The 71,014-nt window shown below is 42.5% G+C and overlaps 3 protein-coding genes across 4 annotated transcripts; 1 reads left to right on the forward strand and 2 right to left on the reverse strand.

Annotated features, from left to right (window-relative positions):
• Positions 1–2,571: 2,571 nt before the first annotated feature.
• On the reverse strand, positions 2,572–8,406 carry LOC133122399 (prohibitin 1). The gene is made up of 7 exons (XM_061232357.1): positions 8,261–8,406; positions 6,143–6,245; positions 5,495–5,656; positions 4,814–4,956; positions 4,606–4,722; positions 3,984–4,079; positions 2,572–2,815 (listed from the first exon to the last, which is right to left on the reverse strand). The coding sequence occupies exons 2-7, from the start codon at positions 6,225–6,227 to the stop codon at positions 2,603–2,605; spliced, it is 816 nt and encodes a 271-aa protein (XP_061088341.1). The 5' UTR covers positions 6,228–6,245; positions 8,261–8,406; the 3' UTR covers positions 2,572–2,602.
• Positions 8,407–10,063: 1,657 nt separating this feature from the next.
• On the forward strand, positions 10,064–19,088 carry LOC133122398 (uncharacterized). Of its 2 annotated transcripts, none has more exons than XM_061232355.1 (6): positions 10,064–10,131; positions 11,358–11,556; positions 14,671–14,774; positions 14,873–17,803; positions 18,048–18,253; positions 18,446–19,088. In XM_061232355.1, exons 2-6 carry the CDS (start codon positions 11,373–11,375, stop codon positions 18,555–18,557), a joined length of 3,537 nt encoding a protein of 1,178 aa, XP_061088339.1. In that variant the 5' UTR covers positions 10,064–10,131; positions 11,358–11,372; the 3' UTR covers positions 18,558–19,088. The 2 variants fall into 2 exon arrangements, with proteins under 2 accessions (XP_061088339.1, XP_061088340.1); XM_061232356.1 differs by lacking the exon at positions 10,064–10,131 and adding an exon at positions 10,185–10,203.
• A 5,269-nt stretch (positions 19,089–24,357) lies between these two features.
• LOC133122317 (synaptic vesicle membrane protein VAT-1 homolog) lies at positions 24,358–59,120 on the reverse strand. The gene is made up of 6 exons (XM_061232244.1): positions 58,473–59,120; positions 53,498–53,705; positions 38,404–38,574; positions 35,623–35,712; positions 33,706–33,947; positions 24,358–30,011 (listed from the first exon to the last, which is right to left on the reverse strand). The coding sequence occupies exons 1-6, from the start codon at positions 58,884–58,886 to the stop codon at positions 29,817–29,819; spliced, it is 1,320 nt and encodes a 439-aa protein (XP_061088228.1). The 5' UTR covers positions 58,887–59,120; the 3' UTR covers positions 24,358–29,816.
• Between the last annotated feature and the right edge of the window lie 11,894 nt (positions 59,121–71,014).

Raw genomic sequence — 71,014 nt, forward strand, 5'->3', positions numbered from 1 at the left:
AGTTGGTACAATTTCTGTTATTCTGGCTCTGTATCCTAACACACTGGATTCTAGATGAAACTATGACTATGAGGTTAAAGTGCAGACTGTCCCCTTTAAATTGAGGGTATTTACATCCAAATTTGTTGTAGGAATCACATCCCATTTTATCCATCGTCCCACCAATTTTAGGGGAACAAAAGTAATTGGACAGTTGGCTTCTCAGCTGCTTCTGAATAGTCCGATGTATTCAATAGTTTCCTTAGTGCAGGCATAAGAAATAGGTGATAGGTGATTCACAACGAGGCCCAGAGATGCGCCAATGAAAGTCAAGTCATTATGATTAGCAAAATAAGAAAAAACAATCAGAGACATAGGCTAAACAATTGAGTTTTTTTTTTTTTTTAAATAAACTGTTTGGAACATCATTGAGAAAGACCATTTACACATTGTAGGTGTGTAGATTGGATCAAATACTTATGACACTACAAACTTGTCCATATATTTTGTATCTACAAAAAAAAGAATCCATAATAAATATCTCAAAACGTAGTCCACCATCATGTGGTTATGCAACTGTAAATGTAGAGTGCATAAAGCAGAGAACTACAATGTATGAAAAGGAACCAAACAACACAATAAAAAGAAGGTATTTTATTGTTCAGCAATGAGAGTTGGGTGGAATGAGAGATTACTTTTACTTTAAACAAGAATCAACAAAAATCTAAAATGAAACCTTGTACCTTCTCTGCTCAGCCAAGGGTATTCCATACCATATCCTCAGCCAAAAGGCTATGGCAGGGGGCAAAAGGAGAGGAGATTGATCCTTCAAATCAAGCCATCTTGATCTCTTTTCAAGCCAGACAGACCTCCTTAGCCCATCACTACTGTAGGTGACACCCCCTATACCCAGTCTCACTGGAGGGTTCATGCTCCGTGAGAAGAAACTCAATTGCCTTCATTACCGGGCTTGATGGCCGCACAGGGATCGTGTCATGAGCAGTGAAATGGAGTTTACCCCGCACTTCCACATTGGGAAGACATGACAAATTGCTTCCCAGGGTGCCAGGCTGACCTCCATGATGATCAAGATGGGCAGGATTTAAAACCCCAAATCAGAAGAAAGTTGGGACGGCATGTTGAATAAAACATGGATTTCAAAATTATTCTTGACCTGTATTACATACAGCAGCACATCATCTGATGTTTTAGGTTACCTGACACGACCCACATACCATGACAGACCCTGGTTTTTGGACTTGTCGCTGGTAAAAGTTGGGATGGTCCTTTTCGTCTTTGGTCCGGAGCATACGGCGTCCATTTCTTCCAAAAAACACCTGAAATACTGATTTGTCTAACCAAAATACACGTTTCCACTATGTGATAGTCCATCCAAGATACCTTCGAGCCCAGAGAGGTTGACGGCGCTTCTTGACAGTTAACATAAGGCTTCCTTTGGCACAGTATAGTATTAAGTGGCATTCGTAACTATGCTTTGTACTGCTTGACAAAGGTTTGCCAAAGTAGTCCTGAGCCCATGTGGTTACATCACTTATAGATGAATGACGGTTCTTGATGCAGTGCTGGGATCAGCTTTTTGCATCCTGTCCATTTACACACCAAAATAGAGTGTAGTAAAGGGTGAAATATCCAAATGCCTCCACATCTTTCTTTGAGGAACATTATTAAACATTTCAATAATTTTCTCATGCATTTGTTGGTAAACTGGTAATCGCCTGGCAATCTTTGCTCCTAAAGGACTAGGCCTGGGTGCCGCTTTTGTACCAAATCACCTGTTGACATCACCGGTTTCAAATCACATCATTATTTAATTATTTAACCTCACTAGCCCTAAACCCCTAAAATTCGGCCTGAATGCCAGGAATTCATGTATATTTACAAATGAAATGAAGTTGACCAGACAAAACATGAAATATCTTGTGTTCATACTGTCAAATCACTGCTTTATTTTTTATTTTTTTATTTTCTTATTTTCAATACTGTCCCATTCTCTGATTTGGGGTACAACATCAGTCTTCAGCCATCTGTCGCTGAGTTCTTGCTTGCAAGCTTTAAAGTTCAAGAACACAACGTTGCATAACACAACGTTGGTAAAAACATATTCTATGCGCAGGAGCCTTGGCTCTGGTAGATGTAATATTCTGTAGAAATTCACTGAACCCGTGAATGCAACCAGCTCTATGAAACCCATTAACCCCGACCATTAACAATCAAGGCAATCCCATACAACACTGCCCCGACATTTGCATACCCATTAAGTAGTAGACAACATCCAGGAGGAAACGTACTGTATTAACATAAATGCCATTACATTATTGGATCGATACAACGTCAGCAAACTCTTCTTACACCCGCTGCTAGTCCTCATGTTACGTCCTCGCACACGGTCTTCCCAACACAAACTCATGCTTCTCCCACACAAGGGGCGCCTGGCCTTGCTGTGAAGAGTCTACATCGTGAGGACAGAGTGCGCATTTGTGGGGGAGGGCGTGTGTCGGAGGGGCCGGGTAGCTAGCGGAGGGGGTGGGGGGGGGGGGGGGTGGGGGGGGGGGGGGGTGGGGGGGGGGGGGGGTGTGGGGTGGGGGCAGGGGCAGGCTCAGGCTCACTGGGGCAGCTGCAGAAGCGTCCCCTGGCCGGACGGCAGGTAGGTGATGTTGCGGGAGCGGGAGAGCTGGAAGGCGATGTCCTCGGCCGCCTCCAGCTTGCGTAGCTCCACCAGCCCATCGCCGGCCGTGGCCAGGGAGTTAGCGATGAGCAGGGCGGCCTCGGAGTCGCCCTGTGCCGAGATGATGGCGGCCTGCTTCTGCTGCTCCGCCTGGGAGGGAGAGCGCAGGGTGAGCAGGGGGAGGCCTCAGGGGTCATGTAAGTTTGAGCAGGTTATCAGTTTAAGACTTAGGTTAGGGGGAGGCCTCAGGGGTCATGTAAGTTTGAGCACGTTTTAAGTTTAAGACTTAGGTTAGGGGGAGGCCTCAGGGATCATGTAAGTTTGAGCAGGTTATAAGTTTAAGACTTAGGTTTTTATTTTTTTAACACCACACATCAATTTCAGTCTTAAAATAATTACAAAAAACATGCTTAATCATCTGAAGCATTGTCTACACCAAACATACAAAGTTAAGTATGACTTTTCAGACCTGGATTCTTTATGCAAGGAAGGCATAAGGACACAAATGACTGATTTTGTATAACTTTAGCCCCTTCCTTTTTATTTCAGAAAAAGAAAAAAGTAACCTTATACACATCAAGTTCTTCAGAAACCAAGCGATACAATTAGTATTTTTTTAAATGGTTACGACATAAAGATGTATTTTATGTAAATGTGCTTTGGGGTAGACACCTAACATAAACATTTGTTACCCTCACTGAGCAGTGCATGTGGTTTAATGCCCGGCACGCAAATCTCACTGGCCAAAATCAGGTCTCCTGAACTGGCTATGGTTCAGTAAATGACCCCTTGCCAATATTTCATTGCATCTGTAGCAAGTGATCTGGTCAGGATGCCTTGCTGTGCAGCATACAAATGCACCAATCAATAAAGTTTGTAAAACCAGTCCTTTATGAAACCCATTTATGTCAATACTTATCATTTGAATGTCACAGCTTAACTACTGCAAACAGTTATTAAGAGTGACTCGCTGTCATACAAATTGAATCACAATTAACTTCAATAAGCAAGCAAAAATGAATAATGAATGGGTCTGTATGGTTATATTAAGCAATAAAACTTTGTTAGGACACGTAGAAACCATGAGTTTAGTGCCAGATCCGATCACTGATTCAAGGGCAATACACCTTCACGTGAAATTCAGAGCCAAGAGAAGTCAGCAAATCACTGGGACAGAATCCCGAACGGGAAGGTCAGCATCTCCTCCTCCAGTCGGCACAGGGAAAACTGAACTCCGTGAACATCCCCGTGCCTCACTCCGTGATGCATGCCATTCCTGTTTCAGCCACACACAGAGCAGAGCGGGCAGCGCTCTTACCTTCTCCACAATGAACCGCGCCCTCTCGGCCTCCTGCTGTGCCACCTGCTTCATCTCCACAGCCTCCGTGAACTCTTTCCCGAACGTCAGGTGAGTCTGTGCAGGGACAACAGTCACTCAGCTGGGCTGTACCGGCACCCAGAGCCCCACACCAAACATTTATAAACAAACTCATTCTACTGTCATTATTTTGCTCTCATCTATAAACACATTTTTTATTAGCCTAAAGCCCATTCCCCACCAAACAGCCCAGACAAGACGACTACAGAAATCTCGGAACGTCGGCGTTTAAATCTAAAAACGTCCAAAGCACCGAGTATAAAATAAACGACTGGTTCCATGACAAATCGAGTTACCTGTAATGTTAAATCAGTAACTGTTCTAAAACTCTGGGCTTAAGACTTGACATGCTCATTTTTCAAAACGCCAGCCACCAAGAGCCGACGATCTAAAACCGGACAGTTCACACCTTCTAAAGACGTTCTAACTGTCTCGCGTCTCGGCTGTTTGGTGGAGACTGGGCTTAATAGATTACTTTTACTCCCGTATTCAGTATTCAAAATTATGTACAGAAAATGTCAAGCTATGCAAACTAGCACAAATGTAACTGCACAATAAATACCAGAGAGACGTCATCCAGGATCAGGCCGAAGGTGGAGGCCCTTTCCGTGAGGTCCTCGCTGACCTGCCGGGACACCAGCTCTCTCTGTGTGATGAGCTCCCCGGCATCGAACCGCGCCTGCAGAAAGCACAGAGCCGGTCAACCCCCGCCACCGTTTCAGACCCCTCGGGACGCCCCCGGTATCGCTGTGGCTACATTGCACGCTCACCACCACGGACTTGAGGACCTCCGTGGTGATGGAAGGCAGCACCCTCTCGTCGTAGTCTTCCCCGATGCTGGTGAAGATGCGCGGCAACTGGCCCGCCACGGGGCGGAAGAGGATACGCAGGGTGATGTTCACGTTCTGCAGGTCTGGAGGGAGGAGAGCAAGGAAAGAGCCCATTAAACACGAACCAGGCGGCCAGTTCCTACATTCCTACCCTCCGCCCTTTCTCTTAACTGGGAAATTACACAGTAACTGACGCTACAACTGCTCCATATTTGAGTGGTAAAGTCCAATACAGCTACATAAGGAGATCGTCATATGCTTTTATAACACTCAGGAGGAAATAAACCTAGACCTATCAGTCTATTATGTAGCCGTATTGGGCTTCACCACCTAAATATCCAGGATGATGAGACCCATCCAAACACTAGAACAGTGTTGTGACACACTGAGAATCTCAGCAGCCCTGACAAGATTTTTCTTTGCACTGAAGAATGTGGAGCAGACAAAAATTATATATCTTTGGAAGGACACCAGAAAAAGCAGACCGGAAGAAAAGAAAAAGCGAGTAAGACACAAATATTGTAAAGAGGGAGAGACCATAACATGGGGAGAACATGCTTTAAATGTTCCAGAAATGTCGATCTAATTGAGCACTTGTAAAAAGATGGGAAGTGATGAAACCTTTGCTTCCAGTGATGACTGGCACGTTGCGAGGGCGGGACCGGCAGTCAAAAATAATGGGCTTCTGCACCCAGGGGATGACAAAGTGGGTACCCTCGCCAACCACTGTCTCCTGCACTCCTCGGAATCGGTCAAAGATTACAGCTCGGTGGCCCGCATCCACTGGAACAATCACAAAAGGCTTTAACTCAAACACTGCATCCTCTCCGTATGCATTCATTTCCGTGTCACTTAAAGGCCCACATGGATTAGAGTTATCATGCATTAGAGTCCCTAACCCTGCCCCAGAGCCCAATTCCCCCCTCTCTCCAAGCCCTCCGTTTTAACATTTTGCAATGTCATCCAATAATTCGTCATGTCACATGGGAAATCCCTTCTACCAAAACTGCAATTGCTCTCCTGGGACCAGTATGGAACACAAATCCGAACCTTGAAAAACGAAAAATATAATAATATAATCTATGTGAAATAGAAACAAATCTACAAACCCCGATCAGCATCCATCCATGATTGTTTGAACTTCGAGAATGTCATTCAGAATAAATCACACCCCTATCACGTAATTAGAAATTCCTGCTTCATTATAGTACCATTATATTATACTTCGTGAAAAATAAGAATAAGTGTGGCCTCAGGACCAGGACTCACCGTTATAGAGTGCAGAGTTCACCACACCACCACCTATGGCCAGGGCCAGACCCAACTTCCCAATGGACTCAAACAGCTTTGCCATTGCTGTAAACCAGTAACCCTGTTGAAAAAGGCCAACACAAAGTGAATTTTACATTATTACAAATGACATATTGTTACTTTAAGGAATATAATACATAGCTAGAATACATAGAAAAGGAGACATTAGCCTATTATAAATTTTCAAAAATCATGAACACATCTTGCTCATCAATGGTCCCATCACTGCATCATAACTATGTTAGTCAGGGAAAACAACTCAAAATATTGAGGTCTTTCTATGTTTCATTTCAAAATGGGAAGGGCTCCATTCAATTGCATGGCACTGAAGTATGGAATTTTTATTTTTATAACGTTTTATTTCCTTTCGGCGATGGTGAGCTAGTGAAGTTTTCTTTGGCGATGATGCAGTTGGCTTTTAGTTGCAGCAGGCAATTTTAGGCTGCGTGAAGGGGTTATTTCTCTCAGCAACAGGGACAATTTTCTCTCACATTCCCATTGCGTTTCTATGAATACATTTGTTTCTTAACTAAAAAATCGATTTTCCCTAACTACATTACTTTGGAAAGTTAGCAGTGGTATTAGCTGGATAATAATTTGATAATTGGACTGATGCTCCACCCTGTTGGCCAATTATTTCATAGGGTACTATGCCTTACTTGTCTAATATTAGGTAGCCGAGGGCCCTAGGTCAGTGGTTCCCTAACTCAGTCTGAGGTGCTCCCTGTGTATTTGGCTTAATTTGGTGCTTCATGTTCAGAGGAGTTATGTAAGCCACATTATGTCAGATATAGCTATGCAAGCCACAAAGAAGAACATTCCCAAGTTCATATTGTGCTGATTGTGATGTATTGCAAACAACTGCATGAAAATAAGTAAATTGGCAAATGATCAAATTAACCCAGAGTTTAATCAATATGCTCCTAATTGGTGAAAATGTGGACACCTGCCTACTAAAACTAACCATCAGGAAGATCATGGAAAAAAAACTCCAGACAAAGAAAATGAGCCAAACCTGTGCGGTGATCATTAATGAAATAAAACAATAACCTAAATAAGAGAATATTGATTAACCTCAGTCTTTCATTTGATCAAAAATATATTTATATTTATGCAGTTGTTTGAAATATAGCACAATATGAACTTGGGAATTTTATACTTCGGCATGCATAGCTATTTTTCTGACATAATGCTTCACACAATCCCTCGAAAAATGAAGCGCCTAATTAAGAAAAATTAACTGCTTGTTAAAATTCTGCAATTACGGTTGGAACGAAAACCAGCATACACAGGGGCCCCCACGACCGAGTCGGGGAACCACTGCCCTAGGTAACGATAACTAGAGAATCAAACTACAAGTACGGCATAACTACTAGCCAGTTAGCTTAATATGTAGACATTCGTTGTTAGTAGGCCTAGCTATCGTCATTGCAAGCCAACGTTTAACACGTATTAAAATAAAATAATATTTCCATTTCGATTGCAATGTTGTTATTCGCGGTGTCATAGTGAATGACTACGGCCTAGTTAAGGTTAACATTATCTAAATGTTCTCACATTGCTTTAACAAGTGAAAACCTGTGTAACGTTGGATGGCTGGTAGCAATTTGCCATATACGAGCCAGAGAATAACACCATGGCTTGCCACTGGCTGTCACGTTAGGTTAACTAAAACGTACAGGTAATTTAAATTTACTGTTAGTAATCTAGGTAGCTGGCTATTAGCTAGCATTACTCCAATTAGACGAATGACACTGTCCATACATGCTGCTGGAATCTCTCTCCAAGCCACAGCTAGCTATAGCCAATTTTGCGAAATTAAATATTTTGAAATGAACTTTTACCTAATGAAACAAATACCTAGCTTGTAGTTAATGTTAGCCGTCAGATTTTCACTGTAACGCATGCGAGCTAACTAGATATTCTCTGGGCGTTAGCTAACGATAGCTAACTAAACTATTACATGTTATCAGATATATTAGTTATTTTTACCTAAAGTTATAACATATGCTCAATATAGCGGTACTAAGTACGTAGTTAATGTCTGATTTTGTAATAGTCCTTCAACTTGCTTACCTTATCCTGAACCTCGATCAGTATGACCTCGACTACCCAGTGTCGTGGCTGTCGGCAGGCAGCGCGTGAATTTCATAGACTAGTGCGCATGCTTGACATGTTTAGTATTCGCTTATGTGATTGGATGTTTAATGACCTCCTTGTTTCAGGCAAGCTCGATTGTTTTAGTGCCAGAGCGTAGAGTTCACTCAGAGATGGATACTGCTTTAGTCAAATTATCGCTAGTTCGATGTTTAAGGTACAGGATTGCCTTGCACAGAACAGAACTGTACAATCGCTTTTTACATCAGATGCAATGATTTAGAATGAAATAATCCCCAAAATGGATTCTTTACAAATCTAAATTCATTTTAGCTATTGTCTAAATTTATTAAAAAATGGGTTAGCTTGACTATGTATTTTTGTATTATTTAGGCTTAGGACCTGTATTACCGGTTCCGAATCCAGTCAATACTCCTGTGGGTCAGATATGTTTCTCGTCTACTAAAAACAACAACAAAGGTATACGCAGTTTATTTCAAAATGATGTTATTTCCATTCCCTATGTTGTTGCTTACTGGAACAGCTTTGTAAATTACCTTAACTGGAAAAGTATTTGGAATTTACCCTTTAAGTATTTATTGACTAATAAAATAAGACTCCTTTAAAATTATACACGGATATTACCCAGCAAATCACTATCTTGTAAAGTTGAAAAAGGATATCAATATGAATTTTTCATTTTGTGAAGTGCTCCCAGAAACCCTTCTTCATTTGTTTTGGCATTGTACTTATACCAAAAGACTATGGAAGAACTTAATTAGGTTTATTGTTGACAATATTGACTCTGATTTCACACTATGCCTAGAAAATGTTTTGTTTGGTTTCAATAAAAGTAAAGGAAATAAAATCAAAGAATATTATGTTATTAACCTAATGATTATCTTAGCTAAATTTCATATCCACAAATCCAAATTGAATAACTCTAAACCCTTATTTAAAATATTTGAAATTGAAACCAGACAATACATGAAAACGATCTTCTCCTCCAATAACAAGAAGGCTATCAAAACTGTAAATTTGTGCACCTCCTTTGATATATTTGTATGAATCATTGATATATTCTGACTTGATAATGTATATTCTGTCCCCTGGCACTTTATTTTTCTTGCTTTTGTTATTCAATGTAATCGAAAATGATTGATGTAAGTCACTTGAATGTGCGCTGTATTCAATGTTACTTAATAATAAATAATAAAAAAATAAATACAAAAACATTATATAGGCTTCTGTAGGTTCTATGTACGTCTCATTTCTCTATTATTTTCATAACACACAGCAATAACGTGTCACACCAGGACAAGTAATTTACAAGTAAAAGCAAATTAGGTTGTTCAGCGTTTTCTGGAGATGCTCAATTAGAAGTCATGCCAAAGCAACAAGGTTGTCCTCCGACGCCGCTCTGCGCACTCAGCAGCAGTCTGCAGCGCGAAAAGAGGGCACCTGTTTCGGAGGAGAACGCCGGATACATCAGTTCGCTCATAGATTAACCCAAGTACAATTCGACATCCCGGACCGGGATGGGAAAATAGGTAGCCTCCAGCGCCGGAATGTGTGGGAAATAAATACAAAACCTATCTAATATACTGAAATGGGTGTATTAAATAGTTTAAAACGAACATGAAAAGAATCTGATTTGATGGTAGGCTAGCTACTGGATGTAGTGTAAGGGGAGGTCAACTTCTTAACATGCCTGATCAAGATGCGCCACCTTATGTTCATAAGAGAAAGTAGCCTTCCTTGTGCGGGTGGAGTGTGTTTCACTTTCTGTTCTTTGAAAATGTCGGTTGAAGTGTAGTGCACTGGGCACCTGCGTACGAGGAAATAAAAAGGTAATTTGTTTCAAGCGATATACTGTCCATTTACATATAGTTAAATGTGTGACGTACTGACGGAGACATAAGGTAACTGCTTTTTTGTTTAATCAAATGTATTTTTCTCTTGCTAATAATGACTGATAGTAGTGAAACTCATGCTTGTTACGTATACATTCACAAAACTATTCGACTATTATAGGCGTCAAAATACTAAAATACAGTATAGACACTTTACGTTATCATTTAATCTATTTCTTTACTGCAACAGTTATAGCTAGGCCACACCATAGACTCATACAGTATCTTGTTGATATCGCGTTCTCCATAGAGACGAGGCTATTTAGGCTACTTCAGCTGATTTCGTTGTTTTGAAATTGCCTTTTGATGCAATATCGCGTATATTACCATTAAACTGAAGTTTTAAATACATCAGAGTAGCCCACCAATTGGGAGTCAAGAGTCTGAGGCTTAATAAGTGTAAATTAAGTGACAACCACATAGAGCAGTTATAGCCTAATCACAGACATAACTCCGGGAGCATTTTATTAGGCATTTTTTAGACTTAAGTCTTCTGCTGCTGTAGCCTATCCATTTGGAGGTTTGACGCATTGTGTGTTCAGCGATGCTCTTCTGCACACCACTGTTGAAATGCATTGTTATTTGCGTTACTGTCCCCTTCCTGTCAGCTTCGACCCATCTGGTTAATCTCCTCAAATCTCTCTCAATAAGAACTGCTGCTCACAGGATGTTCGCACCATCCTCTGCAAACTCTAGAGACTGTTATGCATGAAAATCCCAGGAGATCAGTAGTTTCTGAGATACTCAAACCACCCTGTCTGGCACCAACAATCATTCTACAGTCAAAGTCACTTAGATCACTTTTTTTCCCCATTCTGACATTTGTCTGAATAGTAAACAAACATCTTCACCACGTCTGCATGCTTTTAAGCATATAGTTTCTGCCACGCCATTGGCTGATTAAATATTTGCATAATATTTGCATTAACAAGCTGGTGCACAGGTCTACCTAATAAAGTGATCACTGAGTGTACAAAAATAAAAATTACTATTAAGCCAGAATTAAAATTTGGTTCAGAACTATTCCATATAAAAACATATTATTGATACAAATAATATATCCCCACAATGTGTACTGTGGCAAAAAGCATCAACATCAGGTATCTGTGGGGGCTTCAAAGTGGATTGTTTTAATGACCTTATTTGCTTTCAACATGGAGAAGAAAGCGGAGGACAAGATGGAGCGAGAGGGTCGAACTGTGATTGTGTGTGGGGTGCCAACTGACATTGATGAGAAACGATTGACAGACAAGCTCTGCATCCACTTCCTGAGGAAAAGGCATGGAGGAGGGGAGATCTCCTCCGTCACTCTGCCCAAGTCTATGCAAGGCTGCGCTCTCATCACCTTTGAAGACAGTGAAGGTCAGTGAAGGACAGGAACGTTCATAGACTGAATAATTTGACTGAAAATGGACTGGGGAGTGGGGTACAGTCGGAGTAGTGACAATAGAATGTTTATTAATTGAAAATAAGTAGGTGGTAAGTTATGGTGTCAATTTTGCCAATGCAAAAATCCTGGTACGAACACAAACACAGCTGTTCAAAGTGCAGATGAGGATTTTGATGTGGAATAAACATACAGTTGTGTTTACTGCCAGATACCCAGTCTTACTGTTAATTAAGTCATTTGTCAATAGGTACCCCTGGTTTAAATATCTGTTACAATGAATCTGAATGTGATCGAAAGCAAACCTGTAAAGAGTTAAACATGGGACCTTTTTGCTCATTTCATAGTAAGATTGCTTTTCATTTTCATTTTTTACTGTTTATAAATTATATATAAAAAAGGGAAAGGGCCCTGTGCAAAAGTTTGGGAACCCTTTTGGACTATTCTTTGCTACTTTTTAAAAAGATTATTAGTAAGGCCCAGACCCAGGTGATGTACTCATCAGGGCTTCAATGAGTCAGGTGAGTAAAATTCCAGGGCTGAACTTTTTATTCTGAAGTAACTCCATGCCTTCTAAAGTACCCAACTGCAGTGGATGTTCTGCCTGGTCTTAAGAAGGAGAAGGCTACATACTCTCTCTCAATGTTTCAAATGACCTATTTCCACTTTCAGAAACAGTATTAGATAAATGGAAGATAAATGGAACAGTTGAAGTCAAGGCATCGCTGTACAAATTGTAATCTTGCCTTCGATTCATACTACTGATGAGTGGATTGCATCTTGTGGTGTAGCCTCTATATTGCTGCTCTCTAAGTCTTCTTCAAACAGTTGGTTGAGATGCCTTTACCTCTGCCCTTTGATGATTGTTTGTGATGTCACTGAGGTTTTGGGGTTTTTCTTCACAGCTCTCACAATATTTCTGTCATCAACTGCTGTTGTTTTTCTTGGTCGACCTGTTTGATGTCTATTGCTCAGTATGCCAGTGGTTTCTTTCTTTTTCAGGACAATCCAAGTTGTTGTACAAGCTATCCCCAATGCGTGTGCAATAGCTCTGATCGATTTCATCTCTTTTCTAAGCTTCAAAATGGCTTGCTTTTTTCCCAAAGACAGTTCTCTGGTCTTCATGTTGGTGTATCGTTTCTAACACAAATGCAGTCTTCACAAGCAAAACCCAAAGCTACAAGCAAAAAGCAAGTGTAGACATTCAGGACTAATTATTGTTTAACCAAGCACTCTTAACAGGACACATCTGGGCAACAAGAAACACCTGTCAGTCACATGTTCCAATACTTTTGCTCACTGAATAATTGGGTGGTCTGATACAAATGATGATATGTTCTAAGTTGTTTAACAAATTTAGATAAAAATTAAAGCTGAAATCTCATGTACATCTTTTGACCTCAAACTCAATTGTTTTCAGTTTATAGCAAAAACAAAGGAATTGTCCTTGCTGTTCCAATACTTTTGGAAGGGACTGTACATCCATATCAGGTGATGCATGTAGGAATCACATCCCTTTTTATACATTTTAGCGGTGTATTCAATCGCTTCCTTAGTGCAGGCTCTTTTAGGTACTTCTAAATAACCTGTTTTCTATTGCAACTTACTGGTGGTTTGCATCTTGCAGCTCAGCCTCTGTAAATCTGTTTGAAGTCTTCTGTTAAGAGTAGTCACTGCCTGCCATCTACGCCTGCCTCCTGTTTGTTTGTTTTTTTTGTTTGTTTTTTTCTTAATTATGGTGAGAATTCTTCGGTCATCAACTACAGTCTTGGGACTTCCACTGCCTAACAGCCTCTTTGCAAATACTGAGCTCACCAGTGCTCTGTTTCTTCTTAATGACATTCCACACTGTTTATTTTTGAAAGCCAATTTTTTTGCCTATGTCTGTGTGGTTTTTTTCCTTATTTTTCAGCCTCATAATGGCTTCCTTGACTTTCATTGGCACAACTCTGGGCCTCATGTTGACGAACGGAAACAGACAAATAGACTCCAAAGGCAATCAAAACCCCCATATACATATGTTTATTACATATAGGGTGGCCTGTAGCGTAGTGGTTAAGGTACATGACTGGGACCCACAAGCTTGGTGGCTCGATCTCCAGTGTAGCCACAATGAGATTGTTGGGCCCTTGAGCAAGGCCCTTCACCCTGCATTGCTCCAGGGGAGGATTGTCTCCTGCTTAGTCTAATCAACTGTAAGTCACTCTGGATAAAAGCGTCAGCCAAATGACATGACAAGTAATGTTATACCTGCATTAAGGCAGCTATTGAATACATCTAATTATTCATAAGGAGCTAAGAAACCAACAGTCCAATAACCTTTGGTCCTCAAAAATGGGGGAACTATGTATAAAAATTTGATTCCTACATGTATTTTCTAATACATATGGACTGCACTGTGTGTTCTCTGAAGACTGTGATGTGTAAAGCTAAGAGGAACACACATAATGTGCAGCAAAATGAGGGGGGTCACTGTGTGTGATGACTGGGGCTAATCGTTTTCGGAGTCTATTTTGTATTCGAAAAACCTGGGAATTTTTTGGGTTCAAATGGAAAAATATGACATTTGAAAATAATAATGCAAATTTCCAAGATAAATCTGTTACTTTAATTGTAAACATTGTCCTTTCTTTTAACCGTAGGCTTTGTTAATGGAACTGCACATTTAATTAAATTCTCACTGTGACATACTGTATGACTTTGTCATAATAAGGACAAAGTCATTCTAATACGAAATACTTAGGAATCCTGTTTTATCCCTTAAGCCATATGGCCTGAGTGCTTTTATTTACATTCAATCATTTTTTACAGTGAAAGCAGTAAAACTAACTGTTCTATTTGTATTTTATTTTACAATACCATTGTTTTAGTAACAATGGTTCCTTATTTTATAATATGTGCAGTGACAAAACAAGCATGGGAGGACCTCAACTTTGATGCATTTTAGAACTTTGGGCTAAAATTGGTTTTATTTTCACGTTGTTCATTTTTCCTGCTGGAGAAAATTCAAGTTGCTCGAGAGAATTGTTGAAGTGCTGTTAAAATTTAAAAATTGTTCAATTGTTTGAGTCATTATATGTGTCTTGCAGTGTCTCAGAGAGTGATCCAATATGGGAAGCACATTTTATGTGTGGATGACAAGAAGTTTGAACTTACTGTGAGTTTGTTCTGCAAAGAAGTGGACCCAGATGAGGTATGGAGGCCAAAGAGTAAAACATTTCAGTTGTACATTTCAGTTGTACATCTTACATCTTCAGTAACATATTTTCCTCTGTCACCCTTTTCATCCAGGTCTTCCTGTGCCTTGCTGTGACTGTAGACTATAATCGACTGCCCATGGGAAAGCTGGCTTTGTCTAGCTTACAGCAGAGCTTCCCTGATGTGCAGTTCAGCTTCATGCCAGAGGAAGAATCATGTAATATAAAAGGCCGCTACTCTGAGGTTCAGGTCCTGATCAGCCATCTTTTAAACCTGATTGAACCACAGGCCTCTGTAGCTACCCGTCCGCCAGAAGGCACAAAAGATAGAGTGGATGCCCTCTTGCCAAGAGAGAAGAATGGTTCTACCAGTGGACCAGTTTACCATTCCAAAAGCAATGAGAGACAAAAGGACAGTGGGTATGTGGGACAAGCTTTAAGACAGGATCTGAAAAGTTCAGACTACTCTGAAAGGAGTCACCACTCTGACCAAGCTCTGGAGAACAACAGAGGAGTGGAGGATGGTGCAGCCTCCCTGCTGCAAGAGGCTCCGCTTGAGGAATATATCCTGGTCATGGACTCAGACATTTACCGATACCTGCAGCAACACTGTGGAGAGGACTACCAGCAGATCTTGAGCCAACACAAGGTAGAAGCAGTGGACCTCTGCACCCAGGATATCACCACTGTCTTCCTGCAGGCAAAAACAGGTTATCCAGGTCAGGAGGTGAAGCGGCTGCAGCGGGTACACGAGGATCTGGGATGGCTATACCAACAGACTGAGGCCCAGCTGCGGAAAGAGCAGCTACCTAAAGGAGGTATCTCCACCGAGGATCTCCAGCAGGCCTTTAAGGCCCTGCAGCAGAGACTGCCAAAAATACTGCTGAGTAATGACAAAATGAACATCTACATTGTGGGAAGTGGCAGCGATGTCTCTGAGGCTAAGCAGTTCTTCTTGGACTTGCAAGGTACAGAGGGTGGATCAACGCTGGGAAGAGCTGGCTATACCAGACCTTTAATTTCCAATGAGAGCAACTCCCTGTTTCTGCCTTCTTCATCAGCTTCCACCCCTGTCTCCACAGGCTCAATAATTGATTCTAGGGAAGCGGATACAGTGCATAAGCCCTATAGAAAACCCAAAATTGAAGCAGGCAAGGAGTACAAACTAGCTGCTAGGTTCATGGAAACAGGGAGTAAGCCTACTGGGAAAAATGAGATGGGGTTTTTCATGGGAGACACAACAGCACCAGGGGATACACAGAAGGACTTATTATTTGCAACATCTAAGAAGACGTCAGACAGTGGGTGCAGGCTGGGCACTGGGCCAATGTTAGGGTCAGGAAGTCTTGACGTTAGGGAATACAGTCTAAAGGATAACCAAGGACAAAATCAGACTGGGAATGACTTGCTCTTTGGGAGGCCTGGCCCTCAACTCACCACCTCCAAGGAGGGCAAATACTTGTCAAATGTGGTGTCTACAAGTGCTCTGCTGCCCAGTAAACCCATGCAGTTTAGTAACACACAGAGCACTGCGCAACATATGGAATATGGAAACAAAGTGGCCCAGACTGCTGAGATCCCATCGTCAGGGCTGACAAGTCAATCCAAGCTGAGACGGACTAACAGCTTCTCTGGCAAGGTCAGGGCCACACAGGATTTGAAGGATAGCACCACTCGTGAGGGCAGTCAAGAGAAGACTAACAGATCTAAAACCAGCAGCTCCAGAAACAGCATTGCTGACACACTGGAAGTCTATAGTGTAGAGGTAGTGGTTCCTCCAACTATTTGGATGTACATGAAGGCCTGTTACAGGGCTGAGATTGCGAACCTGACCACTGGCTTACATGTGAAGGAATGCAAATCAGAAAGTAGCGTCACTGTCTACCTGAGGGGGGCAGACACCCCAACAGTAGGTCTCTGCCAGCGGGAGCTAAGGAATCTGATTTCCAAAGTCACAGCAGACTTTAGGACACAAGAGTTGTCAATGGCAGAGCTGGGAGTGACCAACCCTAAGGATGCAACGCTAGAGCTGAGATGCATGGAGTTGCGGAATAAGTTTGAGAAAATAATGATTCTCCCTTTGAGTGAGAATATCTTCATCATAGGGCCCTATCAGCTGTGTGAGCAGGTTATGACAAAACTGATAGAAGTCTTCCACAATGGCACACAGAGAAAGAAGGAGATGGAGGAGAATCTAGATGGCTCCTCTCCCAACTCTCTCTTATTTCAAAACAAACCACAAATACCCCCAGAGACTGCCTCAGGAGGCCACAACCTCTTAAAAGATGACATAACCAAAACCACGGGCCTCATGTCAGTAGATAGCCCACAATATAGCAGAAACTCACAAATGGACAGTGAGCTGGAGTTCAGCAACAGAAGCAAAGACTACCTTCAGGAGAAAGACTCCAGCCAGAAGGAAGTGAAACAAGACTTTGGAACAACAATGGAAGGGGGGAACCAATCAGCAGAACAGAAAGATCCAGGGTTCAAACATTTGAAGTGGAATATGAGCAGGGAAAACTTTCAATTTGACACATCACTGACCCAACCAACCGAAGCAGCCTGGAGAGTCCCTGTTCCAAAAGACAGCGGATCAACATCTTTGCCAAATTTTGGTTATACGATTGATACAAAGAGCAACCCAAAACTCCACAACATTACCACACAAGAGAGACATATTTCCCCAGGCCCAGATGGGTTAGAGATCCCAGAGGGAAAAGATCCCAAAGACCAGAGTGCCAGTTTGTCTGGGAAAATGCCAGGCAAAAACAAGACCCAAGAAGATAGCCTATCATGTCCATGTGGGACCAGCAGGAGCTCCATATCAAGAATGGCATGTGGAAACACTTACTGCCCACAGTGTGTTTGTGACCATGCCTCCTGTAAGGTCTGCCCCAAAGCTGAGAATGTCAGGGGCATCAAGGGCACCATGAGTGTCGCTGAGCTGAACATGAGCCTTTCTGGGCACCTCAAGGATACGACTCTGAAGCTGACCTACAGCATTCCTGATGGCATTCAAGGGGTAATTATTTTCTAGCCTATGGTTTCATTCCTGGTACTTGATGGAGTTTGCCCTGTTTCTGTCTGAAACATTATTAATTGAAGTTAATATTCTTTTGTCATTTGGATTGGGCAGGATAAATAGAAGTTAATCATGGATGGTTGAATGACATGGTAGAATTTGGATATAGGGAAGATATTTTCAGTTTGCTGTTTGATGGCAGAACAAATTTAACAAACCTTTGTCTTCTATGTAATCACTTTAGGAAGACCACCCCAACCCTGGAGCTACATTCAAAGGGGGTGTGTTTGAAGCTTTTCTGCCACTCAACAGGCAGACACGTAGGCTGCTGCCACTGCTAAAGAGGGCATTCAATGAGGGTCTGACCTTCACTATCACAGAAGGCAACCAGGGGGAAAGGGTGATCTGGGGCATCCCACACAAGACTAAGATGGAAGGAGGGAAGTCTGTGTGAGTCTCTAAAGACAGTTATATGTATGCATTCTCTCTTGGCAGAGAAGGAATGGGAATCTGCTTTCAATCCAAAGGATTAGAAACACCCATGATAAATTATTGATCTAGAAACATATATAAAATATCTAAGACTTTGACTGTCTTGCATTGGTGCTGTGCTTGTACTAACTGTGCCATCTTCTGTCCCAGGAATGGTTACCCAGACTCAGCCTATCTCAGCCGCTTGACTAAAGCACTGGAACTCCTGGGCATTGAAGAAGATAAAGATCATGCAAAAGTTCAAGACAAGATCAAAAGTTAAACTCGGTTGCAGTCACCTTGCTCAAATTGTACAGTACAGTTTTATATTGCATGTAATCATAAAATAAATAGGAATCCTTTTTTCTGTGACAGTAAAAAAGTCTATATTCTCTGCACTTACTAGTCATTGCAAGTCATTAGCTTGCTACTATTTATCCTATACTACTAGTTCAAGGAACAGTTATTTGTCAAATTAATTAATGTAAAAAGCTTAATATGTAATTACAAAATGGTGATTTGAATGGTGGTTGCTCTCATCATCCCCGGATCCCTCATGAACTTGGATGTCTTGTTGAAGCTACTCTTTCTAGTTTTGATAAATAATGAATATCTCTTGATTTTATGTGGTGTCAGTTATGGGGGGGCTAACTAATCTCTTTCACACAAGTTTTTGTTTTATTTTGGGAAATTATTTCAAATATTATGACAGAACGTACAGGCACCTTTGAATTGATTATTTTAGTGTGGGCAAAAATCAGCTGCCTGCATCAGATTGTTTTGTTGAATAAATTAAAATACTGTTTAAAGTGAACATTTGGGAATCATGACTTCTCATAATTTTACAGATGATTACATACAACTTGATATAAGAACATATTCAATCATTAGAACAGACCATTTAGCCCAGTTTGTAAATATATTCTACAAGAATTCAACGGCAGATGGAAGACAATGGCATTTAAATACAAATCAAAATCGCAAGAGATAAGGTGAAGTATAGCTTGTCATGCATTTATTCACCAATTTATGTGTACTTGTGTGACTGTATGCTACAAGTGCTAGGTATCACCCCTTTTTTTGACACAAGCTTGAAAATAACATACCCAAAATAAAATGGTTACTATTCTTAGCTTTTTTCTGACCTTTGTCTAGGCAGTTTTCCAAAAAGGACATTTGGAGACTCCTAAAGGACACATGGAAACGAAATAATAATATGGCTCTCAAGAGGTGTAAAATACTGCATTTTGATTACTAAACTATACAACACTTTTTTTATCCTGAAACAAAAGTGTTTTCCCCAGGTGATGACAGGTGCCCTGCAAGGACACAGTCAGCCTTGGCACAATTTAGATTTCATACCAGAGCATGGGGTCTATTCAGAACATGGTCTTAACAAGTCAAGCTTAATTTTAAGTATGGGGGAAATACTTTGAATCATTATATCTTTTTGGAATATTAGGGTGTAACCCCCCTTGTAACTCCTGTATTCCTCCCAATGATGGCCAAAATGTACTGCATTAATATATTGCTTTTATCCAAAGCACTTTACAATTGATGGCTCATTCGCCCATTCACACTCACACTCACACACCAATGGCGATAGGCTGCCATACAAGGTACCAATCAGCTCATCAGGACCAATTTGGGGTTAGGTGTCTTGCTCAGGGACACTTCAACACACCCAAGGAGGGGATCGAACCAGCAACCTTCTGATTGCCGGACAACCACTCTCATTTCTTGAGCTAATGTGACCCCCAAAATGTCGAATAAATGCTTTTTAAAAATGTATTTTGCAACACACATTTACTTGGGCTGGAACATATTCAAGTTTAATGATTAAAGATTAGTCTAAAGATTAATTAATATGATCCCTATCTGAGAAAAAATATTTCATAAAAAGTTTGAAAAGAGCTTTGTTTTTTTTAGCAGATATAATTTGAAGGGCAAATATTGTCTCTGATGTTGTGGTGGTACATAGCCTGGCCTTCAGTGAGAAGACAGTAAAAACAATGTCAGTGGGCTGAAGGATGTGATGAAAGAGCAACCCATTTCACACATGCAGCCTTATCCTGAAATGTTACAGAACTGCAGTATTTGGAGGTCAAGTCTGAATGAGAGCTGGATCATGTTATTTCCTGCTTTCTGGGGCTTTAACCACCTCCCAAAAAAACCCCCCAAAAAAACCGTCAAACAAAAAGAACCAGAAATCATTTCGGCCACGGGTCAGAGCAATCTTAAATTTAAGCAAAATAACTTTTTGAACAGGTCCCATCATATCTGGCGTAAAGCAAAAACAACATTTTGCAGTAAGAACATCATAGCAAAAGTCAAACATCGTGATATTAATGGGATGCCTTTTGGATGCCAGGCACTTTTGTTGTTTTCGTTATGTACTCCAGCAAACAAACATTGAAATACAACAATCCATATTGAATGAACCATGCAGAAATTACAGCCCTATTTACATAGTCTCCCGAATTTTAGGGGACCAAAAGTAAATGGACAAATCAACACAAACTGAAATAATGTCATCATATGCTATATTTAATCGCAAATCATTTGCAATCAATGACTGCCTGAAGTCTATGACCCGTAGACATCACCAGATGCTGGGTATCATCCCAGGTGATGCTCTGCCAGGCCTGTACTGCAGCACGCTTGTTTGTTTCTGGGGCTATTTGCCTTCAGTCTGGTCTTCAGCAAGTGAAATGCATGCTCAATTGGATTTGAGGTCAGGTGATTGATTTGAACTGTCAAGAACATTCCCCTTTTTGGCCCAATAAAACTGCTTGGTTGCTTTGGCTGTATGTTTTGGATCATTGTCCTGCCGCATGATGAAGCTTTGTCCAATCAGTTTTGATGCATTTGCTTGGATTTGAGCCGACAATATGTTTCTGTATACTTCTGCATACATCCTGGTGCTGCTGTCAGCAGTGGCATTACATTACATTAATGGCATTTGGCAGATGTTCTTATCCAGAGTGACATACAGTTGATTAGGCTAAGCAGGAGCAATGCAGGGTTAAGGGCTTTGCTCAAGGGCCCAACGGCTGCGCGAATCTTATTGTGGCTACACTGGGATTCGAACCACCGACCTTGCAGGTCCCAGTCATATACCTTAACCTCTACACTACAGGCCGCCCTATGTGCATCATCAGTGAACACAAGTGAGCCAGTCCCAGTGTTCCATAGAAACTATCACTCTTTCCATCACTCTGGTAAAGGTTGATTGTTTGATATGGATGTAATCCATAGATCTAAAGATTCCCCAAATTCCCTCAAAATTTAAAAAACTTTCCTGGAACTTGTGTGGCGTAAAGCCATAATATAGTATTGGATCAAATTAAACCTGTTAATTAATAAGATAAAACAAATAAAAATGAAATAAAATGAAAGAATGGATAATGATAATAGGATAATTGGAAAACTTAATATTGCTGCCATAAATAAATAAAAAGCAATGTGGCTGGGGTGGCAAAGCTGGCAACAAATGTTTGACCCAACTACGGTTTATGCTGGCTGACATGTTTATGAGTGCAGGACTTATCCTCCCATTACAATCAGGCAGATTTTGGGCAGGAGGCCAGTCTTGGAAGCAAGGACTATTGCTGGCTGAATTGAAGTAGAATTGAAAGAATCTCAAGGGGTTTGATTGGACAGGGGGAACAAGTTACTCCTGACTTGAGGAGGAGAGCAGGGGGCAGGACACAGACTATGCAGTTTCCATTTTTGTTTCTTGAGAGCTGTGGCCAAAATGAATTGATATCATACATTCTTATGAAGAAATAATAAAATGTACAATGTACAGTAACAATGGCTTCAAGTAATTGTCGCTTGAATGAGGAATCCTAAAATGAATAGATTCATCTTTCACTTTACATGTTCTTTACTGGAAACATTACAAACTGTTTGAACCCCCGCTCCATTATATGGGGATACATTTGAAGGCTGCGGAGGAGGAAGGCTGGCCTGTGATAGCATCTTGCACCCAAATTATATGAACAGGAAGGTTAGATGATAAAACACAATATTCTTCAATCCATCAAGCATCCTGCATTATTTGAGTTGCTATATATACTTTCTTCCTTTCAATAAGTTCAGGTTTTCTTACTATAGTCTTGCATTACAGGAGGGTGAGCAGCAACACTGGCCATCGGGAGTGATGTCTATCTGTTCGTAGAGAAACCGGTTTCAGAGACCACACAATTGGTCAGCTCCATGAACACCAAATTGGGGCTTTAGAAATTTCCAGGCACTGATCTCCGGGATATAAAATGACTTCAATTATGCTTAAAATGTGCTTTAGCAAAAATATGGATATTTTAGAAATTACAAAACAGACTGCTAGAAAATGGTATGGTAAGTTTCTGAAGCACATTCTAAGGGGGAAGCAGGGCACATTGGTTTATATCTGTAATACACCCACCATCAACTCTTCTCCTTCATAGTTCCCATTAATATGGTAATCCAATGAAAAGGACGGCACCCTCAATCAGGTCTCGTTTATTTGTCTTGCCATTATGTGGTTAAGGTGTAGACTTTAAGCTTAAATTTGAGGGGTTGTACATCTATATTGGGTGAACGGTGCAGGAATTACAGCCCTTTTCAAATGGGGGCTATTTGCCTTCAGTCGGGTCTTCAGCAAGTGAAATGCTTGCTCAGTTGGACTGTGGTCAGGTGAAGCACAATGAAGCATCATTCAATCAACTTGGGTGCATTTGCTTGGATCTGAGCAGACGAGATGTTTCTTCAACATCCTGCAGCTGCCATCAGCAGAGACCTCATTAATAAACAGAAGTGAGACAGTTCCAGTGGCATACCTGCACAAGCTATAACAATATATCCATCATCTTTGACAGATGATGTGGGTGCTTTGGATCATGAGCTGTTCCTTTTTTTCTCCACATTCCTCCTCTTTCTGTCACTCTGGTACAGGTTGATCTTCATCTCATCTGTCCGTAACACTTTATTCCAGAACACTACAGGTTTTTAATGTACATTTATGTAAACTATAATCTGGTCATTCTCTTGATGGTCATCTTTCACACATCTACACCTACATCCTGGAGAGTGTTCTTGATCTGTTGAACAGTTAGTTACGAAGGGATCTTATTTAATTTGAAGGATTCTTCTGTCACCCACTACACGTGACTTCCATGGGCCACCGGGTTGTTTGTCATTGCTGAGCTCACCAGTGCATTCTCGCTTAACAATGTACCTAACATTAGATTTTGACACACCTAAGTTTTTGGTTATGGCTTGATTTATTGATTTATCTGCCTAACGATGGCCTGCTTTACTGGCATTTCTTTGGTCCTCATTTTGAGAGACAATAATAGACTCCAGATGCAGATGGCAGTCCTAGAATCAACTCTTTAACTTTTGCTAGCTCTTATATGCATAAAACTGCCAAAGCAGCCAATTGTCCAATTACTTTTGGTCCCCTAAAATTGGGAGAACTATGTATAAAAACAGCTACAATTCCTACACTGTTGACCCAGTATGGAAGTAAAAACCCTCAAATTGAAGCAAAAAATCTGCACTTTTTTCAGTCATTTTTTAATTGGTAAATGGCTGGCATTTATATAGCACCTTTATCCAAAGCACTGTACAATTGATGCTTCTCATTCACCCATTCATACACACTCACACACCGACGGCAATTGGCTGCTATGCAAGGCGCCAACCAGCTCATCAGGCCCGGGCGGGGGATCGAACTGGCAAGCCTCCGACTGCCAGACGACTGCTCTTACTGCCTGAGCCATGGATGGCCCTTAATTCAAAGCCAAAGCAACAAAACATGTGTCACTGTCAAAATACTTAAAGACTGCACTGTATATGTAACCAGTAATAACTAAAATAAAACATTTTCAACACTGTGGTCTAGTGATTCTAAAATAGAAGTAGATAAAGACATCATCTATGTGACAAGGGTAACATTGTTTTACAGTCTTTTTGACCTTTGACCTTTGTGTTTCTGATGATACGACATCAAGGCCTGGTCATTCTGAAAACCAGAAAACTAGTCAATGTAGACACAATTACATTAATTAAAACACAATTAAAACTCAACCCCACCATTTTGTTATGCTTTTTATTAATTTCGGAAAACATGTAAGGCATATGGTAACATTATGCAGAGAAGCAATACAAGTTCTAGTCCATGTGAACAGCATCACACAACGTGGTCGACCCGGATTCAAGCACAGAAGCAGCATTTACTGAAAGGGTTTAAATACAAAGAGGAAAGAGGTGGCGTGTGGAAACACTGATTCAAATTAAACATTTGAAGATAAAACAATACACCTGCGTCGTATCTTGTTGCATGCACAGATGGATGTGATTGAGAGGCTCAGTCCTTCAATGCTACAGTGGTAGAGTAATATATCAATTAACTGTCAATCATGCTTCAGCGACGCAGGTAGTGCTGTAGACAAAGACTCTCTGGAAATGGCATTCAATGGCAATGGTACCATGGTCAAAAACAAAAGGGAGGAACAGGAAGCCCTGAACCTCAGGCACCTTTAAAAAATGCAAATACTTAGGGGACAATATGGGCCCTCAACAGAGTAAGACAGCCAGTTTTCCATCCACCAGCTAAAGGTGATCTCTGTGCTTGTAACAAGAGCCTCCTGTGGCCCGCATTCTCAGGGGGGATGCCGACAATTTGGCCGTTGACACACAGATTGTGCTGCAAAGGCATCTAGTTCATACTGCTTTCACTCTACACTGTGCATACACCTTACAAAAACATGAGCAGCTTGGCAGGGGAAACTGTGGTGGGGAACCAGACTGTGAACTAAAAAGTGAACACTACACAAGCAGTCACACGTGAGAACAGCGTCTGTCGGTGAAAAAAGTGTTACTGGGAATTCTGACCGCAGTTTGGACTGACCTGCCAAATACTGAAATCAAAAGAGAGTGAGACATCACAATATCCAATTTTCCCTGAATACTGAGGTCTTAACCAATCAAATGAGTGTATTTGTGGGCACATAAAAAAGCACTTCAAAAACTACTCTGGGGGCACACTGTAGATATGGCACATCTCTTGTGTAACTTGATTGTGTAGTCATTTAAGGAGCTGCAACTAAAGCACTCAGGAGAACTGAGAATGATGGCCGTAACATTGCAGTTCCAGTTTAACTCAGAAACCCTGTATGGGGTGGGTCTGAAACTTCTCATTATTCAGGTGGTGGAGGAGGGGGGGGACAAATCTGCAAAATACATCAGGATACCGGTAACCTCTGAGGGAAAAGAGAATCATCACGAGAAGAACCCTTCTTCTGCCAACTCGCAGTCCCTTCCCATCCGCTGTCTAGACTGTCTCATCTGCAGCCAAAATTCATAACAATATTGAGCGACTGAAGCAGATTACATGAACAAGCGGTGAAACTGGAGATGGAAATGTTTTTAGTATTATTTTTCGCTGGGTGACAAAAAGTGTTTAAAGTGACACAGGCAAAGTCGATGCAGAGAGAGAGGAACGTGTGAAACTAGCGACGTCTGGATACCGAGGTCACCTTCCTTGCAGCTGGTGACTCGCTACCGCAGCTGGGAAAAATATTTTCCTCCTCCACTCTCGCATCCCAAACCATGAGGAATTAGCCTTAAAGCCGCAAGGAAGAGATCCGGAGATACGGGCCAGGGGAATGCTGCTGAAAGACAAACTGAACAGACCGGGCCTCAGACGCGGGACTGCCTAATGCTCTCTGTCCCTTTGCAAGTGCCTGAACCACACCTCGGAAACACGGGGCTTTTGAGTAGCTTTCCTTGTTGTTGCAGAGATACATTATGTGGTCTGATGAACAGACAAGTGCAAATCCCTGTACGGGCCCTTGGCACAATCTGATCCAGGAACAGCGGAGGGTGGTTCATGAGGATAAGCAGTTGAAGGAGGTAAACTGGTATTTTTTTGGGGTGGTGAGAGGGTGCGAGGCACAAGGAGTACCTGATAGGATGAATTCCATTGAAAAACAAACGGCATAGATCTGAACTGCAGCAGAAGAACAGCCCTAGAAGCTTCAATCGCAGGCTCTGAGGCGAGAAGCCGCAACTATACTATAGAGCTTTGCACAAGGTTGGTGGGAAATTTGTTTCAGAGCGCTTAATTATCAACAATTCGCAACGCTTTGGGAAGCAACAGAAGAATTGGCTAGTTTTACCTTTCTGTGCATGTTTTTGCAATAAACGCTGTTTTCTTAAAGGCAAAGCGAGAAGTTTACATATGATTTGGCACGCTTGGTTGGAAACTAAGCATTTAAAAAAAAAATGGAATCACATTAAAGGAATGTAGCAGGTCCCTGTTAAGAGTGACTTTGAGCTTTAAACCCTTAAACTGGAAAATATATAAAGTACAACATTCTTCACTTAACATTTGTTACTCACACAATACTCTACTGACAACCAAACCACCATTCACAGGAATACAAATAACCCAGCATAACAGAACAGACCCAAAGAGAACAGAAACACCCCCAACAGGCTGGGGGAAGGAAAAAAAAAACCCTAATGCAAAGCGGACTGGAAGCCGTCCCAGGTCTTACCAGCTGCAGGCAAATACATGTTATCTCTGAGCACTGGGACTGTTGTCCCTTTGTTTCAGGTGAATTCACAGATTTAGATTTATATTGACTTGCTTGGCAGCGGAATTGGCAGGAGTGCGAGCGGTAAAACCTGGAATGGATCTGCTGTGCACTGGGTGGCTGATTTCCATCCCTCCGAGTGCAATAAAATCAGCCAGCAGCGTGCAAAATACCAAAAACAACCGCCTTGACACACACTACAGAGCGCAGGGCAGAGAGAGGAGTGGGGATGATGGAGGGGATGAGTGGAGGATGGGGAAATGTCAGGATGGGGATCGTGGAGGAGAAAGCAAGGGGAGAAGAATGGCAAATAACGAACGGGGTAAATGTGGGATTAGCCAACGTCCAAGGCAGAAGACCACACACAAAGTAAACACATGCACAGATGTACTGAATGCACATACTCAAAAAAAACAAAAAAACACACACACATCCACACCCAGACACCAATCAAACAGCACACGCAGACATCACATATGCACAATTTGTAACTTTTTAAAACTTTACAAAGTCACAGAGCTGAGCCACCACAGACTTGGCCTGGACCCACAATGTAGGGGAGTGCACTGCTGAAAGTAAGCACATAGGGCATGAGGCTTCACAGTCCAGCGTCTGCAACCCTGGTCCTGGAGAACCATTGGGTTTATGGGATCTAAATCAGTTGCTGATTTTAAGGTGAAAGCATAAACCTGCAGGTATGGTTGCCTCTTTTGGACTAGGGTGGCAGACCCCTGCTCACAGTGATTCAGTGTCATCACAGCAATCAATTGCAATTCTCAGGGAAACCACAAGGGGCAGTGTTGTTTCTATTAGGGCAGCATTGCCTAAGCATATTCCTGCACAAGCACTTCCACACCACAAATGCAGCGCTCTGTTTATTTGAGGAATTTTAGTCAGTCACGAACAGAATTTTAACAATGTCGCCACTCTTGCTAGCCTGTCACTTAATCGGATGGGTAGTGACTCTCCAGAACTCGAAAAGGGAACCTCTGTTTTTATAGCTGGGGCAGCAGTTGGAATGTGTAGACACGTGGAATAAGAAGAATTAAGAGAGAGTCGCCTGAAATCGAACCATTAGAACAGACTGCTGAACACATGACCCACAGATATACAATTGTTTAGGATTCAAATATTTTTTTTGTGCTCGATTGATCTTGCCAGGTGTAACTGACCCAACCACAAGGACCAGAAGGTGGGGTTTGTTTGCACTTTTTGAGAGTATTTTTGAGTATAGCTTCCAATAACCTATGAAATACTCAGTAAAGCATAGAAAATTATTTGAATTCAAAACAATTCTGTAATTGAACCAAAGTCAGCTGAGTGACTGGCCACCGTCTTGCTATCGTATTACTACAGTGCTGTATGAGAGGATCAGTTCCCAGCAATCCCTAACATGCTCAGCAGGGGGAGAGTGGGCTGTGCAATCCCACATTTCTGCCTGGAGGGAAAGACCGAGGAAAGGGGGGGGGGGGGGGCAGGCCTTGTCACCATCTCTGACAAGCTGGATACTTGTTGCCATGCCGACCAGCTTTAATATGGAGACAGCAAGCAAGAGAGAGAGAGAGAGCGAGAGAGAGAGAGCAAGACCGAGTGAAAGAGAGAGAGGTGGAGAAGAGGAAGCAAGACTACGATAAAGGAAAGGGTAAAGGTTCCATGAGAGCAATGTTCTCCCGCCTCACAGAAAATGATGAATGACTTGATCCAGCAAAGCGATTGGTATTTAACGGAAGGTGGAGCGAGGGAAACTAATGCTGGAGGAAGATTCCGTCAAACTGGTCCCTATTATCATTATATACTGTTTTACCAAGCAGGACTTGTGAATTAATGTACTCTGTTTAATATGCATTAATTTCTAAACAAGTTAACATCGCCATGGACTATGACAAGGACACCAACAGAAAATATGATAAGGAATTACACACTATAACGTCGATGAATGAATCCACATTAAATTAATTCTTGCTCATTCTCTGATAAAACGTTATTATCAGATGATCTCGCTAGCAGATGAAAACCAGTGTAGCGCTACAATAAACCAGAAAAGGCTTCATAAGTGTCAATAATATTGGCATAAATAAAATACAGAATCACAGGAGCTAATAAGAAGCTATAGATAATTGGTCTGGGCCTTTGCCACAGTTAACCAGGTGTGAGCTCATTACATGCAGCAGATAACGAGCTGACTCTCCTTACTGGAAGTCAGTAGGTTCACATGCAGCCATTTCGTGCCAGGCAGCGAACAACCAATCACCTGCTATGCTGACTCATCTCTTCTGCCACTACTAAGTGACATCATTATCGAGGGGTCTGAAACAAGAGAGCCTGGATGGGGAGGTGGGCGAGGTTTTCTGCCTGTCGGTGAGTCTGGGTTGGTGCAGGGGCAAGGTGATTCGCGGGGGTGGGGTGGAGGGGTGGGTGGGAGTGGTTAAGAGGAATCTAAACCGCATCTGGTCTGACAGAGGGTGGGGTAGGTACTGTGAATCTGGTTGTCACAGCAACAGTCACCAGCTCTGGAACGGAATACCATCTGTAGTCCTCTGATGCCTCCTTCTACATAAGCATGCGATTCAACAAGTTTACAGACCGGGGCCCCCGATTTTCATTGTTCTGGAAAAATGTGAAAGAATTGCGTGAAAATCCGAAAGCTGCATTTATAGTTTTAGTTTAGGAAATTCAGCTGCTTATGGGAAACTGAACCCTACGCAGAAAGCGAGAAGGTACGGGTGGAAGTGCAAGACCAGGGCTGGGTGGCACCGATGCTAGGGTGGGAGAGGGAGGGCTGAGAGATGGTCTGGGTGACTCAGACTGCTGTAAAACCCCCACCCCCTAGACACACACACCCACACACAGACACACACACACACACACGCACACACAAAATAATAAAATAAAACCCTGCCCCCAGGAGATGGGCTTCCAGTGGCCTTCCTGACACTACAATCTGACCCTCCGTTTCAATTGCCCTCTTTCTTGTCCTCCTCGGTTTTGGGCTCCTCGTTCTTTTCCTCTTTCTTCTCATCTGTCTTCTCCTCCTTCTTCTCCTCCTCTTTCTTCTCCTCCTTCTTCTCCTCTTCCTTCTTTGGCTCTGGGAGCAGGATGACTTTTCCGATGTTGTTTCTCTCTTGCATCCGCCTCATCGCATCCCCCACCTACAGGAGAGAGAGACAGAAAAACATAGAGAGACAGAGAAATAGAGAAAACAGGGGACATTGATATAGATATAAATACAAGGTTTGAGGGAAAGCAAGACGGGGCGGGTGGGAGGAAATGAAAGGGGGTGGGGAAGGAGAGAGGTCCATCTGTCACAGCAAAAGTACATTTATCCATCTGTCTCGAGAGTAATTGATTTGTCGGCAATATTTTCCGCACGCTTAGTTCCCCTGCACACTGTACATTACTGATGCGGCGCTGGGCATGACAGGTTAAAGATCACTGGTCCTCAGCTTGAGAGTGCTGAAACCATTTCACACAAGTACCACGGTCCTGACACACAGAAACGGCTTAAGGAAAGCAGACGGTGCAGGCGGTGAATCACTTTTCTCTTTTATTACTTTCCAGACGGCTTTTTAGTTTTATTTCTGCATTACTGCTTGTAGAACATTTCAAATATGTATGCTTCGCAAAAGAAAGAAGGTGCTACAACTGCCAACGAAACAGTTTGAGTTTGAAAGAGACAGATGGACTGAGAGACAGAGAAGAGAGACAAAGAGAGGGAAGAACCAGATCTTGTCAAATGTTGAAGACCAAATGCCACAGTCCAATTAGCACTCAGAATACATTAAGGCTACCCTTCTTGGAGAAGAGGAAGAAACTTAATCTGTCAGCCGAAATGAACATTTGCCACAGCCTTAAGGATACTGTCCTGCCAAATAAACCAATGTTACCGTCCTGAATACAGAGGAGAGTTATCAGTTTGACTTATTTTGTTTCTATTTTCTCTGTCTTATATTTTACATTTCATTTATTATCTTCTTATTCAATACTATTATTAATATTACTATTTTTTGACCGAGTATGTGAATTATTGACACCTGTTGTGATCACTGTTACCCATTTGTAACTCCACTTTGGCAATACGTACATTGTGCAGTCGATGTTGATTAAGCATACTTTTTTGTAGCTTGAGCTCACAGAATTCTGGTGAACAGGAATGTCCTCACTGGAAAATCAACAGCTGAGGGTCAACCCCCTCTCACCCAAACCCGCATCAATGCAAACAGACCACCTGAAGACCAACGCCACGGCAACAACGGACCGTCTCCTAGCAACGGCCAGTGTGTCGTCCCTTTGAAGCGGGTGACTGACGATTGCGCACAAGCACGTAGGGAGGGAGGGGGGGAGTGTGGGAGTTTCCAGAGAAGAAAGCAACTGGTAGAGAATGCTTGAAAACAGGACCAGGCGTGGCTGCCGCAGCTATATGTAAATAATGTAGATGTATGTATGTAATGTATGTAAATACCGTTAGACAGTGAATTTAACCAATAATCTGTCATTATTATCAGTATATAAAGAGCGCATCAGCTTGTTAGAAAGCTGGGAAGATGTATGTCAGCATGGTTGCTTTAATTGTCCCGATAAAACCTGTTGTAACAAGGCTATAATATATAAGGCTATAATAAATAAAGAAATAAATAAGAGTGAACATATTACATAGAATACGGCTGGCTAATATTACAATTCAGCCCACTTTACTACTGATAGTACCAATATTATCGTAGACAAGGATAATATTAGCATTGTCAGCATGGCTTGCAGTGTACTGCCGTAAGTCTGCAGAATCACAGAGTCATTGTGCTGTAACAGCACTGAGGACTGCTGATGTGTTGTGAGTGTCGTCTCCGTTCTGTCTCAAATGTACCTCTAAGAAAAATCACGGACGCATCACAGGCAGAAACCTGTTGCACTGTTATGCACGAGGGGATATCTGAGATGTTCTTTTTTTCTCATTTGAGTTGGATTAGGAATGCAAGACCTCATGCTGGCAGGAAAATTAAAAGAAAGGTCAACATCGTACACTCGAGGATTTCAAACTCTATCTCCATTCCTCCTTTCTTCATTTTCACGCCCCCTCTTTCCTTCATCTGTCTCTCTCCATTTACCCTCATCCTCTCCTCTTCTTTACCATCCCTTTCTCAATCTCTGCCGTTAACATGTCTGAACTCTATGATCTCTGCCCACTCTAAGAGTACAGCTCCTTTCTTCTCCCTGTTTTGTTCCTCCGTGGTGGGACCACTCCCCAGACACAGGCATGCCTGTGGAGGTCACCATGGCAACATGAGCAGAGAGAGAGAGAGAGAGAGAGAGAGACAGAGAGAGGGAGAGCCAGAGAGACACTGAGAGAACGTAAAATATCAAAATAGCACAATTTCATTTCCGTGGCATCCCTGTGTAATTTATGTTTTCACTCCCAGAATGATTTGGATGCGTATTCAGCAGGGCGAACTGCACGAAAGAGAATGGCATCCACATACCAGGAGAAACCTGAGGTTTCGATACTAAGGCACAGTAGATATGCATGCACTTATTTCCTGCAAAATGACAAGGCACTTCACCTCCACTCATTTAGCTTCATCACACTGGTCTGCCTCTTTGACCTCTGACCTATACCCTCCGAACCCTAGAGATCAGAGCAGAACAGCAACTGAGGGGACAGTTACCCCTTAAAACCCAGTGCCATAGAAACCGCAGTGTACCTGTACAAGCAAATGCTTTATTAGCATAGCATAGCTCCCCCTCCCAAGAGAAGCCCACACCCCGATCTCCAGTCTACCGAGCCAAGAGCCAACAGATAGCAGGCACTACAAACAGAGGGGTAAACATAGCCTTTTTTGGTAAAGCTGCATTTAGACTGAGCATAGGGAGGATTTGCCTCTGAAGAGTCATTATCTGGGCAGTTTTTCATCGTTCTCAGGGAGCAAGAATGTAGCAAGACCTTAAAGCTGCTTTCACATGATCAGCGTCATTACGCTCAATGCAGCGTCAAGCCATTAAATTCCTATGGAGGGAGTGTTGAAGACCGACTTGTTAAGTCTGGCGTAGCGCACGGCTCAAAATAAAGCCCAGTTGAACGCCATCAGGGTTCAAATTGTTTCAACTTTGAGCTTTCCTAGTGTGTCCAGTCACATCACAGCTTTACATGAAGCAGGCATACGCTACCTAGCAACACAGACAGAGTGTAGGCTACATGGCCAACTGAGTTAGCCCAGTTAGTTTCCTAATGTTTTCCTAATTTTTAACTCAATATTAAAAAGTGAGTGTACAAAGTGAGTATACAATTTAGCTTTTTATAACCACAGACAACCTACTGATATCACATATTGCTGCAGCTTGTTACAGTTTATCAAACTTTGTGGATGGATGACGACAAGTTTCAACAACTGGCACTCCTCGATTGTTCTCATGTGTAGTCAACGCCTTACATAGAGATTGATGCGGATCATGTGAAATCAGCTTTAGTCTTTTCCGATACTAGGCGCTTACAGTTTCAGAGCCAAAAATGACCAAGGGAGAATGTAAGTTTAATCAAATTCGCCCTGCCATAATGCCTGGGTCTGGGTCAGTACCATTGTAATATGTACCAGCTGTAGCCTGGTTTTCATTCCATCTCCTGAACAGTCAAATTGCCAGTGTTTATCAGAGACATACATCATGGCAACTGAATGATGCCTTCGGGGCATAAAGGAACCAACCAGCCATGCAGTCGTGGTCTAACCCAGGTGCCTAATGATATGAGAGTCCCACCTGATTGACCCAGACATGTATGAACACGCACACACACACACATACATACACACACACACACACACACACACACACACTCTCTCTCCGTGTCCTGGTCTTCACCTGCTCAAAGTGATAGGTGGAGTCCACACGGGGCTTGATCTTGCCCTGGCTGTAGAGCTCCAGCAGTTTGGCCACCACCTGTGAAATGAGCTCATACTCTCCGTCCAGGTAGCCCAGGTGGAAGCCGCACACGGACTTGTTGGCGTGAATGAGGCTGCCGGCGTTGGTGGAGAACTGGTTGTACCAGGTCTTGGCTACGGCCAGCAGGTTCTTCTTCTGGCCCGTCAGCATATTGGCAGTGCCTGGCGAGGACAGGTGTGGAAAGAGTTCAAAAAATAACCCCATCAAATAACCTTCCAAGTATAACAGACATTAACTGGGTTCTGCCAATTCATTGTTTTCGGAACTGTTTAACACATTTAACACACATTCAATTAAGCATTTGAAACTACGTACTACGCCAGTTACAGATTATACCAAAGAGTCAGTAATTTATGCTATTCTTTAAAGGCACCTTGGTACAGCTACTGGTTGGAATTTAACTACCAGCTCAAACAACAGGAGGATAAGCATGAATTGGCTGTTTTTCTGCTCCTGTATTTTCCCGCTCATGCGTTGCTTTGACATTTGCCTGCATCGTTTCACTTGGGGGAAATAAAGAGTGGCTGTTTTTCACGCTAACTCGAGCAGATCAATGGCCAGCTCCTGGCACGAGCTGGCAGCTTGAAAGGAAGAAAATGTGCAGTAATTACTGCGCAAGAGACACAACAAAGAGCAGCAGGAGCCCACCCAACCTGCTTTCTGAGGGCTCACGCCTGCGTTCACTCTTCCCGGCATCGACCCAAATGCTGCATCGATAAGATGCTGTGGTACTTGACTGATTCAGTGACACTCATTCTGACCCTGCCTCCCTGATCTCTTTGTTCCTCTTTCTTTTCCTTCTCTCTTCCCAGGGATCAGCCACTCACAGTCCTCAAGGGCCGAGAACTTCGGGTTTTTCACCCTCCCTATAGCTGAGAGTCAGGTGTCAGGAGAAAAGTCAATCATTTTTTTCCCACAAGCAAATCTGTGTTTTTTCTTCATCAACTGTGTCCCCATGTGCTGATTTTCTCTCAAGTTATTGTGTTATTAGGACAATACAGCAATACTGAATACCTCACACGCTTAGTGGAGGAGCTGCATCGGCTTCCCTATGCAGACTCTGGCTCCAAATGTACAATATGGAGGTGCCGCTAAACTTGTCTTCCCGGGCTTCAAACCGCTTTTCACGAGACCATGGATAGTCAGTAGGTGATGTAACAGGCACTTGGTCCATATTTTTATACAGGCTATGGTCCTGTCCCAGTACTCCAACTCTCTCCCTCACCCTCAACGACCTCTCGTGTGTCCCAGTACCCTGACTCTCTCCCTCACGCACTCTCTCGATCTCTGCCTAACCTCAATCTTTCCGGACAGAGACCAAGTTGGCTCACACAGTAAACGATACGTCAACAATCAGATACATTCCAGCTCTGGACAGAGCAGTCATTGTTTCTTTACGCATAGTGATAAACTGCAAAGAAGGAGCAGCGGGATCGGATGGGGGGCAAGAGAGGCCATCTTTATTTTCGATGCGCTGGTCGGAAAGCTCTGATTGCCATGCACGCTTCCTCCGCCCTCCAGCGCATGGGCGCAGGACTCAACCCTCCGCCTTCTCCGCGGCTGACCCGCCAGACTCTGCGAGCGAGGAAGTGCTAATTGGGAAGATTCCCACAGTCCAGCACACGAGTTCGCTTGGGATGTCCGATCTCATATAGATCTCCGGCTGGTTCTGACAGGAGATGACTAAGTGCTTGAGTCTGCCGTAATTGCTCTCCAGCGGAAGGTAAATATGCTGTAAGTACTAAAGAGGTTAAGTGCTGAATGCAGTTGCTGATCGCCCAGGCCTGGTATCTGGCCACAGGCCTCCGGTTCACCCAAGGACACCCCCCCCCTCACCGTAAGTGATGAGCTTGCCCATCGGCTTTAGCAGGTTGAAGGCCTTGTGGGTGTCAGAGCCTCCCAGAGGGTCTAAGATAATGTCCAGACCTGAGGAACAGAGAAATAGGAAGGGGGTGGGGGTGGGGGTGGGGGGAGAATGAGAGACAGTGAAATGGCTGCTTAAAAGCTGCTGAAGACTTCCTTGTGGGAACCCACAAAAACAATTTAACTGCAACCATCCTTGTCTGCTCGCTTAAACAAAGACGTTTCATTGTTCCCAAATTTCAAACGGATTCACCTTGGGTGCCTGTCAGTTCCCTTCAAAATCAAATCAAGCGTTCAGACTATTCTCAGTGAATGTCACTGTATTTTAGGTATATTCTACCCAAAGGTGCATGTTTTAAGCACGTATTAGATATGTTTATATGAATCGAAGTGCATTTCTACTACCCCCATTTAGGCAGATAAATTTGCAGGATTGATCCTGTGATCATGTAACATTAAAGCACCTTTCTATTTGAGGTGGGAAATTAACAAAACATGAGCTGAGAATTAGAAGGCTCTATCTGTGTTCTGAGTAGTTTTGGACTATTGAGCTTCAAAGATTTCAAAGAGAATGGGCTCCAAGCAGATACAACCTTTTACATTTTAAATGTTTTCATACTTTGAAACAGTATTTTTGTATAAAACTTCACACAAATATTTAGTGCCCTATAAACAACATATGACACTAACTCATTTTTGTCAGAAATGGCAGTTAGAACCTTACGAAGACATGTTTATGTTGTGCCACGTGGGAGGAGGAAAGATATATGTAGCAGAGAAGGTACGAGGAGGAATGGAATTTTTTCTTGATAAGGAATCAAATACACTCAGTGAGCACTTTATTAGGTATTTATTTTACTTTTTTTTTTACTTATTAAGTCTTCTACAGCTGTAGCCTCTCCACTTAGAGGTTTGACACATTGTGTGTTCAGAGATGTTCTTCTGCATACCACTGTTGTAATGTGTGGTTATTTGCATTGCTGTCACTTTCCTGTGAGCTTCAACCAGTCTGGCCCTTCTCCTCTGATATCTCTCATTAACAAGGCGTTTCTGTCCATAGAACAGCTGCTCACTGGATGTTTTTGTTTTCTGCATCCAACATCAATACTCAAACCACCCTGTCTGGCACCAACAATTATTCCACGGTCTTAGTCACTTAGATCACATTTCTTCCCCATTCTGACATCCATCCATCCATCCATCCATTATCTTAACCCGCTTATCCTGAACAGGGTCGCAGGGGGACTGGAGCCTATCCCAGCATACATTGGGCGAAAGGCAGGAATACACCCTGGACAGGTCGCCAGTCCATCGCAGGGCGCACACACCATTCACTCACACACTCATACCTATGGGCAATTTAGACTCTCCAATCAGCCTAACCTGCATGTCTTTGGACTGTGGGAGGAAACCGGAGTTCCCGGAGGAAACCCACGCAGACACGGGGAGAACATGCAAACTCCGCACAGAGAGGCCCCGGCTGACAGGGATTCGAACCCAGGACCTCCTTGCTGTGAGGCGGCAGTGCTACCCACTGCACCATCCGTGCCGCCCCATTCTGACATACGGTCTGAAAAACAGGCAAACCTCTTGATCATGTCTGCATGCTTTTATGCATTTAGTTGCTGTCACACGATTGGCTGTAACAAGCAGGTGTACAGGTCTACCTAACCTAAAGTGGTCACTGAGCGTACATTAACGAATGCTTACTTGTAATGTATTGAATATCAAACACACTGGCAGATTTAAGTACTGTATCATACAGTGCTCAAACTGCTGACATCACCAGCCATGACGCAGTGATTGATCCAGGAATGAAATCTGCCAATCTGCAAAGCCCAGTTTTACTGGCAGGCATGTCCCATTGCTGGAACATCTACTGTCAGAGCCGGTTAGCACAAAACAGAACATGTCCTCCGAAATGCAAGCAGCCAGCTGCCGGCAGTTCCCCAGGAGGGCTATGGATCCACGGCGCTGGAGGATGGCACAGCTGGCACCAGACCTGGGTCAAATACGTAATTGTTTAAGATGCAAATACTTTTCTACGCTTTACTGAGCTTGTCTAGTGTATTGGAACTCATGGAATACTCTTAAAAAGAGTAGACCCCACCTTCTGGCCCTCTTGGCTGGCTCAGTTGCAGCAGGCAGGATCAGTTGAGCACAGATAAGCATTTGAATCCAAAACAATTACGCATTTGGGGCAGGCAGACTGCAGGCATCCATTGGAACAGAGAAGCTAGTGTACAGATTGAGTGAGGAAACTCTCCAATCCTCCCGGGGTGACACTATGGCCAATTATCACCCTGACATGGCATGGTAGGCACTGACAAGGTTGGTATTTGGAAAATGCTTTATTAGGATGTAACAGTTACCACCTGCCAGGCCATATTAGGCTCTGTATATGTGTCTAAAGTGTCAGGAAAAGGTTTTATTTGAAATGACAGGGGAGAGCAGGAATTCTGTATGTCTCTGTTATTAACGTTCCTGAAGAAAAATCCTGGAGACAACAATAATCGTTATTGAATAATATAGTAATTATAATTAGTCATATCATTAAACTAAACAATGTTGAATCATAAGGTTCAATCACACTCAGCAGCAGTTTATATATATATATATTTTTTAAATATTTATTACACATAGTAAAACCCATCCACTAGATACGTTCCAGCTACACATTAGAATGGTATCTGTAAGGAATAGGAGTTGGGAGTTGTCCTTGAAACTCTGGGAAATGTGCAGTCGCACCCTCACCTTTGGGGCTGATCTTGCGGACCTCACTCACGTAGTCCTGTGTCCGGTAGTCAATAGTGTGCGTGACCCCACCCTGGTTAATGGCTTCATGCTTGCTGGCTGACGCCGTGCCGAACACAGTCACATCCTGGACTGTCTTGCAAAGCTGGGTGGCAGCGATTCCCACCCCACCTGAGGAATGAGACAAGGAATGGAAGAGATGTGAGAGGGAGGCTTAGAGGGAAACACTGAAAACTCATGAGACAGGGGAAAACACTAGGAGTGGGAGACACACTGAGACTTAGAGAGGGGGAAACACTGAGACTCGGAGTAGGAGAAAAACTGATACTCAGCGTGGAAGAAACACTGAGACACAGAGAGGGACTAAGACTGAGATTGAGATATAGAAACACTGAGACTCAGAGAGGGAGAAACACTGAGGCTCAGAGATGGAGAAACACTGTGACTCAGAGCGAGAGAAATACTGAGACTCAGAGTGGGAGAAACACTGAGACTCAAAGTGGGAGAAATACTGAGACACAGAGAGGGACTAAGACTGAGATTCAGAGATAGAAACACTGAGACTCAGAGAGAGACTAACACTGAGACTCAGAGAGGGACTAACACTGAGACTCAGAGAGAGACTAACACTGGGACTCAGAGAGGGACTAACACTGAGACTTACAGAGGGACTAACACTGAGACTTACAGAGGGACTAACACTGAGACTCAGAGCGAGAGAAACACTGAGACTGAGAAAGAGAAACACTGAAACTCAGAGAGAGAGATAAACACTGAGACTCAGAGAGAGAGAGAAACACTGAGACTCAGAGAGAGAGAGAAATACTGAGACCAAATTACAAATCATGGAAAACAGAATAGATATTATTCAAATTCCCATAATAACCCATTCCCTCAAATTGGACCCAAATGATAACAAGAAATCTCATTATGTATGTATTTGTGTTGCTCATAAAAGGTCTCAGTAATGTGTGCGGTCACATACAACAAAAATACAGACGTCATTGTATTGTGCGCCAGGTAGAAAATCATTAAGTGTAATTAGATTCCTTCGGTTACCCTGGTGAGGAGATTCAGAAATACATAAAATACAACACAAATGTGACACCCGAAGCAATTGAGACTCAGACCATGTTTTATTTAAATATGCTCATTACCATTCTTTTTAAAGACACCTTTATTCAGGGGAGGTGAGGTGGTAGTGCTTTTTCTGAGAGTAAATTCGACAGAGAGGTTTGGTTTCCTGGGAGCCATTCTATGGCAGTACAATCCTCAGGGGTTTATACACAGCTGTCCCAGAGGGGATACACAATCACAGAGTGCACTGTTCCTAACCACAAGCAAGTGCAGTGCTATTAGTCAGTTTACTGCCCTCTAAGCATTTTCTGAAATTTATGATTTTGCTTAACTATGCAGTAAACATTCAGTCCTTCACTCAGGAAATGTGCTGATTTCCAAGCTCATCCAGCTATTGCCCAAGGCTGATGAATCAAAGGTACAAATGAAGGTCTGACCACCTGTTTGTAGATCCAGCTTACAGAGATGCTCAGTGTAAGACAAAGAGGACAGGAACAGAGGCCCAGTCTGCTCACAGATACAGGCACCAGACATGTGTCCCACGCTCATCCCCTCGGCAGCAGGGGCTGGTTCCACCAGCTGTGAGTATGTAAGAACTAAGCCCAGTTGCTAATAAATTACAACTTACCCAGTACTAAAATAAATGTTGCACCACACAACATAGTTAGAATGTAACCCTACGTATAAAATAAATACTTCCACAAGCCACTGACCAGGAATAACAGTGTAATTAATAACTTTCAACAGACCGAAATGAATATATCGTGGAATTGCTTGAAACATTGTCTTCGCCAATGTTATGAGTAGAAGTGTGAGTGTGTGGTTAGAAGGGATGGGTTTTCCAGATGTAGTCCAGACACACGGACATACACGTGCCCACAATTCTGACACACCAATTCGTACCTCACAGGTTACTATGGTAGAACTTTTTTTTTGCCTTTCACATCCACAATAGGAGGACCAAAAAAACTAGCATTCACCGCCGTTGCTTCTGATCCAACAGACCTTGAATTCTCGTCCTGAAACCAACCCTGAATGTTACAAAGCAATGACAGTAATCCTTGATAAGCACGGTGAGCTGCAGAGAGCACGCTGAACTCGCCTGAAGTAAAGAGGAGTTGCCAAGGAGACCAGAGCCAAATTGGATGAGAGGGAGGGAGCAGAGAAGTCATCTCTGTTTCGCTGGATTTTATTCCATCAGAATCAGAATGCATTAGGTGTTGAGCAGGAGCCAAGCCCTGCACTTACAAGTGACTAATTTGTTCAGGAGCTTTCCAAACTGCAGAACTGAAGAAACTGAAAAATCTTTCCTTCTGGATTTTAGATCACACTGTGTGCGTATGTGTGTGTGTGTGTGTGTGTGTGTGTGTCTGTGTGTGTGTGCTTGAGTGTTTGTGAGCACAGTCATTCCGAGTTTCAGGCTATACAGTTCTCCCTGAGTCTGCCCCACACTTACAAGATACTAAACTGAATAACTTTAGCAACAATGTGGATTTCTGTTCCTACCATTGAACCAATGTTCCATCACACTGCTTAACTTTAGAACTACTTAACTACTTAAATAACAACAACAATATCAACAGCAATAGAAACTCCTTGGCTGAACCAAGTAATGTTCCATAGTGATTCATGGTCCAGCCACAAAGTACTTTGGAACGGGTGAAAAATAGAAAGGAGAATGGACACTCTCTCTTCAGTCCAACAACCACAACAGCATGCTTTCTCTGTCCCAATTATAACAAGCACTGAGGACGCATACACACAGGCACAAACACATATGGTTACAGCTGATTACTGTGAAACTTTAGCATTCTGTCTAAGCTCTTCACATCTCTACGAAGGTGCTGTATTACAGTATTGCTTGATTTGAACCTGCTGCCACAGGGTTTCACACATAAGTAAAAATGGATATTCCTATAGGTCAACCAGATGGTCTCAACATTGAATGTACTACTCCTGTCTGTTAAAGTCAGAAACTTAAGAAATACTTGAAAAACGTGTCAGTATTTCTTAGTTATAGAATAGTGTGTTTAAGGTAATGGCAGCACGGATGGTGCAGTGGGTGGCACTGCTGCCTCACAGCAAGGAGGTCCTGGGTTTCAATCCCGGTCGGCCGGGGCCTCTCTGTGTGGAGTTTGCATGTTCTCGCTGTGTTCACATGGGTTTCCTCCGGGTACTCTGGTTTCCTCCCACAGTCCAAAGACATGCAGGTTAGGCTGACTGGAGAGTCTAAATTGCCCATGGGTATGAGTGTGTGAGTGAATGCTGTGTGTGCCCTGTGATGGACTGGCGACCTGTCCAGGGTGTATCCCTGCCTTTCACCCAATGTATGCTGGGATAGGCTCCGGCCCCCCTGCGACCCTGTTCAGGATAAGCGGGTTAAGATAACGGATGGATGGATGGATGGGATATAGGCATAGCACTGGCTCAGTCAGGGTGTGATAGCACTGGAACAGTCAGGGATTAATAGGTATAGCAACAGGTTTAATGGGGAATTAAAATTAGCCCTTAATATATGTTTGGCCTTAATAAAAAATGACAACACTCAATAGTCACGCACCTCGCCAGGTGACTACACCAATGCGCTGTGCGATGTTGATTCCGAAAAACATGGTCCTTTATCTCTTTAACCAGCTAGCTAGATAGCTAGTGAGAGAGATAGATCACTAACCTGTGGTGAAATACTCAACATATGTTTTGGGGAGTGATTTTGGTAGAGCACATACTGCATTTGCCATATGGCCTATATTTAACCTCCTAAGACCTGGCGTACACATGCGTGGACTCCACATTTTGGGCTGTACAACCATAATACTTCATTCTTAAGACCGAGAGTCCACATATGTGGACATCATTTTTCTCAAAAACTACATCATGTCAAAAGATGATGCTTAGTTTTTATACTTATCAGGTCCCAATAAGCCCAAATAGCAAAGAGAAATTAAAAATGCATACCAAAAAAGAGTGCGGGTCTTAGGAGGTTAAGTGTATATTTAAGACACAACAGGAAGCTCTTGCACTCAGTGGAGTACACTTCCCATCGAACGAGTTACGGACGGTGGTAAGGGTTGGCTATCCAGTTGATCTAAAGTAATATCGGTGCTAACACTACAACAGAGTAGCAGTGAGGCAGCTCTTTTTGCCAGTATATTTAGTTTTACATTCTCTCCTGGGAGCAGAGTGACCTGGATGTGCTCTCTCACAGCTGAGACAGCCTGCCAGCCCTGTGACACCACCAGCTTCCCCTCACAAGGCCACAAGAGCTGGTGCCAAGCCCCACTTTCATCCACACATACACGCACACACACAAACAGATACACATGCATACACAGAAACCAGAGAAGTAGTAACCTACATTGCTCATTTCTGCAAATATGTGCACAGATTAATATAGTCCATCATCACATGTTATCCCCCCACACCTATTTCTCTCATGCATTCTCTCCTTCTCCAACATTCTACTGTCACTTTTCCACTCATGTATGCAGTCTTTTCCTTTGTCTTGAGGGTGTACAACAATGGAAACACTCACTTTATGTAACTCAGAGCCATTACAGCTATAACAACTATAACAGCTTGTAAACACTTCCTGTAGCCAGCGAAGAGTCTTTCAATCCTTGCTTTTTGAATTTTTCCCTATTCTACCTGGCAGAACATGTCTAGCTCAGAAATATTCATTGGCCTCCTTGGATGTAAGGCATGTCTGAGATCTCTCCACACATTTTCTATAATATTCAAGTGTGGGGACCGTGGTGGCCATTCCTAAACCTTTATCCGTCTTTCCTGGAGATACTTTCTAGGTATGCTTTGGATCATTGTTCAACTTCTCTCTTCAACTTCAATGTCAACTTCAAATTCAAGTCAACTTTCCTCTACGATCTTCAATGCACTTGTCCCTGGTTCTGATTTGCACTCTATTGTACATCACTCAGGATAAAGCATCTGCTTAATGACTGTAATGTAATGTCTGGTCGGACCTTTGAACATTAGACTATGGAATTTCCTGATATTTGGTGGAATCTATTCTTCCTTCCACTTGCGCAATATTTCCTGTGCCGCCAGCTGCCACACAATCCGAAAGCATAATGGATCCTCCTTTATGCTTCACTGTTGGCAAGGTGTTCTTCTCTACAAAGGCTTCACCCTTTTCTCTCCAAAGATACCTTCTTTGGTGATGGCCAAAAAGTTTGGCCAATTTTGGTTTTGTCAGGCCAAAGCACATTGGTCCAAAAGGCTTCAGTCTTCTCAATGTTTTCTTTTGCATACTTCAGACTTGAAAAAATTACGTTGTACTGTTGTCCTGTGAGGAACTATACCTGTGTTTGCTACTCTTTTTTGCAGCTCTTTTGCAGTGATGTGAGCACACTCTTTTGAGCATTTCTCACCAGGTCTCTGGCCAATCTATCTGAAATATTTATTGGTTTTCCAGACTTTGCCTCAACTTCAACTGTTCCATTTATCGTCCATTTTATAATAATGTTTCTGATAGTGGAAATAGGTAGTGTAAAACATTGAGAGAGTTTTTTGTAGCTTTCTCCTTCTTGGTTGAAATGAACATCCTCATTCTAACATCCTTGGACAACTGTTTAGAGGAATGGTTGTTAACACCAGACATAACAGCCATTGCAGTTGGATACTTTAGAAGGCATGGAGTTACTTCAGAATAAAGAGTTCAGCCTAGGAATTATACTCACCTGACTTATTGAAGCCCTAACGAGTAAATCACCTGGGTCTGGGCTGTAGTAATCATGTTTTTAAAAAGTAACGAAGAATAGTCCCAAAAGGTTCCCAAACTTTTGAACAGGGTCCTTTAAAAAAAAAACGTAACTTTCAAATTAGCAGAGGTCCCATGTAAACATTTATACCAGCGGTGCCCAAATTTTTGCACCCCACTGTGAAATTTCAGTACTCCCAGATATCCAACCCTTGCCGAAAATTCTGAGACTGACCAACCAAGCAAGCGAGTGGACTGCTCAGAGTGCAAACAGAGTGGGGGTGGGGTTATCTGTCAATTCATGACAGGAATGAGCATTTATAAACTTCACTTTGCCTTTAGTGCACATTGCTGATTTGTGGAATTATGCCCAAGGAGCAGGTGCTGAAATCTGGGAGACTTCCAAACCTTCAAGGAGAGGTGGGGCATATGCACTCCAACAACCCAAAGGCATTGTGGCATACTCACAGTTAAGAAAATTCCAGCAACTAATATTAATTTCAGTTAGGTGTAATTAGGTTGTTTACCCCTAAAATCTAACCAATGTCAAATATGGTTTCTCAATGAGTGCAATTGAAGGAGCCAAATACACAGTGACAGGGCTGTCTCACACTCTCTCCCTCTGACATAATCTGGCTCTACATATTGAAGACCTAATGAGGTGGTCAGCCAGCCAAAATATAAAGGAATTTCCTCTAACCCTAAAGAATTCACTGTGATCTTTTCAGCCAACATTTCCACACCCATCAAAGTGAAAACATCTGTACAGAATAGAGTTAGAGACAGAGAAACACAGATATAAAACCACAGGTGTCTTCTATCATGATGTGTACCAAGATAGTTTTTTCTTTCATGGAGGTGCGGATGTAGACACTCCACTTTGACAGGTTGGACCGAAAGACAGGGGCGTTCTGCTGACTGGGACAGGGGGTTGGGGGGTTAGGGTATTTAAGGGAATCGGACACACTGATCTCGCACACTATATTGGAGCCCACAGTGTTGGAGCCTGCACAGAGTGCAGCTGCTAAAGCAGTTTCCACTGGGGGGGGAGAGTTACGCAAACCATCTCTGAATGCAGTTAAACCAAAGACTCAAGGCAAGGAGAAGTAAAAATGAATACTACGAGCATTTTCAAAAGTGTGATAACACAATCACTACCCATTGCACTGTACATGAATGAATGCGTGGGCGTTTATCGTGGTGGAAGTGTAAATGCATTGCAGAATTAGCATAGCGATTACAGTAAGATGATGTGGGATGTCACACTATAAATAGTGCTGATTTTGTACTGCATTATTGATTTTACTTCCAGGTTTTTCTCTGGTCAGCATCAATAGTGTGAGCTTGTGGAGGCATTCCAGATCTTGATATTCAATCTGTACTGAACCTAATGTGTGTACGCTAATCATATACACATTTGCACCTCGACAGAGGCATGGACGCACACACATGCACACGCATACACACACACACACAAACGCACACACACACAGCTTCAGTAGAGAAAGTCCGGTGACCACAGCTGTTGTATGAGATTTAATTAGATATCTTGACCTGTCTCTATACTGGGTCTGTTGTATTTGGCCCTTCCTACCAACCTATAATTTGGCACACAAATGGAGTGGACAGAGGATCTCAAAAACGATCACAATCCTAGCTATTGGGGACATTTGTGTATCTTTCCATATGGATATCCAGGATAACAATCCACAGCAAGCATAGACACACACAACACCTTCAGTCAGACTAAGACCTGGAGTGAGCTCTGTCAGAGCAGGTGCACTCCATAAACAGAATGCAACATGTAGCAGATCTCAGGGTGCAATTTGCCACTCTGCTTTAGGTTGGCAATTCCTTGACTTGAGCTATGAGCCATTTTGCTCTCCAGTTTCCCCTCCGGGACCATTTGGCTCTTTTTCATTCTGTAATGTCTGAGCTGAACTGTGTATTTGGTGTACTACGGGACTATGCAGCTGACATGATTTCATCAACCACAGGAGGCACTAATGAGTGAGTGTAAAGGGATGCCGCCAATGACAGCCAATGATGAACAATACCTATGCCCATCTGAACAAAACTAAGCACAAGCACCTTAATGCAATACACCACACAAGAGACCCCTACATTGTTTTCTTCCAGAAGCTATTTATGTAGAGAGACAATCAAGTTTCTTGTTACGCTGTTGCTCTGTATAAAAAGCACTCCAATTCCCTTTCATAGCAACCACAACAGTGTTAACACCGCTTTTTAACATAAGTGATTTTGAACATAAGATTCACACTGTGAACTGCACAACTCTTCTCACCAACCAGGCAATGTTGCACTCACCAGGAGATTACGTCAATATATAAGAGCATTAGTCAATGCAGATGGCACAGATGTCATGTCTGTTTTTCTGCAACAGAATGTTGTGTTAAATATGTAGCCATCTTTTCTGAAATTCACTGAAATGCCAGAGCAGACTGTATTATGAAAGGCAATGGAATACGCATTTATGGTTTGCAGGTCCTGCACACATCCCATTCACACCAACTAATGACCATTCTCCAGACAGTGAACATATATTGGTAATGACAAAAATTTGCCACTTTCATACCAAATTTAAGCACAGGGATAATACTGCTATGCAGTTTCAATGGGCAGTTTCAACAGGTGGACTGCTGTTCAGGAAACACACAGGCCTGTGACTTGGGCACAAGAGGCCAGTGCCTATTGGTTGGCTGAGGTTTTCATAAGAGCGCACTGGTGAAAGAGCAGAGTCCAGTATCCTGTTATGGGAGATGATGTCAGGCTTCAGAGTCGAGACAAGAGCTCCATTAGTTCCCAGAATAAATAAGTCAACTACTGGGCATGATGCCACTTTGTTGTGGAGTTCATAGACTCTGATTCTGGCTTGTACCACACTGGCTATATACAGTGGGCTCAAGAATTATTGGTACCCTTGAGAAATATGCACAAAAAGGGCTGTCGATTAAAAAAATAATACAGTTGACATAAGCTTGATTTTCTGGCAGCACAGATGGTGCAGTGGGTAGCACTGCCGCCTCACAGCAAGGAGGTCCTGGGTTCGAATCCCCGTCGGCTGGGGCCTCTCTGTGCGGAGTTTGCATGTTCTCCCTGTGTCTGCGTGGGTTTCCTCCGGGTACTCCAGTTTCCTCCCACAGTCTAAAGACATGCAGGTTAGGCTGATTGGAGAGTCTAAATTGCCCATAGGTATGAGTGTGTGAGTGAATTGTGTGTGTGCCCTGCGATGGATTGGCGACCTGTCCAGGGTGTATTCCTGCCTTTCGCCCAATGTATGCTGGGATAGGCTCCAGCCCCCTGCGACCCTCTTCAGGATAAGCGGGTTCAGATAATGGATGGATGGATAAGCCTTATTTTTCAACATGTGCACTTAATTCATGATTCAGTGGAATCAAGCAAATCTTACATTTTCTAAATAAAAAAATTTTTTCCCCAGAAAAGAGGTTTCAAAATTATTGGCACCCCTCATTTACTACTTTTGCAAACACCCCCTGACAGATGACAGCCATGTATCTTTTCCTATAATTTGTGATAAGGTTAGAGGACACATTAGGATGGATTTTTTACCTTTCCTCCATGCACAATCATTGATATCCTTGTCCACAAGTTTTTTGTGTGATTTGAGACTGAGATGGCTATTGCAGAAAATGGTTGTTGTTTTTGCTTAACCATTTCTGTGTGGATTTTGATGTATGCTTGGAGTCATTGTCCTCTTAGACAATCTACTTACTAGCAGAGGCAACCAGATTTTCTGCCAAGATTTCCTAGTTGAATTCATTGTACCATTGTAGTGCCCCATGGACCACTAGCAGTAAAACATCTCCAAAACATCAATGACCCACTGCAATATTTGACAGTAGGTATGAGGTGTTTCTCCTTGCAGGCACTCCATTTTGCCAGCAAACATGTTGATGATGTGTATAGCCAAAACTTTCATGGTCTCACCTGACCATAGCGTTCTCTTCCAGTCACAATTCCAATGAGGTCTGGCAAACTGCAGATTTTCTTTATTGTGCTCAGCAAGGGCTGTCTTCCTGCCACCCTTTTCTGGAGTTTTGCTGGTAACCAGGTGCCATTTTATGTTTTGTTTTTAGACTTGGTGATCCCAAGACACAACCAATCTCTGCAATTCTTAAACTGTGATTCTTGGGTTACTTATGGCCTCCATCACAATCTTCCTTACCGTCCATGAGGATAATATGCACTTGCATCCTCTTCCTGGCAAGTTTGCAATCATTCCATATGTGCTATGCCTTTTTATTATTTCCTTTACAGTGCTAAGTGGTATGTTTAATTGTTTATGTAGTTTCTGGTACCCATTACCCGACAATTACCATCTGTGTCTTCTGAATTGACAGTTCTTTGGCTTTTCCCATGCTGAAGGGATTTTGCATGCTTGTTAGCTTTTATACTCTAATGAAACAGGAAGTGATGTAATGACACAATGTAGTTCCTTTGGTATTGTATTTCCAAATTCACTTTGTTTGATTTTATCTACAATAATTGTTTGGCGTGCCAATAATTTTGGCACCTTTGGGTTTTAGATTTACTGAATAAAAACATTGAAACATGAGAGTAAATGTAAAAGGTTTTCCTGTATGTTTGAGGATAAAATATAGATGATTATCCAGGTTGTTAATTATATGCAGCCTTCTTTCTCCATTTTTATTTATTCTGGAGCCCACTGTATGTGGACTGATAAACAGATATCTAGACGTTGCCCAATCATATGCTGCATATGTCAGCATAAACCACAGTGTCCTGCTTGGAACCTATTACTTCATGCAGCTAACAGGTTGACACTTTCTGCAACACTAAATTTTTTAAAACTAAATTCTGATTGTTTGGCTTCCAAATGCACAAACTCCCACTCAGTTTCTTCCTCTCTCTACCATGCTGTCTGCCCTCTTCTTCACCATCATATCTGCTACTCAACTGTTTTCTGTCTCATGTGCTCCAAGTCTCTACTTCTCATTCATACATTCCAAATGAACTATACTGATTTACAAATGTTCTATGTACTGCTCCAAACTCTCATTTCACCTCTACCTCTACCCTACTTTCTCTCTCTGGATTGTGCAGATGGCACTCTCTCTGCTTCTCTCTTTCTCTCTCTCCCCCCTACTCTTCTCATATTTTATAGGAAAGTTTCTACAATACATCTTCAACCGTCTCTCTCTTGCTCTCCTTCTTTCTTCTTTCTCACACAGACACACACACACACACACACACACACACACACACACACACACACACACACACACACACACACCTACTATACCCCTGACGAGCCATGAAACTTTGGCAGGCGGCACAAAGAGGGAAGGTCCTTGAGTGCAAGTCCAGGCGTAAACAGGGCTTTCAGCGTCGGCTCGGGTTCAGGGAGAGGTCGGAGGGAGATTTCACATCACGAAACTAAACAGCCAGCCCGCCGCGTCATGGCGTGCTCTCTCTTTACAAAACAAGAGGAAGCGAAAGCGCGCTGTCTCCGTGATGGGAAGGTGTTGACCGGGGCCGAGCACGGGGCTCGTAGAGCGGAGTGGAGGATGCAGATGTGAGCGTCTGGAGGAATGACGAGGTGAACAATAACCCATTGTCGAGAGAGGGGACCGGAGCCCGGAGCCCAGGGAGGTTCCCGAGGGCGGATCCTGAGGCTGGGGCTCCTTATGGCTTCAGGCGGCAGAATGGGCATGCTTCCTCCATATCGCTATCCCTCACTCGTCTGAGTCATAGGCTGTACAACAAATATATGGACCGAGTGCCTGTGACCTCACCCACTGACTATCCACGGGCTTGCGAAAAGAGTTTTGAAACCACGTAATTGAAGTTTTTGGGCGCCGCCATGTTCCTTCAAGTCCTTGTATGGGCATGAAGTCTACGGAGAGCAGCTCCTCCATTAAGCGTGTGACTCAGCAAAGAGGCAAACTGTCCCCATTTCGTACATAAATTATTACTCTATTGTCCCAATAATAGAATAACTTGTCTATGTGGGTAGACATTAGATTAAAAAAAGGGGGAGCGGGGTGCATTGACTGGGGGAGTGACAGGTCCTTGGAGTTACTGGGCGCAGTGAGAGCTCAACCCGTCCAAAAACGTCTGTGCAAATGAACAGAAAGATGTGTTCAGGGCTCAGTTAGCCAAAGACTCATTCAGGGGCATATGCTGTTACCACATCATCAAAAAGGTCTGGCAAACCGTGTGTTCAGTGTGCCACGACCAATGACTCACTGATGAATTCCAAGACAAACAGAAAATAATGTGAACATAGTCATTTCTTTTTCAGTCATCTGATCGATCATAGTCTCAGTGGTGTTGACAGGAAGAATGACAGTTCATCAAAAGCACCTTCAGCTAATGTGGTTTGGCAAGAGGGTGACGTCCATGACATGGTATGAGATCTGATATTCGATCACAATGTGGATATATAGAATACCCATGTCTGAGAGATGGAAAAATGCATACCAAAATGTGTATCTATATGGCTACAGAAGGGCTGTTACATCCATCCAGATCCTACTTCAGATAATAAGGTTTGGGTCTTGAATCTAAAACAAGGAAGTCAGCAGGCTGGCAGTGCATCATATTATTGTACTTGCCACTAAAAATTCAGGAGTGTATTCAAGAGCATCTGCTGCAGAGCAGTGTTGGTCATTACTCAAACAAGGATTATTCTACATTAGGGGAAAACAAGGTTTACTGACACAGACATTTACTAAATGTATTTTTCGTTCTTGCAACATCCCCAGTGTTGTTGCTGGGATAACAAGGCAAGGCTTGTGTTTCGGAGCGCTTGAATACGGTTTCACAATAGTTATTTGTGGATGAAATAAGCTTGACAACAGAATAAAGTCAAAGAAAATATATTTTCTCACCCATACTCACACACACTCTGCTCACACAGACAGACACACATGGACACCACACTTCACACAGAACTCTAGAAACATCAGATGCTCAGTCCTGAAAAAGACATTAATCAGCTTCAAAAACCTTGCCTGACAGCACTCCAGTATGTCAGGATGCAGACAGTAAAATAAAAAAAACAACAGCATGTGATCATAAAATCATATGATTTACTGCATGCTGCCCTAGGAATGTCTGGCTGTCGAACGCAAGGTTACCCTAACACTACTAATGAGGACAAAATGGGAACCAAGAGTGTCAGTTGAAGATGGCCGGGCGTGTGGCTCTGAAAAGGAACTGAACGATGGAGACTCCCTGAAACTCAACAGCAGTGATGTGGGGTACCTTAAAGCCCAGTCTACACGCCGAGACGAGACAAGACTAGAGAAATCTCAGAACTCAGAATCTCAGAATGTTTAAATCTAAAAACGTCCACGAGTATGGACTAGGCAGCCCACACCAAAGCGCCAAGTAAACAAACAAACGACTGTTTCCATGACGACTCGAGTTAACTGTAACGTTAAATAACGAATAGTTCTAAAACTACTAGGCCTAAGACTTCATATGCTTAGTTTTCGAAATACCGGCCGCCAAGAGCCAACGTTTTAAAACTAGACGGTTCGCAATGATAAAACGTTCTCCGAAAGACGTTCTAAAACAGTCTCATCACTTTTCGTCTCGGCTGTTTGTTGGAGATTGGGCTTCACACAGTGCAGGACTTCTGGAACCCCGGGCGTGAAGATCAGACCTAACACTCACAACTAAATAAGAGCTTTCATAATGTAGCACACTGACATCTGAGGCTGTGTTTGCACTCACTGTCAGGGAGTCTGCAAAGGAAACAGACCCGGAGAAAGAGGTGTGGTCAAGAACTCAAGTGCTGGAGGGAGACTCACTGACCTCTCTAGTCTGTCCTGTGACAATTGTGCAGATGTATCTATTTTCAATATGCAGATGTTTATACACAAGGGGCGACACTTAGAAACAAGCAATGCATTAGCAGTGTGTTACAATTTGACATAACATCTAAACTATTTATTTTTGAACAGGTATACAAAAGATTTGGATGACTGCCATTGATTAATTATTCATTCTGAAGGGCCTTCTCCTCAAGCTGATTCACCCCTAATTGGAAAATTGCCAATTGATCTATCAATCTAAAAGGATCACCAGCTAAGGAGATGAATGCCGCAGACACTCCCCAGTGATTGGTGATGTATTTACAGCAATCAAAAAAGGAAAGTGCTCTTGCTGAATGAATTAAGCATGCCTCAACAGGGACCTTTTAATCGTTAATTAGGCCCAAAGCCCTCGGTCTCATTTCAGAATGACATGAATGGAAACGCTTTTCAGTCCTAAACCGTTCCACACTTACAGATTAACGTTATCATTGACTGTTAATTATTAATCATACTCAAACTTTTCAGCTTATGATATCAAACTGTATTTAAACCGCAAATACATGCATTTACACACAGACAGACAGACACACACACGAAGGCATTGTGTCTATGTTTTTACTAGGTCTATACTCACAGCAGGATCTCTTACTTCAACACTTTCGGCACTTCCTGCCCGTAATGTAGTTATGAAGCTGACGCATTTATCCAAAGCGTCTTACAGTTGATTAGACTAAGCAGGGGTCAATCTCCCCTGGAGCAATGTGGGATTAAGGCATGGATGCAAATCTCCAGTCCTCGAGGGCCAGTTTGTGTACTAGTTTTTGATACAACCAATTGCCTTGTTTTTAATTTGCTGACAGCTCTATAAATTACCCTTACTTGAGCACAGTAAAATAATTAGGATACACTCGCAGGCTGCAGCTGTAACCGGTACTCATACACTTGTGAGATGATATATAATTGAGTCAATTAAATAATTAAAATCCTGAAAAGGATCAGCCCTTGTTTTGCACCCCTGGGTTAAGGGCTTTGGTCAACAGCTGCACTGATCTTATCGTGGCTACACTGAGGCTAAGGAACTTAAGGAACTTGGCCACAAGGCTATAGGCCGCACCACATATAACTGCCAATAGTACAATGACAATAATTTCAAAGGGGAAGTGAGCTCCCAATTCAATCTCATTAAGATGTTGTCAAGGTAGGGTTGGGGGTTGGGGACACATTACATTACATTACATTATTGGCATTTGGCAGACGCTCTTATCCAGAGCGACGCACAGTTGATAAGACTAAGCAGGAGACAATCCTCCCCTGGAGCAATGCAGGGCTAAGGGCCTTGCTCAAGGGCCCAACGGCTGTGCGGATCTTATTGTGGCTACACCGGGATTAGAACCACCGACTTGTGTGTCCCAGTCATTTACCTTAACCACTACGCTAGTTGGGGGTTGGTGTGCATGCTTAGACGAGCCCTTACCTGCCGCCATGTGGACGAGCACACTCTGGTTGGGTCGCAGGTTGCCGAAGTCAAACAGCATCATGTAGGCAGTGATGTAGTTGACAGGGATGGCGGCTGCCTCCTCAAAGCTCATCTCTTCGGGCATGATGAACGTGTGGCTGGCCGGTACAGACACCACCTCCTGCCACAGCCCACAGCGGTTCAGAACCAGCACCTTGTCTCCCACCTGAAAGAGGCCAGAGAAGATAGTCACAGGCTGTTGTTTACCACCAACCTTGGAGAGCAGTCAGCCGGCTTGTCCTATGCTCCGGTCAGGATAATCCTGTTGTTTACTAAGCGAGAGTCCCTTTCCGGTGATAAGCATTTTTTATATCCCTCCATCTCTTATGTTAATGTGTTACCTCAGGCTTTTGCGGGAGAAATACAGGTTATGTGCCACTAATGGGTACACGTAGCATTTATTGGGTTGGTGTTGCTAGGGGCTACGCGTGGTGGGTATGTTTGTCAAGGGTGCAGTTGCAGCTCTCAGACAAAGATTTGACTTGTTGAATTGGATTTGTTTTGGTAAAGACATAAGGGTTCTGCGTGCTTAAAAATCCTGTTGTCAAAACTATTGTCCTAGGCAAATCTCAAATGCTCTAAAAGCACCTTTAGAAGTCCAGTGGAAGTTACCTTAAGTACCTGAAGGACTGTACGATCAAACAGTTTCCCCAAACACATGCAGCGTCGCTGCTACTACTAAATATGTTGCCATAGTCCCTCCCTGTACTTCACTGTTACCCTCAGGAGTTAAGCTTTTCATTGCCAAGAAGATCAGCTGCCAGTGGCAAACACCAAACAACCCTTGATCCCAGTAGAGTGCAGCCATGTCCTGGAGTTCATGGCAGGCATATGTGAGCTAATGGTTTCTTCTCACCGCTTCACAGAGGAAAGCCGTGCCGTAAAATTAATGGTCACACCCAGAAAGGGGACGCGGGAAACAGCCACCAGCCTCCACATTCTCAATCTCTTCCTGTTTTGGTTTTTTTTACCAGTACAAGTAGTAAGACTCTTCCTCCTCTCCGAGACAAGACAATGGCCAATCTTCACTGTTGGCACGGAGCTGCCAGGAAGGCCTTGCTAAATTCCACCTCACCACGAAACACAAAACACGCCTTCTCCTCTGGGAAAAACAACCACACGTTGATCCTTTTAGTGGAGGGGAAAGAGAATGCAATGCGACTTTGTGTGTTCCTCAGACTGGGAGAACTCTCTCTCCCTCTTCCTCTCTCTAGCTCTCTCGTTTCCACCATCAGTGCTGCTGAAGTTTAGATGGTCTGACCCATGTATTTGTATGCCTTGGCATATATGCCAAGCTAATGAAGAGTATAATTAGAGGGAAGCAGACACCTGAATTATAGAAAAGTTGCCCAATGATACATCCTGTACTAGCTATCCATGTGCCCCACTTCACCGTGGCCCAATTTCATGGTCCAGAGGCAGCGTGGAGATCCAGAGATTCTCTGAGGCGGGCAGTACCAAAATACCAAGGGAGTATGGGCCTACTCCAAGAAGGCTCTATTTCCTAAAAGATTTTCCGGAACATTCTTTGCTCAGTGTGTGAAGGAGCCTCCAAGAAGGGGGGAGTAGCCTTGTGGCTAAGGTACACGACTGGGACTCAGAAGGTTGGTAGTTTAAGCCCAAGAGCTGTTGGGCCCTTGAGCAAGGCCCTTAACCCCGCATTGCACCAGGGGGGATTCTCCCCTGCTTAATCTAATGAACTGTTAGTAGCTAAAAAACTAATAACAATAATTAACCGGGCATTGAATGGAGCCGGCCTGCTGTCTGCCCCAGCAAGCCTCTCATGCTTGTCGTGTGTGTGGTAACCCAGGCATGTATTGGCAAGCTTCTCGTCCCTCCGTTACTGTGCGGGTCTCCTGCACATGTTGAAATGGTGTCTCCCAGCGCCTGTCCCAGGACCACAGAGACTTCGAAAGAAGCCAGGGATCCCACAGGCTCCGCCCTGACAGTCAACCACAGGCGGATTGCTACACAGACCTCTCCAAATCAAACCAAACTCCAACAAACACAGGGAGTTCCAGACCCAAGTTCCTACATAACACATAAAGTAGTCAGATGTTTTTGTGCTATGTCTGCCTTTCTATTTTTTTTTGTCCATTCAGTTGTTTTCACAGCCAGTTTTTAACTCAGAAAGCTGAAAATGATTAGATGGAATGGGGTCCTCCTCTATACTAAACTACTATTTTATTGTATTTTTTATCATTTGGAAGGGTTGGTGTGACAGGGAGTGGGGGAAAGGAAATACCAGATCGACAGTGCGGGACAGATGAAGGTAATTGAGAACATATGGGTTGGAATCTCAGATGAACTCAAAAACATGGAAAATGCCAGAGGGGGAGGAAAAAAATTCTGCTGATTTCAAGTCCATGACACAGGCCTGAGTAGATTTTGCGATATTTCTGCTTTGGAATTGCATCATCCTTCCCACCTACCCCACCGAAAATAGCACCCCACTGGTTCTGAGTTCATTTGAGGGTGATGTCATTGCAGTGTCAACCCACACGCAGCAGAAACGGTACGGCCTGGTGGGAAGTGAATGGCGGGAGCTGGTCTGTCGGTGTCAGTTTCCCTTTTCACTCACACCAACCACTCCCAACACCATGACCAGGCTACAGGCACTGCACTGCACTGCTAAAGCCAAGACGTCTGCTTGAGGAACAGTCAAGGTGGGGCACTTGTCAGTTTCTTAACCGAGTCAGTAATTTTACCAAAGAAACTTTTTCTAAATCAAAGAGTAATTATAATCAATATAATAACTGCAAATTCTTATAACCCCCAAGCTGTGCCATGTTTTGCTTCCTCTGTCTGTCTCTCTCTCTCTCTCTCTCTCTCTCTCTGTCTCTCTCTCTAACACCCATTTTATTAACTGAAAGTGCATCTCTGGGTCTATTATTTATGGAAATGCATTTTCAGAATCTTGGCACAATGATGCCGGCAAGCCCTAGAGCTGAGGAGCTACTCCAACCCTCCTGGCCCTGTCCTCCCCTGCATATGTAAATGTGACCGTTTTTATCGGTCATATCAAGACTGAGATGCTAGAACTGACATCTCTGGTGGAGCAAGAGCACAGACAATGTTTTCCAAATCTGGAAATGGCCATTTTGCTGGCTTTCGTGTCACTACTACAGCACCCACACCCATATACTGCACAGCAGGCAAGTGTGTCACAGGCGTGCACTCCACCAATACACTTACAGTACTTGCAAGCCAGCTATTGTGTACAGTAGCAGGGGGCACTTTAATATCAGTAACCCAAGGTATCCACCCCATCAAGGCTAATTATATAATATTGCCTATCAAATATCAGTTATATTTATCCTTTATTTTACCACCATATACTCCTGTCTGGCTATGACTCTGTGTGACACTACATTCAGGTATACCACGGATGGGTATAGAAACAGTCAAACACAAGGTGTACCCACAGACACAGCCTAATTCTGTAAAACTGTGGGTTTCCTCCAAAACAGTTCAATCTCAAATGCAGTTAAGTCAGCTTGGAGCAAACAACCTTAATTAGAAAATAAATTGCCCACATTTAAAATTGCATTGTGGAAAGGAATGCTTCCATAGAATGGTATAATTAAATAAGTGAGAAGGTGTGGCTGCCAGAATGTGTTGTCAATAGGATCAGTCTTCAGTCAGCAACTCGATGCTGTTGCTAAGCACCGCCAGAATTATCGATGTAGTTAAGTCATACGTGAGTCATTCTGTTATTCATACGGTTCATCGTACAAATCGCGATAGCTTCACTGTCAATATTTTAATACCTTGCCCTTTATGTTTTAAACAACTCTCCCGAATGTTGTTTAAAAAACGCAAGTTTACGGTTACACGTGATTCGTTAGTTATTAGCATTCGTTAATAGTACTTCAGAGTGAATGCGAATAATTTGGCAGATCGTTTATTATAAGAACAGAATACATAAATAATAAATGAGTCAATTTGCTGACATATTTCAATACTGCTGACAAAGGGCGTGCTTGATTTACATCTTCCCTCACAGGCGGGTGCCTCGCCCATCCCGTTCTCTTCCACACATGAGGGGCGTTTTCCAACAAAGGGAAGGATGACAGTTACCCCACCGTTCCAGTCATACCCTGCAGCATCACAATAGACACACATTTCGGGTAGTGGCCTAATATATCCGATTTAGACATTTTTGTAAGATTTTTTATTTTATTTTTTTTGAATCAGTTATGTTTCAGGATGAGAGCGCAGAAATAAAGGACGAGCGGGAGGTAAGCCACACAGTGATTTTAGTTGCCAAGTAGAACTCCAACTTGAAACTGTCAATCACACATGCGCACAGTGGAGCGTATTGTTTATGCTCAGCTGAGACGAAGGGCGCTGGCTGTTCATTGAATTCATTGTTAGTCTATAGGTCAATTAGACAACCAATACAACAGTATACCAATTTACCCCTTATTTGAAAACGTGAAAAATGAAACAAAGCCTACTCCTTAAATCAAGTGAATTGGACCACAGCAAAAGTGTTTCCAAAAGTAGGCTACCTTTCCAGTTAAGAGTATGCATTAAGCCCGTTTAGTCATAATGTTGAGAGAAAAAAAAGTGTTTGGATTGTTTACGATTCATAAACATAAAAACAAGCGACAACACAAATAAATAAATAAATAAATAAATAAATGATAAATAGCCTCAGAATACAATTAATAAAATGCAAAAATAGAGGAAGCCTATTGCAGCGCTTAGCGTTGATCTTATAGCCTTTACATCCGTATATGTATCAAATAGCCATTAAGCAGTTATAAAAGACATAGACATAGCTTATGGCTGGGGCTGTGATAGCCTTTATCTCATTCTGAGACAACACATACAATTGTCAAGTAAAATAAAACAACTTTAAAGAAAACCTATAATATATATTAATCAGAATGTATTCATCGATATAAAAATGCAAAGACAAACTTACTTTTCTGTCCGTTACTTCTTCTCCTAAAGCCTCAATCACTCCGGAGCACTCCATCCCGGGCGTAACGGGCGGGGACGGCAGCCGGTCATACAGACCCTGTCTTCCCAACAAATCTGAGAAGTTCAGACCGCACGCCTTTACCCTCACCAGCACCTCTCCATTCTTGAGGGTTGGCATCCCCTTCTTAACCTGCAACTTGACTTTATCGTATCCTCCATAGCCGGAGAGAACCAGAGCCCGGTAGGTAAAGACCTCTTCTTCCGGAGGTTTCTCTGTAGCCTCCGGCGCAGCTGATGCATCAGCTGCTGGCGCGGTCTCCTCCTTGGTCTCTGGTTTAGGCTCTTCGGTGGCTTTGGTCTCTTGCTTTTGTTCCTCGGATTTTTGCTGTTGAGCAGGTGCTTCCTCGCCAGACATGGTAATGGTAATAATTTTAGCAAAGTTGAAATAAAAACGTAAAGTTTCCTTTGTTAATATGCTTTTGTTAGCCTAAGTATTTCTTTGAGAAACAGCAGATGTTGCTTGCTCTGTGAAAAGGCGGACACTAAAGATGGGAGAATTATTTTATACCGGAAAATTAGGCTACTAGTGCAACATGAGACAGACTCTAGACTACAGGTTACCCAGAGTGGAGTGGAAGCGTTGTCAAGGTCTGGCTGGCCAGAGGTTGACAGTTCTGTTCTCCGACAAAAAGTACGAGTGGGACTAAGCGGGCTGCTACAAATCCTGGAGTATGGATTTTTGAGCGGAACGGGAGTGGTGGCGCATGACTCACTCACTGAGGGATATGCTGCACTTCAAGCTAATTTATATGCGAATAGAATATTACGAATATCGAAATACTTTTAAGCCAATTATGCAAAGGTAGTATCAATTACATTGTTTGTACTCTAACGGTAATAACGGAGAAATAAGAATTTGAGAAGTTAAGAGTGAAAGTCTCATTGCAGACGTCTCGTTTAAGATAGCAAACACTCCACGTAAATTCCAGTAGGTAAGTTAAATATCAATTTGGTTGAATTAATTGAATGTGACAGCTGTACTCATTTCATTTAATTTGAGGTTTTTAGGATAAGGTTGGAACCATTCCACATATGATTTCACTGTGGAAAAGTAGAACTGAGTTTCATTTTTTTCCCTAAAGAGATAGGAAATGGGAAACAAACACAGGAAATTTGATGTTATTTTCCTGTGATTTGGCCACTGGCAATGCTGCAGTAATCCAGGACACCCTGTACCTGTATAGCTTTTAAAAAAATAGGATGGGGAGAGCCTACATAATACATTCCTGAAAGGCGTGTGATGTAAATAAAAAAATAATTTATTGTGGTCGATTAACATGGTTGGATACTAACTTCTAGGCCAGTTTAAATAAAATATTTGCATGGTTGGTGGTCTAAATAAGTGTTTGGTTCTAACAGTTATAGTCACTGTGATACATCCCAGTGTTCTGTGAAGACAGGTGGTGGCTGAAGGGGATACAGTCATTTTTAAAATAGTATTGTTTCCAGCTGGTATCCAGTCATACCCTTATTTTTCTCATGATTTGGAAAGCGAAAACAAATATATGCAGACCTGTCCTGTCCCATTACTGCAGCATCATTTGTCAAGTCAGAAGAACCCAGAATACGATACAAATTTACCCAGTAACCTTTCCTTTTTACTCTGTCATGCATTGGGCAGTGCAGTATTTCGTTATGGTCATTTTGTTGAGAGCTACGCTTCTTGCATGGCTGACGTAACCAGATTGCAGCTACCTAATTGCTCAGTAATGCTAATGCTAAGGCTAACTGTGCATAACCCATGGTACTCCCAGCCGCAGTGCTCACTAGCATGTTCAGGAATCATATCAACTTCATTTGAGACTAGCTACATTGGCTCTCCTTTACATCTCCTTTACACACACACACACACACACACACACACAAATGCATCACACATGCACACACAGATACGCATGCACACATGCACAATGCAGGAAGTCAACTGTAGGAAGTCACGTTAGCAAATAAACAGCAGTGCTATTCCACAACAGCCTCCCGCCCATCCTCTGCTCTAGCAATGCTGGTCAAGGCCTGGTCCCTGAGCGACAGAATGGTGGCCAGGAGAAGTCCAGAGGAAGAGGCTGTTTATACCACCCATTCAGCTGTGCTGGATTGGAACTCTTAAAGTGGAGTCCATTGTTGTGATTTCCCAGAGCTGGCTGCTTGAAAAATTGAACTGTGGGTACACTTCCTGTCACAACACAAGGTGTACAATTCCCAGTTCAGATTAAGGGCTGAATAGTTCCACAGAAAACATCATTTCACTTCTTAACAAACTGAACAAAGCCCAGCTTGTTTGAATGTTTAGATAAGTCACACCTACCTTGCTGTATGTTTAAAGCTTTCTGTACTTGATTTGTGGAATATGCAGAAGTAATGCGACTGAAGAGGCAGGTTCATATGCTGTAGACCCTGACTGACCCTGGTGAGACGTCTAAAGGCTGTTTTATATTTATATTTATCTATTTATGTTTTAAATGCATCAATCATTGTCACTTGCCTGTTAAAACCTTTCATCTCTAGCTGGACATTTATTTTTCCCAAAATCAAGTAAAAGAATTGAACTTCAGTGAGGAATGTGTAGCCTTCCAGAAGAAGTGCTGCTCTTCAGAATGCCAGTGAAACTGCAGAGAGCAAGGTTTACCAGCACCTCCCTTCACAGGTCATCACAACAGAAAAAGTTGTGAATCAGCTCAGTGACTTCTTCTTGGGGTTCTGTTGGTGTTCTGACAGTGTGATAATGAGCTTTAAATCATAATAGAAGGGTGGAGTGTGAAATACCAGTGAAATGAGACTCAAATGAGGCACAAATTCCAACTACTTATATTAAATTTACCCAAAATTTACTCAAAAGCAAGGAGTCACTCATTTATTGACCAGAAAAGTAGGATATGTGCAGTACTGGTTCTACAAGGAAGCAGAAAGTAAACATTCTGAGTGATAGAGAGGTTATCAGTGGGTGACAGGAAGGGGTTCTGCTGGCTAAATCTATGGTATACCCACATATGATTGGTAAGGCATATGATTGGGCTACTGCCACATTCTTCCTCTTCCTGCAAAGTGGTCAAGTGATTGAAGATTATTACTACATTATTACTGGTGCCACAATTCAAGGTGCTTAGTGAAGGTAGTTTGTTAGACAGTCTGACTGGATTAAAGAAGTTGTAGCCAGTAGCGATGTGGCTTGAAGCACCACATCCAATTTGAGCCCCTCCTACACCACACAATTCATCAGTAGGAACTGAATGCTAGTTGACTAGCCTAGCACATTCCAGGAAGTTGGGCATGCTGACATCATAGTTTGGTGAGACCTTTTCTTGGCCAGAAATACATTCTCTCAGTCAGAAACTGCTTTGACAAGCAGAACAGAATGACTCAGCAGTCATCGGTAAAGAAGACTACAACAGTATTGGAGGAATAGTTTCCCAAACACAAGGGATCTAATGGGTGTTTTTCATGTACAGCTATTAGATGAATTGCAACATTAATTTGGTCTCTGGTGTTATTAAACCATAGCCTGTTGAATATGGCAGATCTTACCTAATGCAATGTATCAGGCTCACTCTTAAGACATGATAAACATTATGACATCTGTATTCAGGAGAAGAAAGGCCCTTTGCCATCGGCTGTTGTTGTTGTGGCAGGTGTCCAGCTCCTGGCCCTTTCAGTCTGGTGGTTTCAGCAGTTGAACTGAAGAGCCACTCTAATACGCTTCCTCCACATCTGAAATGCAGTCTGTTTTGTTCTATGTGTCAGCCCTTTCTACTTCTCTTCTTTTCCCCCTCTCTCAGTCTCCCCTGGTATCAACCAATGAGTCAACGACCTTGAGTAAAAGCCCTGCCACTTAGCCATGATCTCAACATTTGAGAATGGCATAGTCCAGCAAAATGTGCTACAATCAGCCACAATGTTTTTGCTTATGATAGACATTCCTGTTTCTCATCATCATCCCGAGTTAGCTCAGTCATGCACAATATCTAGGACATAGATGTAGTACTGCCACATTACACATTAAGGATACTCTTTAAATTATTGCAGAATTATATGTACTGTTGAAAACAGAAGGACTCGTGTAACTTTACAATAGCTTGTCTGGAAGAACAATTAAACGCTGTCACATGCTACCACCTGCTGGCGACTTGAAGACATTGCCATTCATTTCATAAAGCACAGAAAATTCCCCCCAAATAAGATTTGGCTAGTTCAGGGGTCGGCAACCCTGGTCCTGGAGAGCCGCAGGGTGTGCTGGCTTTCGTCTCCACCTTAAAATAAGCAACCGATTCAGACCCAAGAAACCAGGTGAGGTGAGTTAACTGTGCAATCAACGGCTTTCATTGATCAATTAATGCCAAGTAACAACGAAAGCCAGCACACCCTGCGGCTCTCCAGGACCAGGGTTGCCGACCCCTGGGCTAGTTGCTTTAAGGGAAATGTGTGCTCAATATGTGTGGACACAGCGATGCAGTGAATGGGATAATATAATAACTGAGCTATGAGCATCTTTTTTTAATGAGAATGGGAATGGCCACCCTTCTGTAATTTCTGTTTCAGAAAGATAGAAAGCTGAGATGGTAACAGATAGAGAAGGGACCACAGTCAAGAACAGAGGTGGGCAATGAGGGTCATATCTGTTTCTGGTTTTCATGCCAACTGCTGGCCTTAATTATTTAATTGGCTCTAACATTTATGCCATCTGACATTTTAGCTACATTTATTGATGAGTGCATGAATGCCAGTCAAAGACTGTTATTGTGTCCCTGTATGATATGGTTTTACTATAATAATTACTTATTATATTTACATATCACAGTGAATTAGTGTTAGTGTACATGGCCAATTAGGTCATTTAGCCAGAGTAATTGGTGGAAACAAAAACCTGCGTACATACTGGCCCACCAGGATGAGAAAGTGCCATGGCAGGGATCAAACCACTGCTTGTGTGGGGAAAATGACATATGACAGAGAATGTCCTACAGACTGTGCCACACATCATATGGAGTTATGAACTCACAGTTTGAGTTTGAGTTTGAGTGAGCAGGGATGTGAAACATGTCTGAGGTACACATATTGTTGAGGAAAGTTAGATGCAGTGGTCCTTAGTCCTAGTCCTGGAGAGCCGCAGGGTGTGCTGGTTTTTGTGCCTTAATATCAGCAAACAATTCACACCCAAGAAACCAGGTGAGGTGAGTTAACTAGGTAATTAACTGCTTTTATTGATCCATTAAGTGTTGAGTAACAACAAAAGCCAGCACACCCTGCAGCTCTCCAGGTCCAGGAGTGAGAACCACTGCTTTGGAGTACATAAAGAGTAATTGACTGGGTAAAAATGCAATATAATTATGAAACATAATGTCTTTCTCAATTTCCAAAACTGAAGTTGCATAGAAGCATTCAGGTACAGTACACTCCCTGTGGGGTTTGCAGGGTCTTAACCACAGGACCTGTCTCAGAAGTATGGTATGTCACAGTTCACATTATACATGCCACTTTTGCCGGCCCCAAGCCCACTCACCTTAAATCAGGGGTGCACAACTCCAGTCCTGGAGAGTAAGTCTATGAGCTGGTTTTTGTTCCAACCAATTACCTTAATTCATTTTTCAGACAGCTCTAGAAATTATGCTGATTCACTCCTGTACTTGAGCAGAGTAAAATCTTTAGGATACACTTGCAGCTGCAGCTGGTGCATATACAAGATCAAGACATTATTTAGCTAATTAAATAATTTAGAACAGAAGTTGGCACGAAATCCTGAAGCGAATCTGCCCTTGCTGTGCACCCCTGCCTGAAATGCTATAAACATATAATTGTGGAATGATATTTAGCCTTTGTTGCTCTTAACCATCTACACTGCTTTCACGCCAGACCTCTGTTCATGTTATGATAAGCATCCAGAATCACAAAACGGCAGCATACAAATTGTTTCTCAAGTGAAATAAACATTGGGCCAAGTAGTTCCTCCCACAGCAGCTATTCAATAATGTTGAACATGAGTCAAAAATGTCCACAACAACAGAACTGAAATAAGTCTGATTCTTTTCTGATTACAAATGTTCACTGCCAGAAATTCCTCATCTTCTGATTCCTTCCAGAGCATATTTTTGGCCAGCTGTTTGCATGTTTTGCTATTGTTTACTACTTCAATCGCTTGCCCAGCACTACTAGGATTCCAGCTAACATCTTTGTGATGAAAGTCAGGTGAAAACCTGCCTACATTTGGTTGAAAAGTGAAAGATTTCAAGCTGACTAGGATGTAGTCAGGCTAGATTTCAACCCCTCAAGACGTCTAGATTCTGGCTGTTATTATTATTTATTTATTTATTTATTTATTTATTTATTTATTTATTTATTTATTTACTGTTGCCAGTTCCTGAAACAAGTGGCTTGTAGGAACTATTATAGTCAGTAGGAAACACCTGTCACACCATACAATATAAAATATTGAAGCCATCATACAATGTCAGCAAGCACACACCTAATTTCAACAAGAATTGTACCTGCCATTATAGCCTTTGGAGATCCCATTAACTTTAACAGTTGCATATAGGCACTCATATTACAGATTGTTCCACTCTAACATTTTGATAGTTACACGTACCATATCATAAATAAGATAAGATATATTTTATTGTATCCAGTGGGGTCATTTGTCCTCTGCATTTGACCCATCCTAGTTACTTTGGAGCAGTGGGCAGCCACAGTGCAGCACCTGGGGAACAACTCTAGTGAGGCCATCGGCCAGGAGTACACCTAACCTGACATGCATGTCTTTGAGTGTGGGAGAAGTACCCAGAGTAACCCATGCAAACCCTGGCAACAGTGCTGGTGTTGTTATGTTAAAGTGCCACAAAGCCTGAAGCGCCTTGAAAACAAAAATAACAGACAATGTAAACATTTTCTGATCTGGTGACTTGAAGTAGTAAAAAGTAACTCCTATATAGTAAAAGTAAGGTATGCAAACGGAAGAGCCAAGTGGGTTTGTTTGAGCACAACGACAACGATTTTATTACGCTTTTTAAGTTAAGCTAATTATACAGTAACACCCCCAGCTAGCCAAACACTCGCTATATTAACCATATCAGACTGCTGGTTGTTAGCTGGCTTCTTTTCTCAATGAGCTAACAACAAAGTGCTACTTTTAAATGATCGGATTTGTTTCAATAATCATGCTATTTTATGAAGTTAGCTAATAATGAGTGGCAGATTAGCCTGCTAGCTCGCTCGCTAACCATCTATTGAATCAAACAGCCAGAGCCAGCATGATATTCAACTGCACTGTAAGAAATGAGTCAAGGACCCCAGAAGTAACAGTCGCCAATATGCTCAAATCGTATTGCATGCACGTCATGCTTACGATAACAAAATATTTTGGCCATTTGGCAAGTGGAAATCAGTCGGCACAAGTTACAGCGGCGTTCGTGTGTGTGTGTATAGTCCGTGCCGGTGAGACAGAAATTAATATAAGTTAGTCCTTGTAACTTTAAGTTTCACAGCCTTGCTTGAAGCTCAATTACCCCCATTACTAAAGCCAGCTATTTCTCCTCCGATCTTCATTGGATGCCGGTAACCAAGGGGGCGGGGCTAATTCGTATATTTTACAAAAGATATGTGAAAGATGTAGATTTTGCTATTTAGTTTACAAATGGCGATTTAAGATATTAAATAAATATTTAACTTGGAACTTCAGATTTAAGTAGAAACTTAAGATTAATAGTTATTTTTGGTTAAATATTTACGCAAGATTTGTGATAAAACAAATTTAAGATATAAGCTAAATATTTCATTTGGAACCCAAGATTGTAATCAAACAATTCACATGTGAGCAAAGCAGCCTCTGAGCTTTTATTAAAGGGTATGTTTATACATTTTTGTTTCACCATGTAGTAATTGCAGCACTTTTTATATGTTGTACCCCATTTCAATGTTTGAGACAAATTAACATAATGTCAAATAAGAGTCATGTTTTGTATTTGGTTGTATATCCTTAGCATGCCATGACTTCCAGCTGTCTATTACACTGCTACAGTATGGAACACATTTGTTGGCTAAATGGCTTTCAGTCATCAAGGGTCCAAGGTATCAAATGAGCCTCAAACCACTGTGCTGCTGCCAGATATGCAATAGATACTACATTAATTGTTTCTCCTGAATGTTTTCTATTGAGTTCAACAGGAAAATTAGTCAGGAGAAACAATTATTGTAGTATCTACTGCATATCTGGCAACAGCATGATGGTTTGAGGGCCATTTGATACCTTGGACTCTTGATGACTTAGCCATTTAGCCAACAATTGTGTTCCATACTGTATCAGCATAATTTACTACTGAATATAGTCCCTCCCCCCAATTCCCACTGAGATCCATTCAAATGCAAAGTGTTTTAGTATCGCTTGTAGGTCAACTGGAAATAAGACATCCAGACTCTGGTGATGTTGATAGGTCACAGACATCAGGCATGCACAGGATATGCAACCAAATACAAAACATGACTCTTTTATTTGACATTACATTAATTTGTCTCAAACATTGAAATGGGGGACTACATATAAAAAGTGCTGTAATTACTACATGGTAAAACCAACATGTATAAAAAATACCCTTTTATAAAAGCTCTGAGTCTGTGTTTTGACCATGTATGAATTGTTTGATTACAGAGAAAACAAATTCCAAACCTTTGAATGGTAGTGTATATTCAAGTCGATCCCAAACATTAACTGAATGTTTCAATCATTACATGATGGCTAACTACATTTAGGCAAACAAATCTTCCTAATATTTAATGTGCATAGAATACACTTTCCCTCATAAAATGGTTATTTTGGTAACCTTACAACTCACTAAAACAGAGTGAATTTGCTACAAGACAAATAATACTTTTGAAAAATGCCCAATTGTATATACAGTATGTCATCATTCATTGCTCCAATCTTTGCTATCGATTCAGAAGAGCATGGACAAGCACACGCTCTCCTCCGAATCCCATGATGCCGACTTCTGCTTTTTTATTACTCCGCAGTTCACAAGTCTGCCTTGTCTATGGAAGATGCTTCATGCACAGCTTAAAGGAACAGTTCACCTTCTGGCTTTTTATATTAGTTTCAATGTATGTTTTTCATTGGCCCGGTTTTAGTGCCTAATGAAAGACATTTTAGATACTTTGAACAGTTTCTGATGACCTAGGACTTCATCGTGATAGGTTTAAGGCGTTCAGGGGAATGTGGTCTAAAGAAAAAATATATACTTTAAGTGAGCTTGTAAAGCACATTTTTGTTTGAGTTTTAACACACTATTCTTAACAGACATGCTTTATTTCAGATAAATTGGTAGGATTCCAAGCATGAACTGCTTGTTTTGGGTCCTGCCATGCCTCCACTAGTGGGTTCAAGACTTTGACCATGCCACTACAAAGCCATTTGTAAGGGTCTGTGACTTCTTCAAACTACAATTAGAGCCATTATCTCCAAATGGAGAACACTTAGGGTACATCCCATTATTTTCACTCCACCCTCCTTTACTCCACTCCCCCACTACCACTCCTCCACTCTGATGTATCCGATCTGAACACCTTGAACTGTAACAGTAGCTATATGTTCTATGCTATTGTCAGTTGCAGTTCAGAAACATTTCTGTAGATTAGTGAAATGTTGCCTAGCCAATATGGAGCTTCATATGTGAGTTATCGTTTTCCAATTTTCAGTTACATATTTAGCATAACTGGAATAATTCAAGTTCCCTGCCATCTCCACTTTCAGAATTTGGATAGTGTCAGATTTTGTAGCTTTCATAGTAGACTATGTGGGCGTGAGCATGATTGTCACCCAGAAATGTGAAAAGACTTCTGCTGACGCATACATTGTTGTACACTACACCAGGAGAGTGGAGGAGAGAGGATTGGAGGAGTGGAAGAGGGTGGAATTGAAGCCCTTTTGTTTGTCTGCTTTGATAATGGGACACTGGAGGGAGGTTGTTTTATTGGTTTTTATAATTTCATACAATTTAAAATCTTTTTTCTTTTTTTAAAAGACACTCAATAACACAAAATAATAATTTTAACAAAAAAAAGACAAAAATTCTAAATTAAATGAAACATAACTTTAAACAAAGGTGTGCAAACAGATGATTAAACAAAACAAAACAAGTGTCTAAAAATCATATCAAAACAAAAGGAAAGCAACAAAGTGAGTTTTTAAGAAAAACCCAAAGCGGGCAAGGATATTTAAAAATGAGGTCCATCTTGCTCGGGTTCAGCAGGTGTTGAGGACCTCTTGCCCCTCTTGGGGGGGGGTGGACTATATAACCAGTTCTTTCCAGTGGTCCACCCCCCATTTCTCTCTCGCCAGGGTCTTGTTGACATGAAAGTCCAAGATCACGCCGTCTTGGAGGAGGTTTTATATCCTCCTCCGGAGAGTTATCAGGTCTCCAGACCTTGATGTTCCTCGCCTCCCACAGGACCTGCTTCACGATGTTGATGATCCTCCACTGACGCTGGAGCTTGATGGTCTTGCATCCCCCCGGCGGACCGTAGAGGATGCCCTCAGCCATCAGGGAGGACCTTGGCAGGAACCTGCTTAGGGAGACAGAAGAACAAACAAAGGCCCCAGACCCGCCTGGCCACGGAGCACTCCCAGAACAGGTGGTGAATGTGTTCTGAGTCAGTACATCCGTGGGGGCAGCGTTCAGTCAGGGCTAAGTGCCGGCGATACATAAAGGTTCTTGTGGGGAGACACCTATGGGCTGTCATCCAGGCAATGTCTTTTTGCTTGTTTGTAAGACATTTGTGTGTTACATTTGCCCAGATGACTTGCGGGTCCTGGTCTGGCCCCCCCCTCGGGAGCGTTACAATTTGGCCAGATCTTAAATGAGCCATGATCATTTTGCAGCTCCACGAGGTTAGGCCAGCCCTGGGCAGACCCGTCCAGTAGGCAAAGTCCTTCAGGGCTCGGTAGACATAGGGGGGGTCCCAGCTATAGGGTATGGTGAGGTCCAGCACACCCAAGCCCATTGCTCTGAGGAAGGGGGTGGCATAGTACCTGGCAAAGGTACCAGAGGCCTTACCCACCTTCCCTACGTTCTGGACAAGGGTGGCCAGACCCTGCACCATAATGATGGTTACAATGTCTGGGACCCCCCGCCCCCCATTCCGCTCCTCCTTGAGGAGGGTGACACACTTCAGTTTTTCCATAGTGCTCCCCCAGACAAAGCGGAAAGCTTTGACTTCCCAGTGGCTTTGTCTGGGGGAAACACCCTCCCCACATAGAGCAGAATGGGTAGGACAATTGCCTTCAGGACAAGGATCTTACCTGCCATGGTCAAGGGCCGTACACTCCAGCTCCTGATTTTATTTTGGACGTGGCGGAGGGCTCCCTCCCAGCTGGTTGTCCCTCCTCCGTCAGCCTGGAAGGTCACCCCCAGGGGCTTGATGGTATGACACTGGAGGGAGGGAATCAAGAAAGATCAGTTTCCGGGCCCAGGAGTGGAGGAGTGTGGTTGTGGAGTGAAGGACTGTGTATTTTCCAACTAATGGGATGCAGCCATGGTTGGTTCAATTGCACCAGGCAAGATCAAGCGAGCACAGAAAAGTATTTAAATCCAAGAAAATGTATTTGACTCTGGTCTATACTCGATTTGCATGAGAAGTCAGACACACTTTGTGTGTGTGCAGCCATATAGCCTGAAACAAGGGCTATTGCATTTTCTATAACCTCAAAGGTTATAGGACATGTTAAAATAATAATTCAAATAAAATAATTCAAGAAACATTGATTATCATCATTTCCACAGATCTAAACGCGATTTTGCTGAGGCAAAACAGAAGTTCATTTACTTCTGTCCAACAGATTAGTCATTGTCATCCTCACAGCTCTAGATGGCGACAGTACGCTACTTTAAGTTCAGCGCAATTTCGCATAAACTAGAATTATCATGCGCTGCCCGCCTAAGCAATTGGTATTTGATTTGCATTCCATTTTATTCTTCTCTCCGTTTCATCCTGGGAACCACTCGCGGACAATAAGGTGTATAATCAATCAATTGAATTAATATAACGCCTTTAAAGGGCACCATCCAGAAACAAAACATTGGAGTTATGTATCATGTTCATACTTGAAATAGGCTACGCGTGGTTATGTAAAATATAAATTACTTTATAAGAGGAATAGTTTAATTGATTCGTTATTTATGCTAAATACAGGAGCAAGCCGCAGTAAGTGTCGCCTAACTCATGGGTTAAGTTTCGGTGGAAACCGTAGACCTATTCCACGATGTAACCGACATGAGGACGGACATGGACATTTTATATGAAATCCCAATGAAAAAATAACTAACAAATATGAAGTTACAAACAGAATGGTGATAAAGATAGATGAGAGCAAGGTGATACATATAAATAACAATGTAACAAAATGTAATCGACAACAACAAAAATGCAATACATCTGCATGTTTATTGAAGTGGTGGAATCTGGCATATTTTCAATTTTATATGCCATCGCCTAATGGGTTCAGAA

Source organism: Conger conger, chromosome 2, assembly GCF_963514075.1.
Source record: "Conger conger chromosome 2, fConCon1.1, whole genome shotgun sequence".
Lineage (NCBI taxonomy): Eukaryota > Metazoa > Chordata > Actinopteri > Anguilliformes > Congridae > Conger > Conger conger.

Coding starts and splice junctions, on each gene's coding strand:
- LOC133122399 (XM_061232357.1), bottom strand. CDS start 6,227: ATGGCAAAGCTGTTTGAGTCCATTGGGAAGTTGGGTCTGGCCCTGGCC. Junction 5,657..6,142: donor GAACTCTGCACTCTATAACG/GTGAGTCCTGGT, acceptor TGATTGTTCCAG/TGGATGCGGGCCACCGAGCT. Junction 4,080..4,605: donor TCCTGGATGACGTCTCTCTG/GTATTTATTGTG, acceptor GTCCCTGCACAG/ACTCACCTGACGTTCGGGAA.
- LOC133122398 (XM_061232355.1), top strand. CDS start 11,373: ATGGAGCGAGAGGGTCGAACTGTGATTGTGTGTGGGGTGCCAACTGAC. Junction 17,804..18,047: donor TTCCTGATGGCATTCAAGGG/GTAATTATTTTC, acceptor TAATCACTTTAG/GAAGACCACCCCAACCCTGG. Junction 18,254..18,445: donor ATGGAAGGAGGGAAGTCTGT/GTGAGTCTCTAA, acceptor CTTCTGTCCCAG/GAATGGTTACCCAGACTCAG.
- LOC133122317 (XM_061232244.1), bottom strand. CDS start 58,886: ATGTCTGGCGAGGAAGCACCTGCTCAACAGCAAAAATCCGAGGAACAA. Junction 53,706..58,472: donor AAGAAGTAACGGACAGAAAA/GTAAGTTTGTCT, acceptor GGCCTCTTTCAG/GTGGGAGACAAGGTGCTGGT. Junction 30,012..33,705: donor CCACCTATCACTTTGAGCAG/GTGAAGACCAGG, acceptor TCTCTCCTGTAG/GTGGGGGATGCGATGAGGCG.